Source organism: Cricetulus griseus, chromosome 7, assembly GCF_003668045.3.
Source record: "Cricetulus griseus strain 17A/GY chromosome 7, alternate assembly CriGri-PICRH-1.0, whole genome shotgun sequence".
In the NCBI taxonomy this organism is placed as follows: Eukaryota; Metazoa; Chordata; class Mammalia; order Rodentia; family Cricetidae; genus Cricetulus; species Cricetulus griseus.
This window is the reverse complement of record NC_048600.1, coordinates 103454430-103526518: the sequence shown is the minus strand read 5'-3', so window position 1 is coordinate 103526518 and position 72089 is coordinate 103454430. Positions and strand designations below refer to the sequence as shown.

Genomic DNA, 72089 nt, shown 5'->3' with positions numbered 1-72089 from the left:
AGAAAAGGAGAAAAGACTCTCCAAAACACCAAAAGACAATTACTTGTTTTTTCCAGAGACCCAAATATTGGGGCAGCAGAGCAAGCAGAAGTTTTGATGTCAAATGTAATGGAGTTGACCTCGGGTTCTCTCTGGCCACATCTAGTCCACACCCACCATTCCTCTTCCATTTTGATGTCCAAGCTTCATTGTGCTTACCTGCAGATTGGCTACCACTAGACTCCGTGGCAGCGTTGCTATGAGATTCATAGGAAGGACATTATAGATAAAACTCCCAACACATACTAGGTATTCTTAAAAGATTAAAAGCATGGTCATTGCCGGGTGGTGGCACATGCCTTTAATCCCAGCAGTCGGGAGGCAGAGGCAGGTGGATCTCTGTGAGTTTGAGACCAGCCTGGTCTACAAGAGCTAGTTCCAGGACAGCCTCCAAAGCCACAGAGAAACCCTGTCTCGAAATAAAAAAAAAATTATCATTATTCTTTTTTTTTTTCTTTTACAAAAAATTAGGCAACTGTAAAGAAGCCCTGTTTGCTCTTACTTCCTAGTTTCATCTCAATGAGATGAATTCAGAAGGAATTAGACTAGACTTGGAAAGTTCTTAATTGCCTTTTTGTGAATAGAGCATCAACTCGGATATGTATGCTTCCCTATAAACGGAGTACAAAATGTTAGAATGTATGTGACAATTGCACAAGAGTCAAGCTAAAGGCTCCTAAATGTCTTTAGATTACACAGGAGCTGTAAATCCAGCTTCACTTGATATCTGCTGAAGATTCAGATTTGGTGAGTATGGTGGTGCATGCCTGTGATCTTAACACGGGAAGGCTAAGACCGGAGAAGCTCAAGTTTGAGAAGAGTTTGGGCTACATAGAAAGACCAGAACAACAAACTCAGTGGAGATGAGTCCCTGCTTTGATTTGGTTCAGTCCTTTTCATTATGAGAAAAGGCTTTCCAATAAGAGACATACTTAAAAGATTACAGGCTCTTACAAGACCTAATAGTCATTTTAAGGCAAGTGGCTCTAAGGGGAACTTAGTTGTTGCAAGGGAAGGGGAGAAAAAAATCCAGACCTTTAAAGAATTAACATACTCAGGTCTTGAACTTGCTTGGGAGTGAGTTTATGTATCAATGTGTCCAGACAAGAGGGAACAGAAGGGGATAATTGTAATCATAACATCAGACAGTTGGAATGGAGGGAAAACTTGGAGTATTTTGTGAGTGGATCTTTGAACCAATAACATGGTAAAATGCACAAAATGTAGCTAATTGGTTGAAATCATTGGGCTACCATGAAGTTTAAATGGAAAATATATTTTTTAAAGTATTGATACATTTGTAAAAGCTACTACATCTTATATTTAAGGAAGAGCTTTATAAGTTATCAACTGTGGACACAGAGTTTGTGGCACTTGACTCTTAAGATGGTTTTCTAAGCAGTCTTTTTGGGGGCGGGGGTCTTTTATACCATTGGATCACCTTATAGCCCAGATTTATCAAGTCTATAAGGTGGTTTTCATTCAAAAGAATAATAATTACTGGAGATCCACCTGGCAACCTGAATATGAACGGGAGAGACGACACCGTCTCCTTTTCCACCTTTTAACCTTTCTCGAGTTTAGAATATGGATGGACCTGTGTTTAGAATATGGACCTATGGACTGGAGAAATGTCTCAGAGAGGAAATACATGATGTGTAAGTGTGTGAACTGGAGTTCTGATCTCCAGCATCCACAGAAATGCTGGGTGGGCCTGGTAACCTGCCTGTAATCCCAGCACCTGTAATACCCAGAGCAAATTGCATAGCTAGACTAGCTAAGTCAGCAAGCTCTAGTGTCAAATAAGCAACCCTGCCTCAACATATAAGATGGAGAGTGTTCAAGGACGACACCAGTGTCAACAACTGGCCTCCACGTGCACCTGAACATACATGCCCTCATGTGCAAATTCATAAACACATACACTCATACATGCGCAAATACAAGCACTCATGGATGCATACCACACACACACACACACACACACACACACACACACACACACACACACCTAGATATTAAGAAAACATGGATCCTGAGGTCGAGGTGATAAACCATTTTCAACCAAGCAGAAGAAGGCCATCCACTAGGGAATGAGTGACAGCAGAGAGGAAGCCTGTGTCTATCACCAAGAAACCCTGGAGCAGCTGTGGGATGGTGGGGTATGGTTTTTCCTGGGAAAAACCTGGGAAGGCATGAATAAATCTCTATTCATTGCAGATGGGCTGCCAAAAGCAGACCAAAAGGCCAACTTCACCCAAATCTAGCTTAGTGAATCCATGACCCGACTGAAATTACTTTCAGGAAATTGGGGTTACATAGAAGAGAATGGGCGATTCCAGAAACTTCACCAGTGAAACATCCAGCCCAGTAGGGTTGTTAACCCACAAAAACTGCATCACTGGGGTACCTGGCACAGTTTTGAGGCAACTGTACCCAAGACTTTTCTCTCCTCCAGAAATTAATTGCTCACTGCTTTTATATGCCTTGGGGGCGGGGTTCACGGTTATTTTAAGTTTCTTGTGAGTATCACAAGCCTTCTGCACCTCTCTCCTCCATCCAGGAAGAATATTTCAACATAGAGATAACAGTTGTGCAACAAATGATTGCATTTAGACTGTCGTGAAAGAAGAAATAAACCTCTGTTTTAATTCACATTACTTCAAATTTGACATCTGCTTGTACCAGTCAACATCTCATCACTGTAACAAAATACCCTAAGTAAACTGTCTCAGATGTTCACAGTTTGGTTATGATTTCAGAGGTTTCACCTCATGGTCCTTGGCCTCATCAGTGTGAGGCCTCATCATGGACAGGAATATATGGTGTGGCAAAGCTGCTCAGCTGACAGCAAGGGGAGGGCAGGGCTGGGGACAAGATACCTCTTTCATGGTGTTCCTCCATCCACCTGCTTCATCTTTGACCCCATCATCTATACAACTAAACTCATGACTGCATCTTCACTTGTCCAGTTAATTATGAATCCTTTAAAGGATTCATCCACTGGTGAGATGAGATCCATTGTTTCTATTTCTTTTCCTGTTGCTATGGTAACATACTCTGAAAAAAGTAACTTATAGGAGAAGGAATTTAGTTTCATTCACAGTTCAATTTACTAAAAGTCCATCGTGTCAGAGAAATCGAGATAGCAGGAACTTGAAACAGCTGGTCACATCAGATCCACCCTCAGAAGACATGAATCCTCCGCCCAGAGAATAGTCTTCCCACTTTTAATATGGGTCTTCCCACATCAATTCAGTAATCAAGAACACCCCCCAAACCCCCAAACCCTGCCCAAGGCAAAACTAGAGGCCTATCTCCCAGGTGATTCTAGCTTCAGTCAAGCTGAAAACACCAACAACACAGCCATCATGAGCCAAGTATTTCTCCAAAGCCTCACTTCTAAACACTGTTGCATTGAAGACTGAGCCTTTAGCACAGGAGTCTTGGGAAGACATTTTGTAGCCAAACCACAGCACAGTGAAGGCAGCCAAATTTATATTCTATTATTACTTCAGGTTGTGTAACTTCCCTTCTAAGAATTATAGCATTTACATTTCATTTTATGACCACCATTAGTTAAAATGTTCAGACTTTATCTTAGGTTTAATACATGTTAGTGCTCAATGGTAACACCGTTATACACTTCAGCAACCGACACTCCAGCCATGCACAGAGGCCCTATGAATATAGGACACAGGAGTAAGGTACTTCCCAAATTCCTATGTGCTTGAATGATAATTTGACTCACTCTGAGCTCATGCTTATTTTTCTCGTAAATCTCTAGAAACAGCCTCTGGTCTTTTCTACTATTACTAGATCTTTGAAAGAACAATGTCACAAATATATGTGACAATATTGATCAGTATTAACTATCTTTAAAGAATATCATAAAATCTTCAATGTGCACAATCTTGACGATCCTATTTTCTTACTCTGTTGTTTAATTTTTATTTTTCTTCTGTTAGCATCTTTAGACGTATTATCTATCTTTGTTCGTTCGTTCGTTCATTCATTCCTATAGCCCAGGATGGCCTCAAAGCCTTTGTATAGCAGAGACTAGACTTGTATTCTTGATCGTCCTGCCTCCACCTTTAAAATGCTAGGATTACAGGCATGCACCACCATGCCTGGGAGCTCAACTATCTCAATGCATTCATCCATTCAAAAAATATTAAATAAAGTTGGCTTCTGCTCCCCATATCCTCAGGTGTCAAGCACTGCTCAACAGGCCAGGACTAGAATAATGAGCAGGATAGGCAGTTTACACTCCACAGAGCATGCCTTTTAGGGAAAGAAGCAGAAAATAATTAAGCAAATAAAAACTAAACAAGGGCATGTTGGCTAGAGATACGTTCCAGGAAGAGAATCCAAGGTGATGCCATGGTGTGACTGCCACAAAAAGATGCCCCATGGTTTCAGTGGAACCGTGAGAGATGGGAAAAATCTATTCACCCAGATTGTTTTTCTTTGTCGCATTCAGTGTCCAGCCCTTTAAAAGTCTTGCTGAGGAATTTGGAAAAGTGATTTTCAAAATGCATCTCGAAGCAGACCACTTCTCACCATGTTATTGGTCACACATGCAACCAAGCTACCGCTGTCTCACTTCCTCCTTGCTTTCTTCATTGAGCCTACCCTCTGGAGTTCCCTTCCCTCCCAGTATCCACAGGGACTTCTGAGAATAAGTCAAATTATGTCACTGCCTTGCACATAGCCTAGCAATGGCTTTCTGTGACAGAGTGTTATTTTCGAATATCTCTTTTTCCTTCAGTAATGAAATCACCCAGTTGGGGCCAGGCACATTTCTCATCTATCTTTATAGTCAGTTTTGGCCATGTCACTAAAGTCTGGCCAACGAATGGGTCATGAACAGAAGTGGTGTGAACAGTTTTGAGGTTGTGCTTGCAAGAAGAAGAGGACTTTCCCCATTTCCCTCTGTTGCTGGCTGCAATGAAGACCCACATGGGAGAGTACTGCTGTCTGCCATGCAGAAAATGGTAATTCCAGTGGATGATGAGCTGAAGGGAAATATAGTTCCTGGCACCGTGGAAGCGTAAAATCATTTATGCTCAGATTATTACACTTGAGAGAAAATATTTCTATGTTCTTCAAACCACTACCATTAGGAACTCGAGTGGTGACAATGTGTGGCATTTCTGGATTGTGTCCTTGAAAGACCACCTTGCCTTTCTCTGCTGCTGCACAATAGTAACAAATAAGCAGCTGTGTTGGACTCAGAAATGGAAGCACCACCTTGAGGATGTCAGAGCCATCAGAGTCCTAGACTGCACATCTCTGGATAGTTACATGACCAGGAAAAAAATGTGTTGCTGGATTTCCTCATCTGGTCAAGTCCCACCGCCCTCTTTTCAGCCCCAAATAAACACACAGAGACGCTATATTAATTATAAACTGTTGGTTGATGACTAGGGCTTCTTATTGCCTAGCTCCATCTTAATTATTAACCCATATCTGTTAATCTATGTTGTGGCTTACCTGTAATCTGCCATGTTACTCCTTTGGCAGCATGGTATGTGGAAATACATAGATTTATAGAAATGGGTTAATAATTAAGACAGAGCTAGCCAATAAGAAGCCCTAGTCTTTGGCCAACAGTTTAATAGTTAATATAGCGTCTCTGTATGTTCAGTTGGGGATGAGGGTGGCAGGACCTAGCTGGAAAGAAACTGCCAGCAACACAAACTTGTAATGTATTGGAACTTGTGGACATCCAGAATCTCTTGGTCACAGCCTCTTAGGTTCTGTGTAAGCGATATATTTCTTGTTATAATTCAGTGAAACTTGAGGTCCTTAACTAGAAGAAGATTGTGTGTCTCTCACAGGAAGACAATACAGTGCCTGGAACAATATTAAAAATAGATCAGTCCCCTTTCTCCTCCTCCTGTTCACCCAGCACACGATTTTAGTGCCTGGAACTCTGAGATCAGTGTAGCTGAGTTTTAATGGGGCCCTAAATAATACCTTCCATTAGAGAAAACTGCTCAATAAAAGGATAGGTATCAGTGTATCAGGAGGTGTTGTGTTATAATCTGAATTTCAAGAGGTTCTAGTTCTTTAGGAAGGTGAGAATTATTGAGTATATGCATTTCAACTGTCATAGAGAGCTTTCTGTCCACTCTGCAGCTAGTTTTTCCACTCTTCTCAGAGTGCATACAGGAATGAGTACACTAGACACACTCAGTGGCAGAAGCTTGATGTGTTAGCAACATGTAGTGCTGGCACTTTGTTTAGCTAGTTAAAGCCTGTAATGTCAAGCCCACTGCTAGCATATCAATTCAACTGTGCAGCGATCAGAGTCTTGCTTAGGATGTTTGTGGGATCCTGAGGAGAGGTTTTACTTTACCTAGTTCCCACTAGCTGTCCAAGCTGCAGGAGAGAAAGGAAACCAATGGGCTTTGCTCTAAATACCAAAATTGACGTAGGTGTGTTTGCATGCAATAGTCCCATTATTGTCTCACTCGACTCCCAGAATAGCCATTATGATCCTGGTTTTACTGGTGGGAAAATTGAGGCTGAGAAACACTGATTATTTGACTAAGAATGATGAACAAGATGATTGCAAAGCTAGATTCTGTAGAGGTACAGATTAAGATACATGGGACTAGGGTCAAGATAAGTTAATTTTATTTGGGAAGAGAAACTGAGGACCCACAAGTCCCAGCTCCAAGGATCCACACCCAGCTGCTCTCTGTGACCTGACCAGAACCAAGAGAGAGCAAGCCTGTCTGGGACGCCAGACCAAATCTCACACAGCACATAGACACCTGTGACCACTCCCAAATGGGGGTGGTCATCGCCACTAGTGAGACTGGTTAGATCTCTCACTACAAGATTCAATTCCATGCCTGGATCTATTTGTTTGTTTGGTTGCGTTTTTTGGGGAGTTTTTTTTCTTGTTTTGTTTTTCAAGACAGGGTTTCTCTGTATTATTTTAGAGACTGTCCTGGAACTTGCTCTGTAGACCGGGCTGGCCTCTAACTCACAGAGATCCGCCTGCCTCTGCCTCCCGAGTGCTGGGATTAAAGGCGTGCACCATCCACACCCAGCCATCCCTGCCTGGATCTAGCCAATGTCCATGTTTTCCCCTCCACACCAGCTCCAATTTTGTCCCCTCTCTGCATAAATAGTGCCTCTGACAATGGGAGATAGAAGTGACTGACAGCTTACAGAGGAGTCTGGAGATTGGCATTCTGTTACCTCTGTTCATGACTTTGAGCGTTCTGGGCTTCGGTTGCCTTGTCTGAATGCATGCGTTCCTGGACTTGAGGTAGATGGTCTCCATTCAGCCTCAGAAGGAAAAAGGGATGTGGAGCCTGCCTGTATCTGGTACAGGAGTGACAGAAAGAGCCCCACGTTAAGCACTCTCCTTCATTCCTTTAGACTGCCCCACTTCCTTTTGGAACTCCACACATACCCTCCAGGCACAGCTTTCCTGAGTTGTTCAAGAAAACTAGGAGTTATGTGCTACAATCACTAGATATGTATTGAGCAATTTCTAGACAGTAAGCATTATGCCTGGGTCACACTGATGGACCAAATTCATCTGTTTTCTGTCCTCCTGGAGTTTTTGTCGGGCACAGGCCAGACAAAAACAAGTAAGTAATTTTAAGAATCAATAAATGAGTAGATAAATATGAAAAATGGAGAGTTAGGGAGGGAGAGAGGGAAGAAAGGACAGGTAGATGGTTCACTGGGCAAAGTGTTTGCTGTGCAAGCATGAGGGAGGTTGAGTTCTACCCTCAGAAATTTCATTAAAAAGGCTACATGATAATGTCTGCTTGTAGACCCAGCACCGGGGGGAAAGGAGGCAGGCAGATCTCTGGAGTTTGCTGTCAAGCCAGCCTAACTAAACGGCAGGTCAGTGAGAGACGTCTCAAAGAAAGAGGTGAACAGTTCCTGAGAAACAACATCCCAGGTTGACCTTTGGCCTCTAAATGCCCACACATACATGCATATACCTTCATGCACATACATGAACACACACACACACACACACACACACACACACACACACACACACACACCAGAACCTCCCCCAAGTCATGAATCTATGAGTCTTTTCTCAGGCTCTCCTCCATTCACTTGCATAACCTAGCTGCCCACTTGGTGCTTCTGATAATTAATGTTCACATTTTCAGTTTAGGAGCTGATAATTACACACCACACAGTCCTGTTAAAAGTAACTTCATATAGACTTGCAGCTAAATAAAGCATGCTAAGTACAGAGGTAAGAAATACATGGAAAGTGAAAATTAATATATAGTAACAGAAAGCAGATCTGTGACCTGGGGCAGGAGGAGAGACGGAGGGACCAGAAAGGGCCAGGAAAAACTTTTTTGAGTCGGGGTTGGACATTTTTGTATTTTGATTATAGTGATGGCTTCATGGGTGTATACAGATGTCAAAACTAATCAAATTGCATGTGTGGTTTGTTATATGCCAATTAAACTTCAATAAAACTATCAAAAGAGAAATAAGTACCCAAACCCTGTATTTGTTAAACAGCTGAGCTGAGACTTGGGGATAGACCAGGAAGGTGGAAATCCAAGGTGTGGCTGGGTGATGAAAGCCAGGTTAATCCTGTCATCTCGGGTGAGCTATTGAAGCATTCGCCTCAGTTGAATGGGAGTTGCTGGGAAGATCTTTCACCTTGTGGACGTCGGTAAAATCAATTCACACTCACTGCTTCAGGTCAGTGTAGAAAAGTCCACCGCTGTTTACGCTATTGAGGTTGCTTCTCCCATGAAACTGTCTGGCAGAAAAGCCTCAGACTTCTGTGGGACCGCCTCCTTTTACCAACTCCATGTTAAGTGTGTCATACTCGTCACTTAAATCTGCCGAGGTAAGAGCTTTGACACTACAGGAACCAGCCAAGGCTGTAAAACTGTGGCTCACTTGCCCAAACAGCCAGCTGTTGGACGGACATATGGATGCGACAAGAGTATGGTAGTTTCTAAATTCATAAGAACTGTTTATAGTTCAGGTCTAGGGAGCTGGCTCAGTGGGTAAAGGACATACTGTGAAAGCCTAAGCACCTGCATTCAGCCACCCCCTGCCACGTACCCAGCTCCCATGGAAAAACCTAGGCATGGTAGAAGAGAGTGGCTGACATCCCCCAACATCCACACCAACATCTGGTCTCCACCCACAAGTGTTTGTGAGCACGCTTGCACACGCGAGGGATGACAGGGCCTACTGTTTATAGTATATACTCTTGGGTTTTCATTTCCCTGGCTCCATTCACATCATGTGAGGTTCATCCTGCTGTTAACATGGCAAGAAATCACCAAGAGGAGAATGTATCCTTGCAGGGAGGCGAGGGCAGGGGAGAGGAAGAGCGTGAAAAGGTATTTTGGACTAGAGTTTTGCTACCAAGAGCAGGTCTGAGTACAGAGTTAGCTGAGTTCCCAAAGGATGCTTTGGGCTAGAATCCCTGACTTGGGGGTCATTTGGAGGTCACAGCCTAGGGAGAGCCTCCTAGGACCAGGACTTGCCTTCAAGGAGGAAGTGGGGGATTTACAAAAAGTAAACTGTGTCTTGTCCCAGGAGAGACACCAAGGAAAGGATTTGTAGCTGATAGTTGGAGGATTAGGGACACAGGAAATGAACCCTGAACCACAGAGAAGGGGCTCTTGTGGACAGGCAGATAGCAGATCTGAGATGGAGCTTTCTACACTTCTGCAGAAAGAGTCAGTAGCAGTGCAGTTCCTTGGTTAAATAAAACCTTTGCTTTGAATTGGCACAGGAAAGGAGACTAAGGCACCACCGGAAGAGAAAGAAGAAATCTTACCTCATTGATAAATGTATACTGATAAGGCACTGGGGTGCTGGTGTGTGTGTGTGTGTGTGTGTGTGTGTGTGTGTGTGTGTGTGTGTTATAGAGGGAGGAGGGGACTCTTCCTTCACCTTTCAATACATAAAACCCTGAATGAGTTAAAAGAAGAGAACATTGTCCCCATACCTCTGTGTTTGCTTATTCAGTTACAGATTTGATATTTCAATTTCAAGTCTTGGACCTGATATCTTTGACTGGGAGACAATATCTCCCCGCAAAACTCTGCTGAAGCTAGTGGCTGGGAAGGAAAATACCAAGTGCTCGGGATCCAGAAGAAGGAAAGCAAGACACCCCCCCCCCCTTGCTAACATGTTCAGTTCAGACTTTTCACTTCCAAAACCTTAAGAGAATTCTGTGGTTTTCAGGCATCAACTTTGTGGTGCTGTGCTAGGCAGCTCTAGAAAACAAGACACATCTCTAAGAGGCAGACATAAGCCTGGAGAGATGGCTCCAGGACAACTTGTCCTTATAGAGCAGTGGTTCTCAACCTTCCTAATGCTGAGGTCCTTTAATACCATTCCTCATGTGGTGGTGGCCCCAACCATAAAATTATTTTCATTGCTACTTCATAACTGTAATTTTGCTACTGTTATGTACAGAAATGTAAATATCTGTTATGCAACCCCCATAGGGATGGAGACCTAGAGCTTGAGAACTACTGTTGTAGAGACTCAGGTTTGATTCTTAGCACCCACATGGCAGCTCACAAGGAATTCTAGGGAATCTGATGCTCTCTTCTGACCAGGCATGTGCATGGTGCACAGACATACAGGCATGTGAAACACTCATTCACATAAACTAAAATAAATCTTGAATGACTCTATAATTTTAGAAAGCACATACATACATATTCTGCCTCAGACAGGACAGACTCTTTAGCAGCAGACCCAAGGATCTACACTCTGAATCATTCCTCTGAACTTTGGAACAATCAAGCTTGCCTGCTACTGGAAAAGAGCAACCGAGTACGGCATTGGTCTCTCTGGACTCCAATAGGTCAGTACTGCCAAACATTTTTGAAATAAGAATGGAAATCTCATAGGCTGCCTGCCATTTTCTTAGCAAATACCCAAGACAATTAGGCAGTCGTATGAGATACCCAGATTATTAGTTACTGGACCTCTGTAACTACGTAAGTGCTGACTAGTTGGCAACTGGAGGCACGAGGCTACAAACACAACAGTGGGTCTCATTTGGATGGGAACCCATTGTGCTTGGGCGTGTTCTGAAAGGAATAAGGAAGGAGAGCTGAATGGTCAGGACTAAGCCCCAGCAGGTAAACAGAAACCCAAGCCGAAGAGGTAATGGAGAGTATGGGAGGCACTGATAACAAACACGGCTGGCCTTCAGGGGTGGATAAGAACTGACAGGCAAAGAAGGAAGGAACAAGCTTCTCACTCTATAGTGATAGTTTTCATTCCTTCAGAGGTGGGCAAGGAAAAACAGTTGAAACTGGAGAGGGAGAGAAAACAATCCTTCTACAGACAGATTTGCCCAAGCATATGGCTCAGGCAGATGACCCTGAACTTTGGCACTGCCCTCACTCCCCCCATAGAATCTATATATACCTTCAAGCAATGATGGCCTGTCTTTCATGCCATTCCCAATGATGGTAATTCAGCTCAGATAGAGTACCTTGCAAGCATGAGGACCTGTGCTCAATTCCAAGAATCCATATAAAAACCTGCATGTGGCTGCATGTGCTTAAAATCTCAGCACTAGTGGGAGAGAGAGTGATATCTCTGGGGCTGCCTTAGTGAGGTCCAAGACAGTGAAAGACCCTGCCTCAAAACAAGCATGATGGTTGGTACCTGAGGACGGATATCCAGTATTGCTCTGTGGCCAGTGTGAGAGCACTCGTAAGCACACATTCACATACCCCACACACATACAATACAACACACACACACATACAACAATACAACACACATACATCGTACCACACACAAACACACACCACACACACACTACACCACACACACACACACACTAAATTCAAGGGAGAGAATTTTCCTGTCAGTGGATGGAATCCAAAGACAACAAACTCTTGAACTCCGGGGTGTGGCATGCCCCAGTGTGCACCTCAGGTGAGTCTGTAGAGAGGGAACAAAGCATCAGGAAGAGAAGTTAACAAGGCAATGAGGAGGCTTTTGATACTCACCCTGTGCTACACTAGCCAGTTCAACTCTGACCTGGGATACAATTCAGAGCTATGTTTCATAGGGAATGCTAGCAACCGACTCACAGGGTTGTTTTAAAGATGGATGACCATGTGGTATGCAAACCTTCTAGCAAAGTCTCACCAAGGTGGAGCATAGTAAACAATGGCTGTGCCTCTTACGGTCATCCACTAAACTCACATGGCAGAAAACTGAAAAGCTTGTACTTCCAACTGTGCCATTGCCACCTGTCTATCCTGACTGGACTTGCTTCCCCATTCCCTGCCTCCTTGGTCCACTCCTGTCTTCAAAGCCTTCCCCACAGTTGCCCTATGAAGACTACTCTTGAGTTTTCAGAGCAAATTGCCCTTTGTGCCGCCATCCCCACCCTGCCACTAATGGTAGATGGCCAAACTGCAAGGGCCTTAGAGCTAAATCTGTCAGTGCCTGGTCCAGAAAGCCCTCCACTGGTGGTATTTACATCCAGGAGACCATGATGCTGTCATCTCAGGAAAGCAGTCCTGTGGAGAGCCCATCAATCTTAATGTTCTCTGTCTGGCATTAACAGATGGGGAATAGTGTGCTTGGAACCCAGTAAAGCAGAGGCCAAGACCTCAGGAATGCTGCCTCCTGCCTGGTGCAGAGACCAGCAGGTGCCTGACAGGCATAATGAGCAGGAAGAGAGGAACCTTAGAATTCATCCATCCATCTCATGTAAAAAGGTCTAAATCACTTCAGGCCACACACAATCTTTCCTCCCCTCAGCCCAGGTCCCTGTGATGAATGCCCATTTCCACACAGTTGCTCAGCTAGAGAGAAACCAGCGAAGATCTGTGCACCTGGTTGGCACTGCCTCACATCATTAAGGTCACGCTAGTCACTTCTGGTGCTCTGATTCCATGTTTAGCAAAAAGGCTCCCACAAAAAGCAGCCCTACAGGGCAGGGAACATACTGTCCAGATGACAGGGCTGACAGGGATTTTTTTTAAAGTATTGCTAGAAGTTCAACATAACTGACATGTGCCTTTGAAAGAATTCTTGTCTAAAGAAAAGCTATGCCAGGCTAATCTGGCTGAACATGGAACACCCATGTGTCTGAGTTAAACCAGCTTGCCCTGGCCTGTACTAAGAGAACCAATTACCAATTATCCAACAGAGACATTGCATATATAGACATAAAACTGGCCAGTCATTCATGGCATGGCCCACACAAAAGCCCAGGAACTTCGTAGGGTGGCGACAATATTGATGAATCAAAACCTTATCTTGATGTTTAAGGCTCAATGAATTGAGGGGAGTTGGCCCTGAGCCTCTTACATGAGTGTTGGTTGTGATGGTTTGAAAGAAAATGGCCCCCAAAGAGAGTGACACTATTAGGAGGTGTGGCTTTGTTGGAATATGTGTGGTCTTGTTGGAGGAAGTGTGTCACTGCAGAGACAGGCTTTGAGGTCTCATATATGCTCAAGATACTGCCCATTGTCTGAGACCACTTCCTGTTGTCTGCAAGCCAAGGTGTAGGACAATCAGCTGCTTCTCCAGTATCATGTTTGCCTGTTTCATGTTGCCACCATGTCACATCATGGTGATAATGAACTGTACTGACTGGTTTTATGTGTCAACTTGACACAAGCTAGAGTCATCAGAGGAAGGAGCCTCAGTTGAGGAAATGCCTCTAATGAGATCCAGTTATAAGGCATTTTCTCAATTAGTGATCAATCGGGGAGGGCCCAGCCCACAGTGGACTGGTGGTCCAGAGTTCTATAAGAAAGCAGGCTGAGCAGCACAGGAAAAGCAAACCAGAAAGCAGCTCTCTTCCACAGTCTTAACATCAGCTCCTGCCTCCAGGTTCCAGCCCTCCTTGAGTTCCTGTTCTCACTTCCTCCAATGCTAGAGCATGATCTAGAAATGTAAGCCAAATACATCCTTTCCTCCTCAACTTGCTTTTTGGTCATGGTATCTCACCACAGTAATAGAAACCTTAACTAAGACAGTTGGCCATAGCTTTAGGTCTCCCCAGCTCTACTGGAAGCACTGTCTGCGGCAGTACTTGATCTACCAAGCTTGTTTGGTAGTCCTCTCCTTATCCTTGGCCTAAAGGGGAACTCTGATGATCTGAAGTTTAGAATGTAGTTGATGAATGTTAGCTGTGGTAAACTGTTCCCCTGACTTATCAACTGATTGAATTACACATTCGATTCTGCGTCATGGTGAACCCCTGTGTCCTTACCTTCAGTCTTTTCCCTTCAGCTATATTTACTTGTTTTAAACTGTTACCCAGTTTATATTTTGTCACCCTTTACTATGAACCAAGATAAGGGCAACTCTACTCTACTCTGGATACCTGGAATCTGCTGGATTTTATTATTATTATTATTATTATTATTATTATTATTATTATTAAATGTTAGGTTGCATTTTTTGAGTTTAGCACAAGTGTGATATGGCTACCTGGTGAGAGGGAAAGAAGGTGAAAAAAAAAGATTCCTATTTAGATGCAAAATCGCCTCTAACAACTTGGACTTAAAGAAATGGGCCCAGGTTCACCTGTGAGTGTACCTCAGAGGAAAGAGAAAATGAAGTCTCCAATAGCAAGCCCTCACCTTAGTGTAGCCTTCAAAGTTTACTAAGCACTTGTCTGTGCATTGTAGCATTTCAGTCTCCTAGTGACTCTGCAAGCCTGGGAAACGGGCATCTGTTTATAGTTCACTCACAGAGAATGGAGCACAGATGGATTCTCCTAAGCCACAGAACCAGAGTTGAACCCATTGGAAACTCAATGGTTTTACTAAATGGATGTATGTCATTTGTTCTCTAGTTAGAGGGAAGGAACGCACGTGCTAGAGTCCTGCAGAGCTCTTTTTTGACTCATAACTGGTGTGTGTGCTAGCTAACCACAGAAAATAGCAAGTCTCTCATTTCTCTGGGCCTCATTGCCTTGTCTGTAAAATGGGATAACAATGCCATAGAGTCTATACTGTGTGATAAGTCATAGATGAGATGAGGAGTTACCACGATTAATACTTTGTATCACAGTTAGAGAATGCGGCTAAGTACATTATAAACATGCTTCTGCCACTGCCTCTTCCCGTTTCCTCCTCCATGCTGTTGCTCATGTTTGTATTTGTGGCAGCAGGTACCCAGGAAACAGTGTACATCCGGGCTCAAATTGTGCTCTCTATCCATGGTGTAACACTCTACATTGTCTTCCTTTCTCATTGCTATATATATTTTCTTTCTTTCTCTTCTAAACAATTTCCTTGGTCTTCTGCCACACCTTCATAAGTCCTTCCATCTATACCTAGTGTTATTCTTTTTACACCCCTCTTAGTATTTGCCATTGACATTTACCAGAGCAGTACTGGGCTTAGGAGAAGAGTAGGGAAGTCTAACCATTATCCTTTCACTAGTCATTCTTGAAGAAGAGCCTAATATTCCCAGCACATGCCTTCATGCCAGAGAATCCATTCTTTAGTGGTTAATGTAATTATAATAGTCCTTCTCAATGTTTTAGGTGAGTTGGAGGCCTCTAGAAGAGGGGAAGGAACAATCCTTGGTTTGGCAATTCGATACTATTCACTGTAAAATTAATTCCCTGGATAAACTGGCAACAGGCTAAACAGGTTCACCTGGAGCTTTGGCCCTACCATACAATGCACTTCATAATCTCAGGGCAGTCTACCAATGCACAGGTTCCCAGGCCCTGGGAGGGCATAGGAGCAGGGCAGGCACTGTGTGCAGAGCTGGATTTCACAGCCACCAGGAGTCTGAAACATAGACACTATTCACATGGCAAGGACCCTCCACAGAGCTTCAGGGCTAGGGCCAAGATGGCTCACTCCCACCTGCCCCCCCCATTCCCCTGCACAGCCTCAAAGTGTCCCCACTTAACCTTAGTGTTAAGTCTCTTGAAATGACAACAGGTAGAAAACACTGGCTGTACATAAGGCCAATTTCCAGAACCTTATAGCTAGCGTAGAACATTTCTTCCTTCCCATGGTCTGATCTATCCCACTCTCTGAACAGCAGACTGACAGATCAGAAGAAAGACAACCAGCAAAGTTCTTAGGACTCTAAGGATGCTCAGTAATTGTCTATTGGGATTCAGAGATGGGGCCAGGAAGGAAGGGCATCCCAGAAATGAACAGCATGAGTGAAGATGTGAGAAACCAGGAGGCATGTACTGTAGTTATTCCCAACATAGCCCACTTAGACTGAGCTCCTGACACTGGTTCCATCTGGTTTATCTTTGCATCTCACAGATAGCTAGCTCCACATATTCATTGTTCAGAATGGGTATGGAATGAATGGCTAATAGCTCAATCATTGAGCTGACAGCCAAAGTGTCTAGTGCTTCCTAACTTCCCTGATTCTTCATAGGAAACTAAAATAACTGAATGAGATAGGTGGTTACTCTTGCGGCTCCCACTTAACTTCCATGCTCCCTATGTACTCCCATCCCTGTTGACTCGGGCCTAGCCACACACGTGATTTTGACAGATGGGGCATCAGCAAGTTAAGGCTTCAGAGACATAGCACATTAGGGGCTTAACTACTTTGCTGAGAGAAGACATGGAAAAAAACATTCAAGGCAGTCATGAGAGAAGAGAGAGACCTTGATACTACAGGGGGAAAAGGAAAGGCCAACCATGCAAGCATCCCAGCGAAGCTTCAGCCACAATACAGAGTGAGGAGAAACAACAAAATGTTAGATGTATATGAACCACTGGTTTTGGAGTCTATTGCCCAACAATAGAAGATTGAGATGGAACTGTCAGGATAAAACAATAGTGTGGTATGGAAGGGTCTTGAAAATGAGCAAGGCCTATTTGTAACTTATGGTGTAGGTTCAGGTCAGCCTTTATGGGGATTTGCAGCTCTGCGTCGACTCAAGAATCGGCCCCTGGCAAATGCAGAGCATCGCAGAAAACCACAGCCGGATGAAATGCGGAGATAAATGAATGGTGGGGAGCATGGTCTCTAAATCACAGCTCTCACATGTATATGTCAGGGAGCATTTCAGAAGAGGGAGGCTAAGGTTTGTAAGAGAAAGAATGGGAGGAAGTCTGCTGAGGCAGTGTGTCTTGTAATTCAAATTCTGGAACACTAGCATGTAAACTTGAAGTAGAGAGGCAGAGCTGGCGAGAAGAGAGACTCACTATGGTGTAAGGCAGTGGTTCTCAACCTTCCTAATGCGGCCACCCTTTCAGACAGTTCCTCATGGTGGTGACCTCTCCCCAACTAACTATAAACTTTCTTTGTTGCTACTTCGTAACTGTAATTTTGCTATTGTTGTGAATTGTAATGGAAATATTTTTGGAGCTAGAGAGTTGCTAAAGGGGTGGTGACCCAAAGGCTGAGAACTACTAGTCTAAGGGTATGGAGCTCCAGGGCACCTATATCCGAAGATGACCAGGCCCAATGAAAATAAATTATATGAACCAACTCCTCAAGAAGCTTAATGATGGATCAATCACCATGCTGATTTACTCATCTGCAATGAGAAATATTTCAAAAACCACAGTGTTAGGCACTCTCAGGTGGAAAGGGAAAGGATTTCTCAGGGCAAACAGATTCCTCAGATCAGTATGGGTTTCATATGTGGAAACATGGGGAAGTGAAGAAGGGCAGAGATAACCCTGAACAGGGAAGAACCAAGGAATGCCAATGCCTGGCGGCAAAGGGGGTTCCTTTCTTGCGCTTGGAATCTTCATTTGTTTGTAGTCAGAATGCTTGCACCTCTCCTGGTCTGTTGGCCCACAGGGTTGTAGAGGGAAAGTAAGTTGGAGAGATACTTCTCTCTCTGAAAAGATTATGGGAAGGGAAACCCTGTGTGTGTGTGTGTGTGTGTGTGTGTGTGTCTGTGTGTGTGTGTCTGTGTCTGTGTCTGTGTGTCTGTGTGTCTGTGTGTGTGTCTGTGTGTGTGTGTGTGTGTGTGTCTGTGTGTGTCTGTGTGTGTGTGTGTGTGTGTGTGTGTCTGTGTGTGTCTGTGTGTGTGTGTCTGTGTGTGTGTGTCTGTGTGTGTGTGTCTGTGTGTGTGTGTCTCTGTGTGTGTGTGTGTGTGTGTGTGTGTCTGTGTGTGTGTCTGTGTGTGTGTGTCTGTGTGTGTGTGTCTGTGTGTGTGTGTCTGTGTGTGTGTGTGTGTGTTGTGTGTGTGTGTGTCTGTGTGTGTGTGTGTGTGTGTGTGTGTGTGTGTGTGTGTGTGTGTGTGTGTGTGTTTAAGTCTAGGTTATGTTTCTTCTGTGGCAGTCTTTACATGGCTCACTCTTGACAGATTCATATCTTATCCATCTTCTGCAGACCAGACCCTGCAGACCATCACTGGCATGCAATGATGCTCAATAGAGGTGCACAGAATTCATCGCAGAGGTTTGGGTTTCTGGAATCCAACATTACAAAAGTGTCTCGGTTAGAATGTTTCTTTACCATTCTGTCCTGGTTTTAGCCTGAGGAAATGAAGGCCATGAAATCATCTATCCTTTTACCAGGAAACTCTGCTGGGGGGGGGCAGTAGGGAGCCAAAGACACTTGTCCTGTGCCCCTGGCCAATGCCCTGCAGAGTTTCCTGGATTTTAGGTTTCTTTCCCCCCCCCTTGCCCTTCACTCTCAGTAGTGAGGTTGGGGGAGGGGGTGTCTCCCATTAATATTTGCACCCCAGGGACCCAGTCTATGGTCACAAAGGCCTTGATGTCTCATTGAAAGATTCTTGCAGACCCTTCCCCACAGGTCTGAGGATATAGCTCACTGGTAGAGCACTAGCCAGACATGGATAAGGCCTAAATTCAGTCATCACTACTGCAAAAACTATCACACAGGCTTCTTTACGGGGCAGGGGTCTTCTCATTGGCTAGAAAATGTGTAACGGGGGGGGGGGGATAAAGGTGAAAGAGGGCTTCGAGGATACAGTTGGTGGGTATCTGCTCCCAGCATGTGATGTTGAATGGCCACATCTCATCTCATCCATTCTACACCTCAGCACCAAGTCAAAAAACTGACCGGCCGCTCTACCAGCTTTCAAACGGCCAGAGGGAAGTGCAGCACAAATGACCTTTTAACAAATAGTTTATAACATGTTAATTGGAATTCAGACTATTACAGCTGTGACCAGTTACAGCTGTGCTGGGTCTTGTAAATACTCCTAAAATCTCAGTGTGTAAGTCTCTCAGGCCATCCTTCCTTGCAAGCAAATGTCTACCTCATTAATTCCCTCTGACAGCGTGGGAGATGGTTCACTTCAGCTCAGTCTGCCGCTCCGGTCTCCATTCTACGTTTGTACCCTGTTTAGAATTCAGGAAAGTAGTTATTTTAGGTTGGATAAGGAGTTGGGCTAAAAAGAAGGCACAAAGCTCGCCAGGGGCCAGGAGAAATACTTAGAAGTCGTCTACTTTAAGTCTATCCAAACGGACATTTCCTAAACTTAGCCTCTGGCTGGAGCCACCCGAGGAGCTTTAAAAACTGGCGATTGCCAGGACATCACTACGGGGGGAGGGGGGGATAAGGGTAGGGGATGTCTAATTAAAAGCTGGGATGCCATTAGTCACCTTTGTTTTTTCTTTTTTTTTCTTTAAATCACTAATTTTCACATTGAAACCCACTGATGCGAATTCCTCATTGCTCTGCTCACTCTGGAAAAATCAACAACAAAGAGCGAGCGCGCAAAAGGAGACGAGGTAGGGGTGAGTGGGGTTACTGAGAGCACAAGGCAGTAAGTGAACCAGGAAATCTGGCACCTGCGCTTTCAGCAACCCACCGTCCCTGCAAGGTCCAGAAAATCAGAGCGTGCGGCGATGCTACACACGTAGCCCTGGCAGGGCGGGGATAGTGGGCGGGCATGCTTGGTGCTCCACCCCTGCACGCCTATCGGCGCGCGGTGCGGGCCCTGACGTCACTCTTGTCAGGGCAGCGGCACATGGACTGCCTGATGTGCTGAGCCCGGCGCTGCGGGGCCGCGGAGAGCGGGGAGCAGCGGCCGCGGCGGGGAGGGGGGTGGGGCGGGACGGCACCGCCTCGGGTGCTCGCGCGAGGGTCCGCGGCCCGCGCTTTGCTTTCCGCTCGTCTGCAGCCATCTGCATTTTTTTTTCTTTCTTCTTCTTTTTTTTTTTTCTTGCAATTTTGAACATTTTGCAAGACTGAGTGGTTGGAGGCAGGTGAGAGCATCCCGCACAGGGCCAGAGGAGCCCGCGGTGCTGAGTTCGCTTTCCCGGGACTGTCAACATTGAGAACCAGAAAGTTTTTTTTTTTTTATTTTGATATTTGTATGCTGATGTATTTACCAAGACAGAAGTAAAAACATTTTTTTTTCTTTCTTGTCTGCAACTGTTTAGAGAGCGAGTACTTTTGGTTGGCAAAGGACGGACGAAAAAACTCAGCAACATTTTGGGGCGGCGATTGGCCTTCTTTTTAAAAGACAATTGAGTGCATCACGATGGAGAAAATGTCCCGACAGCTCCCCCTGAACCCCACCTTTATCCCGCCTCCCTACGGCGTGCTCAGGTCCCTGCTGGAGAACCCGCTGAAGCTCCCCCTTCATCCTGAAGACGGTGAGCGTTGCCTGGGCAGCAGGGCTCAGGGAAGGGACAACACTCCCAGGGATCCCCTGCTTGTCCTGGCACCCGCATCTTTCTTCCCGTTGCTTGGATTTAATGAAATTGGGGGGTTCATCCCCCACTCTTTCTCCTCAAAGCAAAGGGGATCCCTCCGGGGGTGACATTTGAAATAGCGCTGGGGACCTGGCCCGCACTGTCTAGGTCTGTCCTCCTGCAGCGCAGGTGACAGGTGAACTTGACAGGTCTGGATCGCTGCCTGGAGTGACAGGACATGAGCTTCCTCGGGACAGCCTTGTCTCTGTGACTAAGGAGAAAAGGCGAGGGGGGGAGGGGGGAGGTTAGAGCAGGGGGTCCGAGTAAAGCGGGGGGGGGCGGTCATCTCACTTGGCAGCCTGGATATTTGGATTGTATTACTGTTTCCGTTACTGTTTTGCATTGTGAACTCACGCGGCATGAGCGGAGAGGCTTTTTCTCCCGCAGCGGGGCAATTCACAAAGCGGGGTGGGGGTGGCGGTGGGGGGAGTGGTCTGTCGGCGGGAAGCGGTGCACGCCTCCAGCGCTGACACTTTCCCGGTGCACTCTTCCCGGTGGGAGGGGAGAGCTGAGCAGGCTCACGTGTAACCGCGTGCAGGAGCCTCCTCTGGCTTGAGCCCTTTCTTGGTAAGTCTCAAACCTTCCCTAGGCAACCGTGGCTGGAGCTGGAGAGACAGGGATAAGGTGGGGGGGGGGGGCAATGCATGTGTGACCGGGTGGGGAAACCAGCCGATGCCGCACGGATTTGTGTTTTGGGCGGATGCAGTTTCTTGCCTTTGGTGGTATCACAATGACAAAAGCAAATCAGGCGGCTCCTGAATAAAGTCTTGAAAGATTATTTGGCAAATAGCTTCGGGGTGTTTGAATCATTTTCTTTGGGAGAGAACGCCTGTTGCGTTGCAAGAGTTGCTGGTGCTTGATTGCGCGTACAGAAGCCCCCCCCCCCAACCCCGTACCCTCCCGCGCCTTAAGAAGTAGCATTTGAGAGAAAGCGGATGTGGTAGGCTTTTGCGGTGGATGTTTTAAGTCCAACTCGCTAATGAGACTGTGGAGGATTTGGAGATTAGAATGAGTGGCACAGGGGCTGTATATCTCTGAGGAATAAAAACTCAGAAGCAATTCTGTAATCCTAGATTCCGCCCACACCTGGATATCGGCAAAATGCAGAGAGCTTGGTAAAGACCAAATCTGGGGAGCTGTATTTGCAGGCAGAAAACAGCTGCATTCTTCCAACCTAGTGTATAATTCAGCACCATTGCAGCAACACTGCTTCAGATGGGATGCATAAATGTATACCTTTTTTTTTTGTAAATTGGGTAATATTTAAATGTTTGGGGAAAAGAAAGAAGAAACCACCGTTTAAAACTACTTACTCGTTTTAAATATGTCCCAGTGGCTTTTCAAGTAGATGGATGAGTTTCAAAGTTCTTCTCCTCAACCACCCCCACCCCCACCCAGCACCCATGTCCCACAGGCCCCTTCTAAGACAGGAGCCTTCTTATCTTGCTTGTAAATGGGGATAGTTGTAGTCTTGCAGGTTTATTGAGGTAGTATATGGAAAGGGATACTAGTATTATGGAAATGCAGGGGGGGGCTGCTTTACTAAGATTAAGCCTGAATAATCTGGTTTATAAATCTGAACGACCTCAAGTTCTTACTGTAATCAATTTGGGAAAGATAAAATCATGCCAGGTTTATTGGTGGTTTCCTTTTAAAAAAAAAAAAAGTCACATTACTTGTATATAATCTTGGGTGTTATTTTCCCAACATAGATTCCAGTGACTTGTCCCTGCAAATAACACACCAAGGACTGTCCTCTTGTTTTTACTCCAAATCAGCCTGTAGCCCCGTTCTACAGAACGGTGCTTTCTTTCCAAAGTAAATAGGAAGATGTTGAAACTCCAGATTCACAAACGACAGCACCCAGAGGGCCTTGGTGGCCCCGAGAAGTAGTTTTTTTAGCAGATGGCAGGAAGGCTGGTGAGAGGATGACCCCTTTTCTGTTCTGTTTTTTAAACAAAGCTCCCCTTTCCCTTCCTCTTCAGCATTTAGCAAAGATAAAGACAAAGGAAAGAAGCTGGATGATGAGAGCAACAGCCCGACCGTCCCCCAGTCGGCCTTCTTGGGACCCACCTTATGGGACAAAACCCTTCCCTATGACGGAGATACTTTCCAGTTGGAATACATGGACCTGGAAGAATTTCTGTCAGAAAATGGCATCCCCCCCAGCCCATCGCAGCATGACCACAGCCCTCACCCTCCTGGGTTGCAACCGGCTTCCTCCACTGCACCGTCGGTCATGGACCTCAGCAGTCGGGCCTCTGCACCCCTCCACCCTGGCATCCCATCTCCGAACTGTATGCAGAGCCCTATCAGACCAGGTAAATTCTAGACAGTTCACCCTTTAAATGTGGGGGTCAGGGGAGAGGTTGTCATGAGTGGGAGACCTTAGCCCGCCTTCCTAGAGAGGAGCCCTCTCCTCTTTCGGTTTTGAACAGCCTTCCTCCTTCAGTGAGCATGCGCAGCTCTCACCTGCAGAGTCGGTTAAATTCAGACACTATGGACCTGCCCTTAGAAAGCTGGTGTTTTCAGGTCTATGGTGTAAACCCAGAGTGTTCATTTTAACCAACTCCCAGGAGAACCAACTTTAGACTGGAGTTAATGACTGGCCTAATGGGTTCATGTAAACATCCATCCTATCTCCTGCCCTCTTCCCCTGGTCCCTAAACACAAAGACAATAGGATCTTGCTGGATAATTTGGGTAGACCCCAGAAGGCTGGGTTAACCCATATCCATTCCTCTCTTGCCTAAAGAGGTCAATGCCAGTAGATGTGTGGCACAGTTGTTTTGGTTTTTCATCTGTCTCCTCTTGTCATTGGCTAAGACCTAGAATCCAAATACACGCAGGCTGTCCTATTCACTGAGGCTAAGCCTCTTTCTTCTTGGCACTTTGTGTTCCTATGATCCAATCTGCCATTATATTCCTTTCACTGTCATCTGTTCATCACATTTATTCCACCTTTATCAGGGCTTATGACAGGGCTGGGGAGAGAAGTATGTGTTTGTGTGAGGACCAGAATTTGACCTCCAGTGACCATGGAAAAAGCCAGGCCTGGGGGCACATTTGTAATCCTAGTGCTGGGGAGGTGGACACAGGAGGATTGCTGAGATTATTGGGCAGCCAGCCAAATCAAATCAAACACACATGCACCCACGTGTACACATACACCCCTCCACTTAAACAGGCTCACACATTTGCACAAATGAATAATAAAAGAGGTCCTAAAATGACAGAGAAGCATTGCCTGGCAGGAACGAGGCTTTAAAGCCCATTGCCAATTGAGCAGGGATAACCACAGGCCATGGCAGCCCGGGATCCATAACTTTAATATACCACAGCAGCGCACAAGAAGGAAAAAAGATCATTTTATGCACAGGTACCAGGAACAAAGATTCAGACTGATAAAACTGACAGGAAGGTCACTGAACAGAAGGTCTTAGCTGCAGGGAAGACAGAGAAAAGGACAATGAGAGACTTGTGTTAGCATCTGTGGCTGAACTCTGTGTCCTCGACTCAGGCAGAAATTTCTGTCAGACACAGAGCAGGGTTTAAATGGAAGGGAAGAAGGGGAAGGAGGAAAGATCACACCTACCTTTATGGGTTAGTCCCAGAGTTCAAGTTCACCCTTTCGTGTATCTCTGGGCTTTCAAGTATATTTTACCCCATCTCCTAAATCCACTTGGTTGATAACTCTAGGCCGTGGTTCTATTGGAATGAAATCTTAACCCACTGCTATCCCCAGAGCTGTATTACCCCCTTGATGCGTATTAGATGGCTTACTAGGAAGGAAGCATAGTGCCAGTGTCTTTAATTTCTTTTCTGGCAGGGGCAGCTAGCAAAATACATAGCCTCTCCATGCCTGATATAATAATGCATCACAGGGAGAGCAGAGTCCCAGAGAGTGGACACTGGCACTTCCCACACTCTGCTGCATATCTGAGTGACCTTAGAAATGGCATAACTTCCTGGATCCTCAGTTTCCCCTTTAATAGAAAGGTATAACCTCAATCTGATGGGGCTCTTTTGGAATTTGTAGGCAATGCACCAAGGTCAGATGGCTAGCTTCGGGTGTTTCATTAATTCAGGTGGTTGTGGTTGTTGCTACCTTTTACTGTTATGACAGTGTCACCTGAAATACCTTCCTAAAGTCACTAGATACAGTACACAGCCTTTCTCTGGAGGGGAATATCAGGGCTTTTGCCCTGTGCGTATTATCTAGGGTATTCCTACTGAGAGTGAGAAATTGGGATCTTAGAATTTGAGGCTCAAGTAATTTCTCAGAGTTCCTTAGAGACCACAGTGGTCCATGGCTCAGGTGATGGGGATTCCCCAGCCAGAGTTGCTGCCTATAGCAAGGAGCTCCCAAGTGTCTGTGGGTATCACCTTATTAAGTTACAGAAGAAACATACCAAGGGGTCTGGAAATATCCTTTAAAAAGTAGTGGAATTACATTTCAAAATGATTTCATTCTTTGAATTGTTGTTTGAATTCAGTGATAGTTGTAACAAGAAAAAAAAATAAAACTCCTTTTCAAATGACAATAGATAAAAAATGATCACATTCTGCCATTCATACAATGTTGCTCATGATACAGATCATACTGAGAAATGAAATTCTAGGGGACACACTTGATGGATTTGTTATCTCAAGCCAACCAGAAAAAGGACAGAGTTCTTGACTATTCTTCATAGCTCACAGGAGTGACCAGAATAGAAGTACCAAGTGAATCTTGAGGTAAAGAAGTCCTCAGAATGGAAGAGTGCAGATGTAGCCCTGAGCATTCTGGGAACTGTGCAATTTCAGACTCAACTGAGATTGCTCAACTTTGGCACTCTCCCTTGAGGGCAAGTATGTGCTACACAGCCTTGTGGATTATAGGATATTAAGGGATATACCTACTCTCCCTTTTAGATGCCAGTGACACTCACCCTGCAATTGGGGCAAGTAAAAATGTCTTCAGTCACCTCCAAAAGTCCCCTGGACCTTCAACTTGGGTACAAAATCTAGACTTAACTTAAGCTACTAGCATTAAAAAAATGAGTGCTTTTTATCCCCCTATAATACTCTATGGCAAAACTTTTGGGAATTTGGAGACATTGGGTTGCCAAGAAGAAAAAAAAATGTATATTAATAAGAGTGTCCTGTGCTTTTAGGGGATAGAACGAAGTCATCAAGGTAGCCAGGAGACAGTGCAGCACTGTTCAAACATTTGCCTTCAACTGCTTGCTCAGTATGCAGCTTTTGAGTTAAGCCCGATGGTGTTGTGTCAATAGTACTACCTGTCTGGGTGAAAGGTAGTGAAGCCAGACTGACAGATCATGCAGGATGAGATGGATCTAGCTAGAGAGTATTTTGGAATGACAAGGTGAACACAGTTGAAAACTGTTCATCATGACCACTCCCCAGACCCTTTCCCTATGCTATTCATCCTGATCCAATTCCCCCATGCAGGTGTCTGATCAAGGAATGACTCAGTATCTGAAGAAACAAAATTTTTCCTGAAGATCTATTCCAGAGACACAATGAAAGCTGTGGTAGTGGTGATGATGCCGTGGTTTTCCTGTTCTTGAAGGGGAGAGTGGTGGATCTTGGGTGTGGAGGCGTCAGGGTGTCTGAATGCATAACCCTGGCTGTTTGAGGCCTAGCAGGATGGTAGAAGTTATTCTGTAGGCTTTGTCGTTTGCACATCAGATTGTATCAGAGGTAGTGGGGGCAGCATTGCTCCTGGAGGCTGTGTGCTGGGTACTTGGAAAAATAAGAATCTGTTTGCCCTGAGAACTGAGTGACTGCTTTAAGGACAGCTGTCCCTTTAGGGACAGTCTTCTATAGCAGACAAAGGCAGAGTTATTTTTAAACCTGTGCTTGTAAAGATGCATTTGAAACTTTTTCTTTTTAAATAGCTTTGGGTGTCCTGCCACTTTAAGGCTCAGATTCAGTGGAGAATTAAGGTTTCCTTTTCAGTCCTGAGGCCAGGGACTGAGCTACAATAAAGGCTGGGTGCACAGAAAAGTGAAAAATCTTCCCTTCCGTGTGGACACACGGAGGAAGAGAGAACTCTGAGTGAGTGGCACCGAGAGAAGGGGATGGGGACATGAGCTGTAGCTTTGCAGCAGGAAGTTGGTGTCTTCTTTCTGCTTGTTGTCCTTGGTGGTAGGACTTCTGACATGGGAGGGAAATCCCAGCTATGGAATTCGTGTGATTATGTGGGGAGCTCTGGGCAGATGGTTTTAGGATTATGGGAAGTCCCACAGAGAAAAGTGGATAAAGATTACTTTAAGGACCTATGGATCATATATTTTCCTACCCAACGTATGACCATCCGCTGGCTGGGAGCCCTGTGAGTGATGGTATCATAAATACCACCTTAAAAATCTTGGCAGTTTCTACTTCATTTGGATCAAGAGAATTCTGAAAGAAAGATAAGAAGAAGCCCCTTTTGTTCTGAATGTGGTCACTTAGAATTACTTATCTTGTCCACCATGCCCTGGAAGAGGCAGACTTATCTGTTCTCATGTCCACGTTGCTGACATGGACAGAATAGCAATCCCTTGCCTGGGGCAAGAGACATTTGGGAAGGGGAATGGAAAGCAAGACAGCTTGGTGGTAGGAATGTAGGTTTTGGTACTGGAGGTTGAGGTTTTACCCTAGACTCACCCTTGGCTTGCCAGGTCATTTTGTGTTTGCTGCTTAACCTCTCTAAGCCCCAGTTTACGTGGAAATAGAATGGAGGCTATAAATAATCTTTTCCCCATGGAGTTTTATCAGGCTTAAACAAGATAAAGCGTGGCAAAATGCAGTGAAGTGCCCGGCACAGGAAAGCTCAGTATAAAGTGCCCTTGTGAGAGCCGTGGCAGGGGAAAGGAATGGCTGGATTCCCTGTCCCCATTCTCCATTTAGGGATGTGTTCATCTAGTCCTTTTCCCTCTGCAAAAATAGGACATGCTTTTTTTTTTTTTCTTTCTTTCTCCCTCAGCATGCCCAACGATCATTCTTGCATCTGGTGTGACCTTTCTTTCCCTCCTGGGTTAGAATGAATTACTTCCTTGATGTTAGCCTAGCAGTATCGTCTCTTGGTTGGCAGCTCCTATTCTGCCTGTGGGAAACAACCCAGCATCTATCCCCCACCCCTAGGTCTCTCTCATGGGAGCCCTGGGCACCCTGGCTGCCTGCCTGCAGGACCGTGTGCTCCAGGCACGTGGCCATGCCCTGTGGAGCTTGCCCAACACTGGGTGGTGTACTGGCTTGTCTTTTTTTTTTTTATCCCCCTCCTCCCTCTTGCTTCTTTTCCCAGGAGAACTATAGCAAGTGCCAGTGAGCAGTTGTAATCCTGACCCTAGCATGAGAAAGCTGAGCTCCGAAGGGAGGGCCATTGATAGGCCGGGGAAACCTGTTCTGACCAGCATCCAAGCCAGCCCCCTAAGCCTGGCCCTCTGGCTTGCCTCTCAGAGGCCCTGTCTCCTCTGTCTTTCCTGCACCGTGGCTGTGGGCAGGATTCCTGGAGGCCAGCTGCTGCCAAGGGTCTTGGCAGAGTGTTTTCGGTTCAGCGCTGTGCCTACCAGACTAGAAAAATAGCACTAGAAAGACAGAATTAGGTGGAGGAAAGGGAGCGACGGTGGGGGAGTTGGGAGAAAGCCTTGATGACATCCTAATGCAGAACGCCAGAGGGTGAGGAGACAGTGATGATTTATTATGTGACTCCAGTACCTCTCTTCCAACTTGCACTAATCACTTTTACCCAGGAATCATTTTTTTATGTCTTAGCAGTGAACATGAAGGGGAGAAGGAAGATAGAGGAACTAATAAGATGGAAAAACACATTAAGAGCAACCAAAAGGCGGAGAAAGACAGGTGGTACAGTGTTTGGTCCAGTGATGTTCATTCTTTGTGTGTGACACACATACCTACCCCCCTGCAAATATCTTCACCTAAACTGCTGAACCATTATTTTGCCCTAAACTTAAATTTCTCAAGACCTAAGGGCCTGGTGGCTCATGTGTCTCAGGATGTCCTGGGTCTGAGACATGGATGTCCACAGACAAGGTAGCAATGGCTTCTAGAGCATGGGTTCCAAGAAACAGAGCCAAGTGTGAATCCTGACACAGCCACTTCCAGGCTCCCAGGTGATCTCAGGTAAGTCATTGAAGTGATGTGAACCTCTGTGTTCCCATCTGGAATTCTGGAATAATTGTAGGATCTCTTTCATTGGGTTGTGAAGGTCATTGGAGATAATGCATGGTAGCGCAGAAGCCCAGAGCCTGGTACACAGCCACTGTGAGCATCCCCCGCCCCTTAATCTCCAGTGAGTATCACTCTCTTAGGGGGTTGAGCCAGAGACTCAGAGTCTTGACCAGAGTTCAGGCCAAGGACTCTGGATTTTTCTTCTGCTTCTCTACTTTGTCTTATCTGGCCCTCCTTTAGCCTCTGGATTTTTAATTCAAGTGCCCTTTACTCCTTTCTCCTCACTTACAGGATTAAAAAAAAAAAAAACAGAGCAAGCAAACAAAAGGCAACTTGGAAAAGTTCTTGCATAGATTTATCTTGTGAGTTATTTGCTAGGAAATCTTCCAATGCCATAGCCTACATCTTTTATAGTAAGTTTTAATAACTGCACTTGACCCTAGGAGAAGGGAAAGCAAGACTATTTAAGATATTGGAAAAGGAGGATTTAGTTGATACTCCTGGTGACCAGCAAAAATGTTTATTAGCATTTCAGAAGGTAATATTCCTGCCCCTTCCATGTTTTCCTTTATTGGGTAAAACATCCACGAACTTCCTGAACTTTCCTTCTGCAAAAAGGGTCCGGCAGACACCGTGTTTCCCACAAGTCAGCTCCTCTGCCTTTTTCTCCAATGATACCGGGATTGGACTGGAGCAGGGAAGGCTGTAAGATGCCAGGGGCAGGATGGACAGGCCCAGAAATAGCATCAGGTTTTGCTTTGTTTCCGTTGTGCTCCTAGGGGAAGACAGATGAGGCAAGATCTGGTTGCTTGTCTCCAGGGGGGTGGTCATTTCAGAGGGAAGTTCAAACTTGCAGCACACAGATAAGTGCCAGGACAAACCGTGTTCTCAGTGCCAAGTGGTGAGTTTATTGAGACCTCAAGTGTCTATTGAATAAAGGAGGGTGAAATGTTAATGAGGAAGACACACATAACATTTAAAACTGTGGAAGGGATCAGTGCCAGCCCTAGCTGACAGACCCCACAGGAAGTGCCCCAGGCCTGGCTTCCTAGAAGAGCTGGATCCAGTGCTAGGGCCCCAGAAGATGTGGGAGAGCTAGGATGGAGGCACAGAACTGTAGAGGCATGAAGCCCACAGGGCCCTTGGGCAACAAGGTCCAGACTGATGCAGAATATTTGTCTTCAGGACACAGTAAAGAATGGGTGGTCTATGGTCTGTCGCCGAGGCAACCTCATGCATAGCAGGCTTCAGAGCCTGAACTGTGTCCGGAGGCAGTGGGGAGCCATTGGAGGTTTATGAACAGGGAAACAGTGTGTGAACATTTCTATTTGAGTTCAAGGTTAGATTTGAAACATTTTTAGACACTTGACAATAGTTTCCTCTGGCGAACTAGGATTTCCTTTTTTTTATTATTATTATTTTGAAAATAAACACTCTCCCTCCAACATCAAACAGCTTTTTAAAAACACGATGTTCTAATTGATCTAGATGAAGTAATTTCAAAACACAGGGTTTAAGTTTCACTTGTGAAACCCATAATTTTGGTGATGGGGGAAGCACTCTCTGGCAAGAAAATAGTTGGAGGGATTTGAATGGTTTAGAATTTAAATGTCCAAAAGCAGAGCTGGCCTCAAAGGAGTAAAAAATAGATTTTAATAAACTCAGCCCATTAGTGTTCATTGCTTTTAAATGCCTCTATTTTATACAGCTTACTAGGTTTGCAAACAAGTATATTGAACCAATTTTTATGAGCACATTGTGTGTGTGTGTGTGTGTGTGTGTGTGTGTGTGTGCATCCGTGTGTGTGTGTGTGTGTGTGTGTGTGTGTGTGTGTGTGTGTGTGTGTAGGTGTATACATGCAAGTGTGGGAGGAATAAATGCCTCAGTGGTACAAGTAGTCCCTGATCATAAGGATTAACTAAAACAGTAATACCAAGCTAAAAAAAAAAAAAATACTTACCCAAGTTTCTGGCCAGAAACTAACCCAAGAAACACAGCAATCATCATGGCACTGCTACATGCTTGTTATCTGACCTTGTATTTGTGGCTTCCATCTTCCCTGAAACCAGAATGAAATGTACCTCATGCTTATAGCATTCATATGTATGGGGGCGGGTATTGCTAGAGAAGACTTGGTGGGAGGTGATGGGATGGAAAAGAGCTGTAGAATATACAAGCATGAAATGACTTCTCTGGGGCCCCCTGGAGTGTGCACATATCAAGCTAGCATTACAGGAGACTGGACAACTTATGATCACCCAAATAGTCCCCTTAATAAAAATAAATAAATAACAGGCTGCTGTGCAGTTTCATTTCCAACTGCGTACAGTGGACAGTCCCTGGGATGAGTTTACTAGAGAAGAAATTATACAGCATATGCCTCTGTTTCTCTGTGACTGTATATACAAAGTTTCCTAACACATTTGAGTTCCTTCTTTTCCAACTTCACCAAATATCATTACCATCTGAAATCACCATCTACCCAGTCTCATGTTCGCTCCTGAGAAAAATGACTGGTCATACCAAGTTCCTAAAAGATTTATTATTTTTTTTAAAAGTTTAACCTGGCATGTTACTATTGATGCAAGAATGCTTTAGAATCTGCAGGTTTTATAATGAGGAATCGCTAGTGGCTAATGGAAACCCCTTGGCACTCCAATCTTTCTTTCCCCGTAGACCCTGAATTCCTAAAAAACAATGAGTGCGTGCTTCAGAAAGATGCTCTTGGGACCCACAACACTAAATCATCTGTGACAGAATGTTCTTGCAAAGAGTGGAATTGCATAAACGGATCGGCAGAAATAAGTGTTTTGGCAGAACTCCTTGAGTGGGGAAAAGCGCTGTTTGCTCTTCTAATTAGCTCTGGGTAGCAGTCTTCCCTGATGTCTTTCCGGAGGAACCCAGGCTGAGGTCTCCTTAGTGGTCTGCTACAGCTGCCATATTTTTTAAAATCTGTGTGTGTGAGTGTGTGCCTGTGTGTGCGTCTGCACGCATATGTGTACATGTGGCAGTCAGAAGACAACCTCAGATGTCAATCTCATGAATACAGTCCACTTCCTTTGAGACATAAGCTCTTGTTGGCCTGAACTCACCAATTACGAAAGACTGTGGCCAGTGATCTGAAGGCATCCCCCTGTCTTTGCTTCCCTAGTGTTGGGATTACACCATTGACTTTTTATGTGAACTCGGGGATTAAAACCAGATCCTCATGCCTGTGAGATAAGCACCTTCTCAGCTGAGCTGGCCCCTCAGCCTCAGGGCTAGCACTCTCATTTGAAAGGGTTAAGCATGCTGTCTGCCCATGCATAGGGAATGTCTCTTGAGTTGAACTGAATGAGCCAGAAAGAGGAAAGTTTGCCAGTGAGGGAAAGGATGCCACAGGGCGCTGACCAATGGGAATCAGTGGTGGAAACCAGATGAGCAAGATCTCCCAGGTACACAGCAGTCTGCTTACCCTGGACAGAAATCACCATCCCCTAGGTATCATACAAACTCTGTTAAGGATATAGGCAGAGAAAGGCCCATGCTTGGCACAGAAGACTTAATTCATCTTATTCATTATAGTAAGGACTTAAGAACACACCTTGCATTTTGCTCAAAAGAACTATGAAACAAAGGAAGAACTGTTCTCTAAGTCAATCACGATAGCATTTCTCTACTTTCATTATACTTTTGAAAAATTACATTTATTTATTTAATTTAGTGTGTGTGTGTGTGTGTGTGTGTGTGTGTGTGTGCATGTGCTCACGTGAGTGCGCGCGCGGATGAGTGCTCACGTGAGTGCTTACTGTGTGCCACAGTTTATATGTGGAGGTCAGAGGACAGCTTTCACAACTTACTTCTTTCCTTTTACCACATATACCCTGAGATGAAACTCATGTTGTTAGACTTAACAAGTACCTTTACCCAGTGAGCCATCCTGCTGCCCTAGTATTGCCTTTAAAAGGCCAAAAGCCCCGGAAAGATCAAAGGGGGAGAGGTAGAAAAGTAAGAAAGAGGAGAAAGTGGAGAGAAACAAAGTCTGGGTAGACTTTTTGAGGACGACAGCCCTGCAGTGCCCACTTTATAACAACTGCCTAAGTCTCATTTCACTACAAATGAGTTATTTATACTGATCTACATTTTCAGGGAAGTAGACTGTTACAGTTCTTCATAGAATCCATGGTAGGTTAAATGGCCAGCCAGCAACACGCAAGGAAATGAACAAGTTTTAAAAAGTTTTGATTCATATAAAAATACATTTCATTTTTAGCTAATGAGTGAAACTCATCTAAATAGAGAAGGCCAGCTAATATTATCCAATTATTAGATTCCTTACATCTTTGAAGGTGTGGGTATTTTATCAACTAGGCATAAAGAAACGTTTGTGCCTGCTTGTGTGTTTTTCTCCTTTTTGACTTTCAGCTTGTCTGGTGGTAACATTGCATTGACTTAGGGTTTGTGATCATTTGATCTTGAATCAATGATACTGGAATTTGCATTCTTTGTTTTGGTATGTGTGTAGTATGTGCATGCATCCATGTTTGTGTGTGCGCGCACATGCACATATTCGAATGTAGAGCCCGGGGATTATTATCAGGTATCTTCCTCTATTGTTCTCCCTCTAATTTTTTGAGACAGTATCTCTCACTGAATGTGGAACTCACTGGCTGCCCACTGAGGCTCAGGGTCTTCCTGCCTCTACCTTGTCAATGCTAGGATGATGTGTGTCTATTACCATACCTGGCTTTTTATGTGGGTGCTGGGATCAGGCACTCTGGTCCTTATGCTTGCGGAGCAAACATTTTACCCACTGTGTCTCTTTATAAAGAAAGATACTAACTATCAAAACATAATTGGGGCAGCACGCTTGACTGACTTACTTGAGCAGGAAATAGTTAGGGCGTTAGCCATAAGCATCTACACTGATCTTCCTAACCACGAGTATGAATTAGTGAAGTCAAAGAAGCTCTGACACAGATGTTTCTGTGATCTCATTTGTGTCCCCTTCACATTGTTGCCCTTTATCTCCTGCTGCCCCCTCCAGTGCCATTTAACATAGAAGTGTGTCATACTTCAATACTAAAATTTCATATAAGCACATAAAAACCAAATAGCTTATTTTTTCATTGATCAGTCATCAGAGAGGATGTCATAGACAATTCCCAATGATAATTTTTTTCCTTGAATGTTACTAATGAAAACTCATCTGTCAGAGCCACTTCTTAGTCATCTCCCTTTTTTATTGAGAAGTGATTGCTAAACTTCTGCCCTTGGCTTCAGTCTTGGCTTCACTGTTTGCCAGCAGCATACAGCCCCTGCCTTTATTTCCTGCATTGTAAGATAATGGAAGTAGCCGCTTCCAAGACTCCTGGAGGAGCCAGTGAGGTAGCATATAGGAAGCCACTGCTTACGTACGTGACAAATGGTGACTTCCATCACTCTTGTTTGTGCTCCACAATTATTGTTTCTCCCCTTCTTCCTCTTGTCACCTGTGGGCCCTTATGTATGAACACACCTGTGTGAGTGAGACGATGGGTGGATACTGTTCCACACCTGTTGGGCCAGTATAGGAAAGAGAAAGTTATGAAGAGGCAGAGCAGGTGACCCTGTGTGAGTTTGCACCTGTGGGAAGATGCACTCGTTTGCAGTTCTATGACTCATCTTGTTGCCATTAGCCCCTCAAGATACCACAAGCTTTCCCGGATAGCTCCTCTAATCAACATCTTTGAAGCTAGAATTTGTATTCCATCTGTATCCTCCACACTGCCATCCTCCAGCACTGCTACCGTGTGTAGAGGAGAAAGAAAGCAGAGATACGTGTCTCTTTACCCTTAAGCCTTTCAACATGATGGAAGATTTGCGATGCTCCCTTCTGTCTTCTTTTGGGGGAACACCTCTGAGTCACAAAGGAGAGATATGACTGCTGTCTCCATTTTGGGGGTGACACTCTTGTTAACGGGAACAAACAGGATAGTGGGTTTCCAAAGCTAGCACCCCCACAAGTCCATGCTCCCTTTCATGGTAATCTCTTCAATGCTAACTGGGGAGCATCCAGTCAGACGGAAAAGTGACTAGAAAAGCTCACACAGGAAAACTGATGTCCTTTTCTTGACATGAAATGGAAACATAAAGGGATTGCTGTAAACAATTATTAAGAAAAGTAATGAAGCTGATATGTCTTGGCTTTCATACCACGTTAGAGTGTGAGGGTGTGAGGTTCTTGTCGTAGTTATTGGCACCCAGTCATGTGCTGTGCACTCATGTGACTAAGGCAGGGGAAAGCTAGAGAAGATACAGCAACCCAAAGGTGTTACACAGTACTGCAGCACTCACCTAACACAATATTCTCCTCTTAAGAAGGTTGTTTCATCCTAGATAAAACACCCTCATCGTTTCTTCTCATCCTCTCAAGTATCGCTGGACTCTCCTTTTATAAAAGAGTAGATATAATCCTCCTAAATTTAAACTAGCAAAATGCAATATGGAGTCTTTGCCACATGCATATGGACTTTTTCCCTGTGTGTGTGTGTGTGTGTGTGTGTGTGTGTGTGTGTGTGTGTGTGTGTGTCCCCTGCACACATAAGGAGGCCAGAAGTTGACTGAGGTATCTTCCTCAATCTCTCTTTACTTTAATCACTGAAGGAGGGTCTCTCCTGAACCTAGAGCTCCCCAGTTTGGTTAATAGTGGGTCCCATCTCTGTTTCTGGAGCCTGACATTCCAAGAGAAGCTGAGTTTGTTTTATGGAATTACTGGGGATCTGACCTCAGGTCCCCATGCTTGAAGAGCAAGTGCTTTACCTACCAAGCCATGTACTTCTGTAGTTCCCATGATATGGTTAAGCCAGGGGCATGCTAAGGATTTCATGTAAGTGGTGTCGAGAGTTTACTCAAGGTAGTTGTTCTTGGAATTTAGTTTCTTCCTAGGAGACTTTGAATGTTGGAAATATTTTGCCAAAATACATTTTCTTTTATTCTCCATTAGCCCTTCCATCTTGACTATGGGCAGCTTAAAAATAAGTTGGGGTTATCTTAGTGGCCAGAAACCATGGCAATCAGGATGAACTAATTATCAAAGCAGAAATAACAAGCTTTGATAAAGCTACCCCCAGAGAGACACAGTCCTGAGAGCATTCACACACTGGTATGGACCTTTATGTCACCAAATTAGATTGCATCTGAAATCACAGCTCTTATAGGAAGCCATGAAACATTGAGTCAGTTCTGAGCTCTGCTCTTTACATCTAGAAATGGTGGCCTGTTTCACAAGGTTGCCATGAGAGTTAAGCTCTATTAAACATGATATCCATGAAACAGCCTAAGCCTGGGCCTACCTGGGAGTTGTGACTGTCATTTTAATTCAGAGTCCCATTCTATTGTTTAAGAAAACTTTCTAAAATGCATTTGTAGTTCCTAGCATTGGAGTATCTAGCATTGCTAGACTGAGTTGTTTACAAGTTCCCTGACGCTTGTTTGCTTGGGGACATGAAGAGATCTAGTGTAGAGTTCTTCTGTGTGACTAGTTACAAGAATCACCTTATGCTAGCCACCTCTCCGGGTTTTAGTTCTTTGTCTACAAAATGAGAACAATGCGTGTGTCTTCTTTGTGTCACAGATGCAAGATAGCCAGTTAGGAAGTGGACCAAACAAAACTCAATCCCAAGTTCAAATTGGGTTGGCTTTATTATTTCCATTGGATTTGAAATGGCAAAGGGGGAAACACGTAGCAAAACCACTTCAAAGGTAGTGTAGCCACGAAGAACGAAGAACTTGGAGTCAGTCATTCTAGGCTTGGCAGCCACTTTGGCAGGATGAGGGTGTGTGGTTTTGGACAGGTGACCACTGCTCTCAAGGCCCTAGCACTCTTGTCTGTGAAATGCAGGTGCTGGGTTTAGCTTTGTGATTCTGTGTGCTAAGACTCCTCTCTGAACTAATAGCCACATTTGGGGGCCAACCCCCATACCCCCAAAAACCAAAATCACTTTTTAAAAGTCTCTTAGAGTCATGGTGCTAAGGAAATGGATTGAGAACCGAACAGCCTGCCACTCATAAGAGTCGATGGCGTTTAAAAACTAAAGCTTTATGCCAGGCATTTGACACCATAGGAGGTGGAGAAACAATTAAAGTGGGTTAAAAGCAACCTTGATTCCGGATGAAAAACCACTGGCTTTTTAAACATTCCAGAGTTACTACGATCCTCAGTTATCTGTCTGGAATCATTGCTCCAAGGTTTGGTTACAGCAATGGTTCATGAGCCAGACAGCGTACAAGGAGGAGGGGGAGGGGAACACCCCCAAGGTCCTCAGCTACCTCTTTTGATTGCAATTTTTCCATCTGGGCTTTAACTGTCCTTTGGTGTGTCTGGATGCAGGTTTCTAGTACTGTTCATGGTGATAAGTTTCATCTCACAGCCAGAAATGTCATCTTGAAAGATTCTGAGGCTCTGCCTGGATCAGTGGAAAGAAAGAGTTCTGGGATTAATTAGCAATGTCTGCTGTGCTAAGGTGAGGTAGCACTAGTGCCAGATATCCGATGTCCCTCCGGAGCAGGTTGGGAAGATCCTTTAGGACAGGTCCCCTCCACTGGGCAGCAGATCAAGGACTTGGGCCAGTGTTGTTTCCGGTGTCCTGGAAAAAAAAATGTTTTTCCAAGCCTCTGGCAAGTTCTGTTTTATTTCCTAGGGGAGGCTCACTCTAGTTAAGTGAGCAGAGAGAATGAAAGAAAGGAAGTCTGTTGGTTCTGCTCCACAGTCACAAGACAGGAGCTGCAAGGTCAAGAAAGTTGGAAACTCGACCATGTAATTCCATGGAAACTCTGGTGAAGACCAGGCAAGGTGCCCCCTGGCCCAGCAAAGACAACCACAGACCACAGATCCTGCCTGCCTCTGGCCACAAGGTCATGGCTACAAATTCCCTAGACACTGGGTTCTTGGTAGGCAGTCATTCACTCCATATCCAATGGCCCTGGAGAATTTGCCAGTCTATTTAAAATTGAAGGTGCCTCTCAGTTACCCAGGCTGATGGAACAGAGCGTCTGAGGTCTGTTTCTCTCCAGCTTTGGAATGTGATTTATGCTTTTATACTGTTGATCTGCTTTCCTGGTGATGTTTGAGCATTTCAGTTTTGTTTTTTTTTTTTTAAGAACAGTGGAGGGGGTGAGGAGTGCTTTTTTGCAGCTCTCAATGTGTTTCTCATAGCCAGCCAAATGTCTCTGAGCCTCCACACTTAAAGCCCATGAATGGTACCAATGGAATTATTACACCTACCTTGTATTGTGTTGCTCTTACTATGTGATCCCTGGAATCCTGGTAGCTGTGCAACAAGGGGTATATTCAGGAGTATGTGGGGCAATGTTGGGAGAAGGGGCTGAAGGCTAAACACAGCCAAGAATCTACTGAAGACCTCGCAGAGCTCCGAGTGGCCCCGACTTCCTTTGTTCCTGCTGCTTCCTGTTGTTTTCCAGTGACTGCACTTGAGCTCTGCATACAATTAACTTTCAATTACCCTGAGCCCTATTAGTCAGTTTGCAGATTAACTAAGGTGAAGGCTCACCTGGGTCTGTGAGTAGCTCTTCAACTCAGTTGCTCTTGCTGATTAATTAGTTGGTTATGGCTGATTGCCTGCTCTAGGATTCTGAAGCCCTGGGACTGGGCTACTTACAGCGGGGGGGGGGGGGGTGTCAAGGGGCAACTTTGTTCATGATCTTTCACTCTCTTCAGCCAGAGGTTTTCATGAGTCATGGAGAGCTCTGAACTCCCTAGCCCAATCCCCGAGAGGTCCAGACAGACATTCCCTGGGATCCTGCTATTGTACCCCCACCCCATCTTTTGTTCCAACCAACTTTCCAAACTGGGAAATTTACGTTGACCGTGGGTGGGTGCTGTGAATGTGAAAGTCATTCTGATTAGAAATCTACTGTGTTGAAAGTAAGCCCAGTACACAGCAATGCGGGCTGCTGTCCTCCTCTTCCTCCTCGGTTTGTAAACCTCCTCTCTCCACACAACTCAACTGACAGCACCGGATGCCATCAGAGGTCTGTGGAAGTTAAGGCCATGGTGACAATGGGGTCAGGTGCTGCTTGTAAAAGCCAGCTCCTCAAGATCCTGATCTATCCAAGGTGATTGTTTGGGATGCTTTGCCATTGGCTCTCATTTTCATCCTAGTTCACAGAAAGCTGACCACCTTTGCCTGAGTCCCCAGAGGGTGGGAGAGCAGACATACGGATGCTGGCCATACCTTACCCAAGGTCATAATAAATCCCATTACCTGGAGTCAAGTTCTCACCACATCTTGGTTTGGGCAACAACAGATACCTTGAGTCTTAGTTGTATTCCTAACCTTGAGAAAGTGTCCACTAAGGACTTAGGTCTGTGGATCCCAAAGAAAGAGGGGACATGCACACATCGTGTTTGATGGGGTTCCTTGGGTTGCCCTTATGTCTTAAGCAACACTCCTTGGAGCACCTGACATATCTTCTTCCCTGGGTTCTCATTTTACATTTCCCAGACCTTCGTGCCATGGGTTCAGCATCCATCACCTCTTTCTAAGCTGGGCCCCTGGGTTTCTTTGGTCCTTCATGTTTTCCCAGGGCTGTCAGTGTGTGTGTACAGTCTAGAGATCACATTTTATTAACACAAAGAAATCTGCTTGGGCTGCCTGGTTTTACAGTCACGTGGAGGGAAATGTGTTTCTTTGGTCCGCCAGCCTGCAGCTCTCTGTGCAAAATACAGCAGAGAGCTGGGCACTGGGCCAAGCTTACATTTCACTTCGGAGCACACTTTCGAATCACTCCTTGGCAGAACATCCCTGGCGGTGTCTATTTGGGGAGTAAGTTAGAGAAGTGTTGTTTTTCTCTTATGAGTGTGTCAGGAGATAGGACCTTTAGAATGTGTTTTACTTTTCCGATCCTCACATCTTCGGGGTGCCCAAGTATCGATATGGTGCAGCAAAAAGGAAGCGGCAGCGGGAGAAAGAGAAGCCCCTTTTGTCCCTGGCTGCCCTGCAAAATCAGTAAACACAGCCGCCAGCACTGCCTGGGATGGAGAAACTTAGGCCAGGGTAATAACATCAAAAGCTAAGTTCTGCAACTCGGGGGGCAAAGGAGCTCCTCTCCCAGATAAAACAATATTGTTGTCCAAATCTTTCATTCCAAAAGATCTGAGACTTCCCTAAGGTTGGGCCTCCGCCAGCCAGGGAAGGAAGGAACTCCAGCAAGCCTTTGGAATGGTGAATGCTATGAAAATAAACAAACAGAACTCTTCCATTCCTTTCTCCCTCCCTTGTCTATTTTTGTTTCTTTCCCCCGGTTGTTCTTTAGCACTCTGCAGTACCCCGTCTGCTCTATACTGCTCCTTTCCCCACCTCCATGTTCTCCAGGACGGCCTTAACTATTCTGCCTGCAGTAAAACAAAATGCCTAACTTCAAAAAGGAGGAATCTTAAGAAGGGAAGTCTAATTTGGGTAATCTTTCTCTGTTGCCTCTTGTTCTCTTTTTGTGAGGTGGTGACCCCAAGCCTAACTTGAGGCTCAACAGTGAAGTTGCTTTTGGAATTTTAAACCTCCTTAAGATCAGAATGGTTAATGCTGGCATAGTATGGGCCTCCCTATTCCCTAATGAGCTAGACCACTCTCATGAAAAGAAACTGTCTTTGCCATCAACCGCCACTCAGAAGCCATGTAAGGGTGGCCAAGCAGTGGCCAAGCTTTGCTCTCACTCTAGCATTTGAAACTTGGGAAGGTTGCACTTCTGTCAATGCTGTGTGGCCAAGCAGCAACTGACAGGGATGTAGAGAACCTTCCCTGGCAGATGCATGTGCTTCACAGGCCAAGCAGCCACTGGGAAGCCCCCATCCTCTTGTCAAGGATGCAGCTTCCTGCTGGCCAGCTCCTGGCAAAGGCTTTGCCTTCTTTGCAGAAGGCAGGTGACAGAGACCCATCCACCTGCCTGGAAACCTGTTGGTAATTAGCTTTAAAAATAATGCCAGGTTCACACACTGCTGGCTGCTGGGTGTGTTAACTCACTGGGGTAGGACGTGAGTGCCACTTCACAGATTCAACGCTGTGGCCATCACATTAGTCATGCCAGGTAGGGTTACGTCAGGTTATCAGGGAGCTGAAGTCACCTTGCACCTTCCAAGAGATCTTCTGCAAGGGTAAGGGCTGAGGAATAGTGGAAGTTCAGAAATCTACTCAGAGCCACACCCCCTTCTCTTCATATATGAGCCTGGAGTAGTTTTTAAGTCTTAGTGTCTTTTTGGAGGAGACTGGAGATTGAACCAGGGCTTCAAACATTCTAAACATGCACTTTTCCACTAAGATACACCCCCAAACCCATCATGTCGTTGGCAGGGGCAGGTGGGGGTTGCTTGACAAAATGTCCGAGACAGGATGGAGAGTCAGTCACTTGTCAACACTGAGTGTCATTTCTCCACTGTGAATGTGTGGATTACTTTCTCAGTGTGCTGGGCATGGTAAATGAATACCTGGCTAGTTACTGTTTGCCACCTAGGGAAAGAAGATCGACCTCTGTCCCACTTAGGGAGTGTTTGGGGGAATGTAATTTCATTTCACAAGTAACAGTGTACATGTTTGGAACATTATAACAATAAGACAATAATTATTCAGACTGTGCCTGAACTAAGAAAATCAATCATTAAGGTAGTAGGGCAGGATTGTGGCCCCTCCTCTCACCAGTGAGAAACCTGAGGCTTGCAGGGTTTTTGCCTTTTCCTAAGGAAAGGTGTGTGGAAACTGATCTTCTAGGCTCCTGCAGCTCTCTATACTTCATAATGACGTCTTGTCAATCCTTTTTGACTAGGTTTTTGTTGCTAACACCTCGGACAGGTGTTTTCCACAAGAAATGAGAGCCAGGAATCATTGGTTGAATGAATGAATGAATGAATGAATGAATGAATGATGCATCAAAGATCCTGTTTTGTTAGAAATGGCTTTAAATAGATGCTTGTGCGGGCAGAATTTTTTTCCAATATGGCAGGTCCTGATGGCACAGTGAGTCACCAGGTATACCTTAGCCAGTGGGTCTTAGATGAGGTCAAATAAAGTCTCCTGCAGCTGATGCAATGACAGGCTCTAGGATCCTTCACACATAACACTCATGATCAGCTTTTCTTGTGTGTCATTGTCTTCTGATTGATTGTATAAGAGTCAAGAATGAGGAGACCTATGAGAGTAGAGAATTTAGATGCTTGCAAATCCAGGGGGATATAAAATTCCAGTTTTCCACCCTTTAATCACAGAGACATGTCTGGAAGCTAGCTGTCCACCTGTATGTGCCCAGATCCCCTGCTAAGAGTTCTTAGAACCACCCAACAAGTTCTTAGCTGGGATTTAATTGGGTATGTAGACAGAATCCAAGTGGGTTGAGGGAATAAGATGTACATGTCTTTTTTTTTTTTTTTAAGTAACTATCCACCAAGAAAATGACTTATGTGGTAAAGTGCTTGCTTTACAAGCACAAGGACCTGAGTTCAAATCCCCTACTACCCACATAAAAAGCTGATGTGGTCACACACACACACACACACACACACACACACACACACACACACACACACACACACCATCAAGTTACATAGACAAAGGCAAGCACCTCTCTATAGACATACTAGTTGCAGCTTCTTTGTGTGTGGAATTTGGCTGCCTTACAAAATGGTGAGTCCCACACCAGCCAACAGTTGACACTGAAACAGAAATGACCAGCGCTGAAGAGAACCACATCACCATTAGCTGCAGCCACTACTGCAGTGTCACTCTAGGTGCAAGGGTTAGCTATTTCTTCCTGATGCCCTCAGTTCTCCCTGGATCCATTCTGAGCCTACCATCCCATCCCATGTGTCCATGCCAGAGCATGGAATGTGAGTCTCTGGCAGTGGCTGGAGTCATTAATCCTTCCTACATTCCCCATGCCTGGGCTCATCCATATGTTAAGGAGAGGAGGAGCCCTCTCACCTGGCAGGTCGAGGTAGCAGAGTTCTTTAGATAGAAGTACTGCCTAACACTCATTATCCACTCACTGTTAAGAGTCATGTGTGAGTCTTAACTACTACAGTTCAGGCCTTAAGAACTTGGTTTTCACCAAAGAAACATTTCCTTTTTCAGATCAAACTGCAGGGATTCCACATCTGTTTCCTTAAGTTTTAATCGCTCCCAGAATTGCCCTTCCATCATATCACTAAACATGCCTGATTTTTGCCTAGTTCGTGGAATCCTGCACTCCCTTTGTTTATACTGTGTCAGAGGGCAAGAGACTGATCGACCTGGGCTGCTTCCAGGCTCCACCTGGAGTACAGAAAGGTTCTGTCTTGAACAACATGGAGAGACCCCCCCCCTTAGTGAGCCAGAGAAGTAGACATGTAAATAAGCAGAGCCACCTTAACAGAGGGGCTCCGTGCAGACTCTTGTGCAGACTCTTGAGGGACAAGAGCAGCTTTGCCTGAGTGACCTCAGGATGGCAGCAGGAGGTCCATTGGATATGGCAGCTGCACTAAACAATAGCCAGTCATCATTGTACACCATTGATGGAGGATGGAGCTTTTCTTCCCTTTCTTCCTGGGAAATCTTTACTCTGGCAAGAAACAGTGTACCCTCTACTCCGAGTTTCGACCTTCTATCCGGCAGGAGGTAGAAAAGAAATAAATCCCTAGCTACCTACCCCTTCTATTGTGCTTATGATAATTCGGGCACCAGGCTACACAGTTTTATATGTGTTATCTCATTAAACTCCAAAGCCACCCCTGGGTATTACTAGCATTAGTATTAGATCTGTACTGTTATTGCTGTCCTTTACAGATGAGGCCCGGAGAAAGTGAACAGAATGGGACAGAGAGCAGTTCGCTGGCAAAGCTGGGATAGGGTGCAGTGCCACCATCTGGCACTGAGGCTCTATGTTAGGTCACCGCAGCCTCCTCCATTATTCAGGAGAGGAGGGCTCTTCGCCTGCAGGGGATAGCAGAATGCTGGGAGCCATCAGTGCACCTGCATTCATGGTATGGCATGGTGGCTACTAGGTCCTGGGACTCTGAATGTGGAGGGGACAGAAGAGAGAAAGATGCTTTGATCTGCAGCATCTCTCGAGTCCTAGGCTTTCTTCAGCCAGCAACTAGGGAATCTAATTTTAAAGGACAGCCAGACCAGCTTGCAAAACACAAGGTTTATGTTTAAATCATGAAGATTTAGTTTAAAAGTGAATTCTGTGCTTTTGTATGACTTGCAAAACCCCAGTTCCTTCTGACATAGTAGCTGCAGAGATATACCCAGAAAGAAGAACTCAGCAATCAAGCAATATGTAGGAATGGCAGGGGGGTAGGAACATGGAATGATGTTGTGTCTCTGAGGCCTCTAGTACCCAATTCCTGGCATAGTCAAAGTCACAGCCCACACTGCCCAGTGCAGCAGAGGATATGTGAATACAGTCAAGAGAGCCTCCATCTTTCACGGATAGGTTTCTCTTGTATGGACACATGCCTGTATGTCCTTAGCCAGACACATGCATGAGTACCTGACTATGCTGTGCATGAGCCATGAGTTTAGCACTTGGTGAGATATGGGAGGGAGACAGAGGCACTTTTTCAGTATTCCTGCCCACCTATTTCCCCGTGACACACCTGGTGAGGGCTCTTTCCAAATACACACGAAGGAAGTAGCTGCTTTGGAGATGCTTATGGGAGGCAGTACAGGGCATGGAGCCTCACTTGGTAAATATTAGTTTTCTTCTGCTTCCTGTATGTAAGGCGAGTTGTAGGGAGCGAGTGAGGCTTCAACAAGTCAGGAAGCAAAAATAGCTCTGCCTGTGAGGATGTGGTCTCCTTTCCCCGAGTGTGGACCAGATGTTAGGCTGCCTGGTGAGGACTCAAGGAATGTGACAGCTTCCTTCTGCAGGGCTTCACTGCCTCTCTCCAGATGGAAGCCTCCCTTCCCATGTGATTTCTGGATCTGAAAAACAAGAGCAAAAAGGGACTGTTCAAGAGGCTTGTCCTTTGTCAAAAGCAGTTGTGCATATATGGATTTTAGGCATTACCTTCAAGTCAGAGATGTGGCCATCGTATCAATTTCCCTGGTTGTTTAGTGACAGTAAAAATGAATGGAAACTATAGCCTGTGGGTATTCATTTTGAGCTGCTTGTGTTTGTTGTTTTTTGACCTCACATTTATTCAGAGGCAGCTGTTTACTGTGCATGGAGCTGGGTGTATAACGTTGATATACAAGAAAGATGTCATCCTTTGAACTGCTAAAGCTTATGAGCTGCGAAGGAGATAAATACTTGTGACTGGAGAGTGATAAGAGGTAAAAGGAAAATATGAATGATAATCTCTGCATAGGTAGAAGATGGGATAGCAGAGATTATCCTTAATTCCGTTCTCCATATATTGGAGAGTAAGCAAAAAAAATGACATCAGTAGACAGGAAGGATTTCTGACTTAACGAGTTTGACATGACCTAATGAGTTTTTCCTAACAGGCCTTAACATGCACCAGTAATTTGTAGGGAAAATAGGAAATCTGCACCAGCGAATCATAGGTAAGAACCAATCAGAGTGTCATAGAACAGAGGACTGGGTCAGAAAAGAAAAGAGGGAAAAGACAAACTATGAAGGTGGTAGTTAATACTCAACCTGACTGAGTCTCCTTCTCCAGATGAAGGAGTTTGTGGCACAGTGTGGGGCCTGTGTCAGCACTCCCAGGGCGTCAACCATGTGTCTTAAACGTGGTGTGTTTAAAGGTGTTGGGAGGTTAGAGGCAGCATGATTGATATGATTTAGAAGTTGCTGTGGCAACACACCTACTTGTAGAGAGTCAGTGTCTGTGGGAAGACAGGCAAGCTTGTGGCTTTTGCCCTGGACTATCTTGTGTCCTGCCTTCACCCGCCCTGGGCCAAAGGTCTGGACAAATTTAAAAGAACAAATGCCCCACGTGGCTCATTGCAACCAGTCTTTGTAAAATTGACCCTGGAGTAAGATAAGGAGGTGGTTAGAAAACCACCTAGAAGGTTATAGGGAAGCAGTGAGGGAGAGGGACCTGGAGCCAGCTTGCCCACTCTTCAGAAAGCCATCTCTCCATATTGGAAAGCATGGAGTAGCTGTGGATTTCCATGAAAAACATAAATGCATATGACCTCCATGAGTGTAAACCGCCTTTGTTATAAGCAGTAGCGCAGCATGCTTTGGGGACATTAAGTAAAATAGACTTTAGAGTGGCAGAAAGATTTGGGTTAAGGAAAAATTGGCTATGACAAGTTTCAAAGAACTCAGTGCTTGCCTCTGCAGCGCCACCTTCTGGCAAGTCATTGTATAATGTAGTTGGAGGCAAGCTTTGGTTTACAAACCTCTGAAGCAGAGGCTTCTTCCACCCACTTTAGTAGTTCATAACTTTGGTCTCACATGAGAATGACTAGTGACAATTCTTGACTTTTTTATTTTTAAATATTCCATTTCAAAAGTACGCAGTATCATTCTTCTTAAAGTCAGGACTGTACAGCAATATAGCCTAAGTTCTTACAGCCTATTTCCAGACTGGTTTGAAACAGTCTACAGCACATTCTTCCAGAGAGTCCCTTTGCCTTTGTAAGCATATACATATATATGTGTGTGTGGGTGTGTGTGTATATTGTGTGTTGAGGATATGAAAATATATGTATATATACTTATATGCACCTGGCACATGCTGTTGTACAACTTGCCTCTTTAATATCTGTTGGAGAACTATCCATATTAGCACATACAGCTCTGCCAGCTGCATGGAATGCTGTTGTCTGGGTGTTCTATGGTTCATCGTTGCTTCTAGGCATTTAGATTGGTTTCTCCCACAGATGCCATCCTTCACGTTTGTAGGAGACCTAAAATTTAATTCCTAGATGTGGAAATGCTGGATCGAAATGTGTAGGCCCCAGAGGAAGCGAACTAATTCACACTCCCACTAGAAGCATTGGAAGGAAGCGATTTCCTCTTTCGGTTGACAAATCAGAGAGCCCAGACCACATTTTCAGATCTTCTGATTGAGCTGGGAGGGGTGCTCAACGTTAGTGTGACCTCAGTGTCCCTAAGAGCCTCATAGGTGGATCTCTAACAAGGTGGGGAATGTGATCCATGGGTAGAGAGTAAGGGTAATTGCCTGGTCATGTCTGTTGAGATCCGCAAAGCAAGGCCTCATGCACTGTTGTGAATTGGGAAAACCAGAAAGAAGTATTTCTTCTGAAATTCCCATGAAGTGGGTGGGGCATCCCCATTTAGATAGACATGGCATTGAATGAATCTATTCATAAACATAGTATATTGAAGCAACAAGAGCCAGAGAAGTGCCACTTAGGTTCTGTTTGATACTTTCTTCTCTGTGTTGTAATTGTTTAGCCACAATGCATTTTTTTTCTTTGTATAGGCTTTTAAGAAAAAGTTATGGACTAAGAAGTAGTCAGTTTATAGATATTAAAAGTTAACACTGGGGGTCTGGAGAGATGGATCAGAGGTTAAGAGCACTGACTGCTTTTCCATAGGTCCTGAGTTCAATTCCCAGCAACCACATGGTGGCTCACAACCATCTATAATGAGATCTGATGTCCTCTTCCAGCCTCCAGGCATACATGCAGGCAGAACATTGTATACATAATAAATAAAAAAAAATCTTTTAAAAAAATTGACTTCTTAGGTCTTTAAAAAAAAAGTTTAACACTGTTTGCCTTTGTTGCAATATGAAGTGTTCCAGGTTGGTGCAAATACTCGCCAGCTTCAGGAAATTCAAGGTTTCTTCTTTCTCTTGCTTAAGGAACTCAAAACATTGAAAGATGCAGAAAATGTCAGGCACCTTAAGACTCACACTAGTTACTGTCCTTCTCTACAGCCTGTTTCAGACAGTCGTCACCAGCCTGCAGTTCTTTGATCCTGTCCTTTGAGGCTGTAGCATCTCCTGGGAGTCGCTGAGTTGCTTTGTAACCCCACCCCCACCTGCTGTCTCCCTCATAGTGCACACTTAACACATACACACACACACACACACACAGAGAGAGAAACAGAGAGAGAGAGAGAGAGAGAGAGAGAGAGAGAGAGAGAGAGAGTTTGTCTTCACCTAATAGGACTTCTTTCTTTTTTCTTTTCCCTTTTCTTTTTCAGTGCTGGGGATTAAACCCAGAGCATCCCAAATGGCAAACAAGCCCTGTCCGTTGCCACCGAGCTATATCACCTGTACAGTTTTATTACTTTTTTTGGAGCCAGGTCCTCATCAAGTTGCCCAGGCTGGCCTTAAGCTTGCTATGTGGCTCAACCTGGCCTTGAGTGTCAATCCTCCTGCTTCAGACTTCTAATAGCTGGTGTCATGGGCATAAGAATAGCTGGTGTTCCAGGCATGAGCCACCATGCTGGGCTTCTTTCTTTTTCATTCTGAGGAAACTTCCTCCTGTCCCCTCCTACCTAGGGTTTTCCTAGCATTCTTCTTTCATTTCTGTTGTGAGAAACCTGTCCAAAAGCAACTTTAGGGAAGAAAGGGTTTATTTAGCTTACAATTCCAAGTTTTAAACCATCACTGCGGGGAAGTCAAGGGTGGAACTTAAGCCTCATATCCACAGCCAGGAACAGAGAGAATAAATATGTAGACCCTTGCTGGTTTGCTTGCTTCATCTAGCATTTTCCAGCCTTATATAGTTCAGGACCCCCTGCCTAGGGAAACCAGCAGCCCACATTCAGGCTGGGTGTCCCTATATCAAAGAACAATCAAGAGCACTGCCCCACCCCCAACATGCACACCGGCCAACCTGATCTAGACAATTCCTTAGTAAGACCATGTTCCTGGATGATTCTAGGTTGTGTCAAGTTGGTAGTAAACTAACCACCAAGCCTAGCATATCCCTACAAATGGTTTTCTTTTCAGTCAACTCATTCCCATGGTTAGGTAAGGATTGATTTTCATATAGGGTACTGTGTAGGAAGTAAATACCAAAGAGAGTGTTGTCTGTCAACACACTGGAATGACAAAGGGAGTTGGAGGCTCTAGGATGTTCTTGGTCCATGGAAATCTTGATGAGGACTAAGATGGGACTTCTTTTTGGTGCACAGGCCAGATGGTCATGCGCTAGAGAATCTGAAAGGGAGCCACAGGCATTGGTGATCCAACTGCTTCACGACAACTCAGTGCTGAGTTTCTGTTTACCAAGAAGGGCACAGACCTCACCTTGTGTCTGTGAAAGGAAAAGCAGGTTTTGTCCCATGAAGATTTCTGCACAGACTACATTATGCAGAAGCCAGATGGGTTCAGTTTGGCTAATCTTAGTGCAAGCTGGGAAATTTCAACTGAAATAACACATTTCTAAGAAATTGTCTGGTGTGGAATATTGTTCTCATGGATGTCTAAGAGAGCATGGCTATAGGGCAAAGCTGAACTACTGTATACTTAGATATATGTATGAGGATTTGGCATATTAAGAAGAGACTTAAGACGCCCCCTCATTTTTCTTGCTTGCTGTATCAATGGCTGCTAAACAGTTTTTCTCTCACTCAAGATTTGAATTTATTTAGAAAGTTCAAGTAGGCTTTTCTCCAAATCTTGGCTTGTATCTGAATGTAAAAATCAAATGTATCCACCATGACTGTTGATTCAGATTAGAGATATCTGTAATAGACACGCGGCTCCACAGTGTTCCCTTTCCTACTGCCTCGGGGATTGATGATGGAGATGTAGCTTTTTTGTGGGATGTCCTCCCTGTTATGAAGAAAGCATACATCCAGGTACATACCAGTTAGCACCAGATGACTTGGGCATTGATACGTGTATGCCGCCAACCTGCCCAGCAGTGAGTGCATTGGAGATTGTAAACCTTGAGATCTTGGAAACACACAATTCATTTTGTTTAGGCAACAGTTGACCCTGTGGAACTGACTCGGTTTGTTCTCTGAGATCCATATTCCTGACAAAGCATGCCACCAACCCATACCCTCAGAATTCCCCACCACCTAACAACATGTTTTGTAATCTTTCAGATTTATAAATAACCAATAATATAGAGAGGGAGCGGCCATTATCCTGTGGTATTTTCACAGCCTATGGGCGGATGTCCCTGATAGTAGACCATAGAGGATGTCTCTGCAGGCATCTCACTTGCCATTCTTTCTTCTTCCATACCATCACTCTCCTAGACCTAGACGTGAACAATGCATAAAGAGATGGAGTAGCACCATTAGGCCCCAGGTTTACTGGACAGTAATAAGAGGTACCTTTATCAAACTAGGTTTCTCAGTCTACCTAGTAAGATGCTCTTATGAGCACCTCTCTGATTTTTTCCCACAGAGATGCAGGCACCTCACATCCCAAGACACATGTGAGAGCCCCAGCATGCCTGCCTCATGCGGGCGGAAGCCATGTGAGTGTTGCTTGCAGGAAATCATCTGGCATTAGCTGTTTGTGTTAATGATACCTTTGATGGTCTTGGGTGTGTGGGAGTGGACGTGTAGAAAGAAAGCACTTTGGAGTTAGCCTTGAATGTAGCCTCTTTCAACACACCGTTTAAGCTTCAGCAATGGACTTCATTTGTTCAGTTGTATTGTTTGTCTGCTTGGTTGGCTTAGTTTTTTTTTTTTTTTTTAAGACAGAATCTGGCTACTAGCCTAGACTGGGTTTGAACTTGCCACCCACCCTCTTGTCTCCACTTCCCAGTGCCTTTGCAGGTGTGCCCCTCCACACTCAGCATGTGCTGTTTCTTACTTGTTTCATGGAGGTGATAGGGTAGCTGCTTGGTTAGGAGGCATGGTAACTGCTCATGAGTGACCAACAGAGCAGTGAGAAGGAGCTCTCTTTGCTCAGTCCCATTTCCGGGTTGTGAAAAAGCCAGTAGCCTTTCTAAGTATACCACACTGAGTCCCCTCTTCTGCCTGTCCCTAAAGGGTCAATGCTCCTTCCCCAGGGATCATTTCTTAGACGTTCTTGTTGCTTCACGTTCTCTCCTGGAGAGAGAAACCTCAAGATCAGTATGTCTGTCACTGGCTAATGTGGCTTTTCAGACATCTAAATCTACCCCTAAAGCTGAGGCACCTGTCCTGGAGGCTCCTCCATCAGGTGTCTGTAGGCAGCCAGGGCCACCAGACTCTGCCTCTTCCCCTAAATGTGTCCCCTCTGTCTATTCCCTCCTCAGTGAGTGATAACACCCGCCCAGGTATCCACATTAACATCACCCTCTCCCCTCTTCCCATCCAGTCGGCTAAAACTCAAACTTATCTCACATCAGTGTGAGCCTTCTGCCCCTGGTGTGCATGGACCCTCATCCGTTCTGGCTGTCTTCTAACCCCGCCTCCATGCAATAGCCACATCCATCTTCCAGAAAAGAGCCACACACATGATATTCTTGTTCTCATCTCCCCAGGTGGCCCCCATCTCCTGGATGGTAAAAGCTGAACATCTCTAACTATTCTCTGCTCTCAATCCACACCCCTTGCCCCTGAGTTCCAGCTGTTCCCCAACTGGTGTATGCCTTCTCCTGTGTCTGGAGTCTTCGTTTGTTCTGTTCCTTTCCCTTGATCTTTATCTCTTTACTTTCTGGCCAGTTTCCAGACTTGGTCTAGCATAGATGCCAGCTCCCTTTGGAAAGTGGTTCCTAATGTCCTGTAGTCCCTCTAAAGAGATAGATTAACAGCTAACCTTTCGACTGTGACCCTTGGCTCTTTGGACAGAGTTCTTTCAATCACTTAACACCCTGAGCTCTAATCATCAGTGTACTTACTAGTCTCCACAGCCAGACTGCGTGTTCCTAGAGTTTACATTTCCTTTTTATGTTCTCAGAACCCAGTCCATAATAGGTACCCAACAAAGGTACTTAAAGCAAACACACACACACACACACACACACACACACACACACACACACGTATATATTATCAGCAAGCCTTTGTTACTCTCTTGTCATGGCTATGCTATGGTCCTGCCTGAAAAGTCTTGCAGTCAAGTCGGAGGACTGGTAATTACTTAAAAGTCAAGAGTCACTTAATATGATAGAAACTCCAGACTGGCATATGTTAAGTGCAAAATGGCATACGAGAGAGATTAGTTTGCCCTAACTCCAGCTAACTTTGTTGTAGCTCAGGGGAGGTGAAGGACTGGGATCAAGGCTTGTTAGGTAGAAGGACAAAGAACTTGAGAGATGTGTAGCACAAGGCAAAGGCAAGACAAGAGTTTGGCTTGGGCAGATTGTACGAGGCAGGAGCGATACACCTCACCATGGAGATCATCCATTATCAAAGGGCTGGGACTGAGAGGCACTGGAAAATTATGGGCTGCTTTGATCATGGTAAAGATGTTCTGTTGGGATAGCAGATGGCGAAATACCAGGAACAAATACAGCTTGGTTGTCTAAGTCGTATGTGAATAGGCTGGCATCCAGCCCATGACAGGTTCCAAAACACATACATTGGACCCCTATATGACTCCACCCAGAGGGAGCCTTGACTGTTCTTCCAACCTTTTATCTCCTTATTTCATGCCAGTGCATACTGGGGCTCTGGGAGTCACCCCGTGGTTCCCATAACTGAGAAGAGGGCCCCTGGAGTCCAGACCACAGCTCATTTCTCCATTCTGCCTGAGAGTAGATGGTTAAAGTTTAAAGCCAGACAGCATTGAGAAATAGCCAGTTTCCGGGCACGAGGAGTCCTGCAGGAAGGGTGAAGGTCAACAGAAGCTGGAGGTGATCCGGGCTTGAATACATCCAGGAGGATGACAGTGAGGCTGGAGGCACCGACTGGCAGGCCGGAGCTCATTTAGCACTCTGTGTGAACTTCAGTGCAGGGGAGTTGCAAGAGCATTAGGATAGAAGCCAAGACAAGGAGTGGGGGGAGGAGCACGTTTACTTGTGGGTGCCAAACTCGGTGCCTCGTGCAGGGAAAACTTTGTGCCTCTCCTTGAGATGCCACAGACACACCTGAATGCTATTCATGCTATCCAGAAGTTGATGTTTCAGACAATCCTGTTTTCCATCCTCCGTTTTGTTTAAATTGGGCTGGGGTTGGGGAGAGAGCAAGGGTGTCACTTAGGGAGAGCACATCCTAGGTTTGTTTTGTTTGCGGTTCAGTCCTAGGTTCAGTGTGGCCCAGAGAGCAAACACAGTCTCTTCCTTTGCTCTCCTGCCTCACTGCCCCCTTCTAAATCCAACCCAAAATCTGCACATAGCCCAAAGGAAACCATCAGTGTAATAACTAACCCCGGCAGCACTTTGTAAACTGCAGGTTTCAAATGACTAGGCCTGCACATTTCCACTAACTCCAGCGATTAAAGAGTCTCTGGGGACCTAGGCAGTGCTGATGCTAGTGCTGGGTATTGCCGTTGAAAACGGGAAGAGCCGCTTTCTGAAAATAGACTGCAGGTATGGGCCAGCTCATTTCCCAGCTCCATAAGGAGGTCGCCTGTCCTAGGGGGAGTCAGGTAGATTGCTTACTGGCTCAATTTCTCTACCTGTAAAATGTGCCCATTTAGTCCTACCCATTTCACAGGGTTGGCAGAAGGGCAGAATGAGGTTATAGATGAAGGGCAGCAGATATTCAAAAAGGTCTAGGTGTTCATGTTGTGGGCAGAAGCCCTCCACTCTTCCTCTGTGGAGATACAGTGGCATGGATGGTCATGGTCACCTTGCAAACCACAGGGGGCTCTGTAGTGGGTTGACTGTAGTGTATCTCCATTCTTCCCACTCCACTTGACCCTTTGGCTTCTCCTTTACTATGTGGGGTTGTTGAAAGGCGGCTTGGAATGACCATTCTCCGCCTCTGTCATTGCAGCAGCCTTGGGATGAGGGATCTGGCTGCTTCTCCCTTTCAGAGGGACCACTGTTATAACAAACAGTTGAGCCAGCCAGCAATTGGCTACCCGACTTCATCTTTCATTCCCCAGGACTTAACCCTACCTACCCATTCCCCACCAGTGCAGAGGAAACTACCCCATTTCTGTGAGATGGAGTGTGGACAGGGAATAGGTGTAGGACAGGGGTCAGGGGTTGACATTGCCTCCCATCCCATCCATGGCAACTGCATCCAATTTTAGGGCTTTGGAGCTGCAAGATCCCAAATGGAACTTAACGCTGGTACTCAGCACCGCTGGCAATGTGAGTTTCGTTAGTGGCTTCCTGACGGGCTGTCACAGTGACAGAGAAACCTCAGAGCCATATATGCTGACTTCTGCCACTCTGGGATGCCCTCACCCAGGTCCTCAAGAGGTTCTCAGCCTAGGGAACAGGGTACTCTGTTGTCCTCTTGATACAAATGGGAAGGCCTAGGGCCACACACACTGTGACCTCTAGTTGAAACATCTGTTCCTTCCCCACCCAACTGGCTTCTGCCAGGCTGTGGTTGTGAGCTCTGGTCCCACCGCTCAGCGGGTTCAAGAAGGCAGATTTTGCTGACAGCTCTGGCAAGAGGCCTGATGACAAACACCCTTGGAATGAGAGGCCTTGCTAATCCTCCGGGCCAAGCTCTTGCCAAGTTAGAAGCTGCCAAGTCAAGTCAGGGCTACTCTGAGTACTGATACACAGCCCCAGGGCAAAGTGCTTGTCCTGGGCACAGGGTCACACTTGGTGGTGTCTAACAGGCTTAGCAAGGCTGGGGCTGGAGGAAATGGGTGCCAGGGGCATGGCAGGTGAGAAGTTCAGGCTCCAGATCTACACAAGGCCTTCCCTCTTTCTGGGTGTCCCATGGTTCCAGGTAAGGTGAGCAACATTCTCTGTCTCCCCAGTCCACAGGTAAGGAGATAGGACTCCTCAGGGTTTAGTGACTGGCCCCAACCATCAGAGCTCTGGGAGGGGAAAGCCCTCATCTGTCTGCATTTCTGATGAGTGATGTTCCCTCCTCTAGAATAGGTCCACAGAGAGGGGTCCTAGGCATGAGTGAGAGCCTCAGATTAGCATTCTACTCACACCACACACATTAATCGTCATGCTAATCTATACTTTCATACTTTTGAGAGTATAGACAAAACACTTCTTCCCCACAAAGTGACCTGTAAGCCAACTTCTTGTTTACATACAGAAGGTGTACGTGCTGCTCTTCAGGAACCTGTCTCCTCAGGAGGAGAGCTGTCTGGTTTACATAGAGGTTTCTTACATACGCTGATGAGAGGGACCACAGTAGCAGGTGTGCTAGCCCGGTGGGGCAGCGGTTGTCTTGACAAATGTGGTCCCCGCTCTCTGTTCTCTGTACAAGTTCGCTATTCTAGAACCAGAGCCTTGAGGAGATAGAGCTGTGACAGAAGGCGGGAGGCGCAAGGATAGAGGCCCGAATTTTCTGGGGCTTGTGTGCACGACAGAGGCTCTACTTGTCTCTTTGGATTGCCAACTCTTGTCTAGGTGCCCGTGGGCCTGGAGATGGGATCTGAAGAGACCTCTTTCTTCCTCTGCTGCCCATAAGAGGGAAGTAGAGGAGAAAGTATGCCTTTAGGGGCTGGCTGACTGGTGGCTGGTGGCTGAGTTCTCACTGACCCGAGTGACTCAATGTAAGTGGTCTCATCACTATGGCCTCTCTCTTTTTCTTCTGTAGCACATGAAACAGTGTCCCCTGAGCAGGGCAAGCTGATGATTCAATGTGGTTCTGTTCAGAGAATCCCTAGCCCAGTCATGATGCAACGCTGCCCCTAGCTTGCCTAGGGGCAGAACCAGGCTTCACAGCCCCAGCTGTGGTATATCTTGCCTGTTGCAGAGTGAAGAAGAGGAAGGCCAATCTGACTTTGTTACTGGGCATGCCCGGCAAATGACACAGCATTTCAGAGCTGATTTTGTTCCTCTGCTTTCCATTCCTTTATTTCCAGAAACACCTAGAGAGTGGGGATACTGATGATTCCACTCTCAGAGAGATAACCTGAGGATTAAACATGACCTTCCTTTAAAAGCCTGGCGGAAGCAAGGGTTAGGAACAATGATACTCAGGGGAGGGGGACCACTTGCTTGCCCCCAGGACACTCAGCAGCAGCAGCAGCCAGTCTTCACACTAGATGGAACAGAGCAGCTCCCCTCCTGCTGTTTACACACCAGGGCTCAGATGGCTCTGCAGATTTACTGCTTACCCTTGTTTCTGCTGACAGCCTGTTACTCAGTGAATAGAGGTGTTGGATGAGAGCCTGGAGATCAAAGGCATCTTTACAGTGGGACTTTTCTTTGTATTTATTCTGCAGTATTGAGAGTGAAGACTTCCTGGCACCATGTCTGAATAGGTCTTGAAATGTGTGTGTGTGTGTGTGTGTGTGTGTGTGTGTGTGTGTGTATGCACGCGCGCGCAAAGGGGAAGATTACACACACACAACACACAACACACACACACACACACACACACACAACACACACACATATATAATATATATATATATATATATAGAGAGAGAGAGAGAGAGAGAGAGAGAACCAGGATCCCAGGCTCAGGACACTAAAACATCCAAGTCTTGATAGGTTTCTGGTTCCTGAGAGAGCAAAGGACACTTTCCAATATAATTGTAGGCTAAGCCTTTTCTTTCCCTTCACACACACACACACACACACACACACACACACACACACACACACACATATATATATCTGTATATATCTATATAAAGGCCAGAGGAGGATGAATGGACTACTGTATTATTCTCCATTCATTCCCCTGAGCTATGCTGGTGGGCAGCAACCCCCCCCCCGTGGGATCTTGCTGTCTCTGCCCCCTCAGTGTTGTGGTTATAGCAGCATCAGGACCATGCCCAGGTTTGTTGTCCTTGTGCCTGAGATGCTCTGATGTGAAATCATTCCCATGCTGTGCGGCAGGTGTTCTTACCCAGAGAGCCATCTCTCCAGCTGCAGGGTAAACCTTTTCCATCTCCGTCTTTTTCTTTTCTTTCCTCCTCTGCCTTTTATCTCCTTTCCCCACCTCCACATCCTTTCTTTTTATTTAATCTGACTTTCTTCTTTCATTCACTCATGTGTCCCTTCATTGGTTTCTTCCTCCATCCCATTTCTTGACATCTCCTTAAACCGCCCTCCCCTTCTTCCTCCTCTTCTAACTTTGTAGCTCCTTAGGTGATCTTACTCAGCAACGTTTAGTGCAGCCTCCTACAACATATCCAAGAAGACATGCCCACTTCAAAATACATGTTTTTACTTTTCAGATTTTGAAAAGCAAAGATGCCCTATTTTGAAAGCAAAAACGAGGAAAATTAGTCCCTGTTCTAATGCTATAAAAAATAATATTGTGGATGGAGACAACCACTAAGAGGAAACCAATTAGACGGGCAGTGGGTGGGGCCAAAGCATGTCAGAGGCCGGAAGGAAATGGTACTGGAGCTGGGATCAAATAATGCAAAAGAGCAGAAAGGCAATGGAGGGAAGAATGTTGTGGGTGGGGACAATACCAAACACGCAGGCCTGAGGCAGTGGGCATTGAGTGTCTGCTTGCAGAATATCTTCTGGCAGCTGGATCACATGGTTGGGGCATGGATGGACGGACAGAGAGAATAGCAAGGAGGGCAGAGGTTCCAGAGGTTCTGGAGAGGGATGGTGCTGGCTTGGAAACAGGGATGGATGTGTGAGTCAGTCTCTGTGATTGTAGAATCTACAGTTTTGCATTTGTGGTTATATATAGACCACTCAGCTAGTTCTTTCCAGGTACTATGCATTATGCTAAATGTTTTACCTGTATATATAGTCTCATCCCTTTTCATGTATTTCTCTGCCTGGCTGTGTGGCCAACAGTCCCATCTCCTTTTGTAGTCAAGGAAATCAAAACTCAGAAAGGTACTATAAAAATATCCCTGTCTCACTCCAACTCTGTCTTTCTTTCTCTCATTCTCCAACTCTCTCCCCCTTCTCTCTCTTCCTCTCTCCAACTCTTTGTCTCTCTTCATCACTGTGTGTCTCTCTGTGTCTCTGTCTATGTGTGTCTCTCTGTGTGTATATCTGTCTCTCTGACTCTCTGTCTCTCTTTGTGTGTATCTGTATTTCTCTGTGTGTCTCTCTCTTTGTCTCTGTCTCACTGTCTGTCTGTTTCTGTCTCTCTCTGTGTGTATGAGACCAATCATTCCTTTCCCAAACAGACTTTGATGGGGTGTGGCAGAGCAATTCATTTCGTTCTTCTATTCACAAGTGTCCTGACATATAATATACAGGTGGCAGAATTGGAATTAGGAAGAACCCAAGCATGTCTCACTTCACAGTTCAATATTATCTATCTAACCTCTGGCTTAATGTGAACAGGACCATAAACATCCCCCATGCACAGTAGCTCAGTTCCTGGGTCAGTCATCTGCTGTCATGAGAATGCTAACCAGTTGCAAAAACTCAGGAACATACGCAAGTAAGGATTTATTGTTCCCTCATCTGCATTTGCTGTGAGTCAGTCAGTGGCTGTTCTGACCTTAGCTGGACCCATGCATCTAGGGAGCAGGTGATTGAGCTGATCCTCTGGCCTCTCCAGTGCCTTCGTCTTCCAGCAGGCTCGCCCAGGCATGTGTGTGGTGATGACACACGTGCTACTAATAAAGAGACGGGAACCTGCGTAGTGCCTTTAGGCCCAGCTGCAGAAACACCAAAGCATTCTTCCCATATTCTCTTGGCCAGAGCAAGGTAGGAGACTGGTACACATTAGAGAGGCTTGGAACTAGATTGTGCCTGGGATTGCAAAGCCACATGGAAAAGTTGTGGCCAGGAGAGGGATGGGACCTTGGGCCATTGGGACATACCTGCACTTGTAGGGTACTTATTAAAGGGGATTTCATCCCCTGCCATCAGAACAGAAACCAGCTGACCTGGACTCAGCGTCTGGGGAGATCCACATTTTTAGGATCTGCTCAGGAGGTTTTTATTTAATCTCTGTACGTTTTGCAAACTCTCCTTATTGATCCTGAAATATCATTAGAGTCCCCTAAGGCAATGGGCTTCTTACATTCTAGGAAAGGGGATTTCCAGGAACAGGGGTGTTTTTATATAGAAGCAGTCAGGCTATGAACCCCCAATGTGGTTTTCTCCTGAAATCTGGAAGGTACCAAGAGAATAAAAGACGTTATTATGATCATCTGGGATCCTGAAGATCATATCAAGCAAACAGGCCCAAACTAATGATGGAGAGAGGAGAAGTAGGCACGAGAGAAAGACTGAAGAGCAGGCTTTGGATCATAAGGCTTTTCACTCATTGGCTGGAAAGGGATCCTATTGGCCAGTGTAAACATCACCTTGCCTTTTCTCAGCTTTTCTTGGTAAGGATGAATTCCCTCAGCTTGCTCATGCTCTTGAGTAGCAAACACTGAGTGATATGTCTCTGTCTCCTTTTACTTGGCTGCTTTAATCTAATGCCTGTCTACTAAGCTACCTGAATGAGGAGCACACCAGAGGGTTTGCCATTGCCACAACTAGCCTTGAGAATTAAGTAATAAATAAAACCCCATTATATATTACTTGGAGGCAGAACACAAACCAATGACCTGAGTGGAGAGGACACAGGCTGTTGCTGTCCCCTTCATTCGTGGCTGCCAGCTAATTAGCTAACTGAACAGGGCTGCTAAACTCTTACTAAAGAGGAGGAATGACAAGATTTCAGCTGGCCTCTGTGGTGACTGAAGCAGAGACCAACTTTGGGGTTCACCTCTATTCCACGCTTTCCTCCAGAATCTTCCTTTACTTTTCTGGAAATGTCACCATGAGGCCTGTAGAAGAAGAACCCAATGCCCTGCAATAAGGGTGGAACTAACTCCCTAACTGTGAGGCTGTGGCCCACCAGGCTCAATGGTGTGGGGCGTTGGGAGGGGTCAGCATCATTGTTTTCCATTGACATCTGGACAGTGGGATCAGACATCTCACCTCAGTCTACCTCATATCACAGGTGCTGCTGATTCAATGAGATTAAAACTCTTCAAAAGAAACAAGTGGGAATTATAAGCATTCAAAACAAGCTGTAACTGGCCCTAGATGTGGCTGATAAAATTATTCACTAAAACGTTAAGAAAAGTCTGACTTGCTAAAACTGTTAGAAGGATAGGGGGAAAGTGGCTGGATATGAGCCTGACATCTTAAAACCAGTTCCTTTGTACACACCAGCAACAACCAGTCAGGAAATAAGGGTACTAGTAGCAACTGCTATAGAGCATTTAAAACAAATAAACACTGAAATAATACATGCTTTTTAAGGACCCCCCCAAATAAAAATGGGATATTCACTATATTAAGGATAACTGTTCCTGCATGGCTCACTTGTGATCTTCACCCAAAACTCCTAATGGAGATTTTAAATAAAACACAACAAATGCATTCTCACCTAAAAGGATGTATATATAGGAACACCCAGAGATATTTTTTTTTTTACAAAGAACAATAATGGGGACAAAACTTGTCCTGTCAAACGTTAAGCCTTACCAACATCAGTCATTAGAATCAAGCATTTGGAAAGCGTTAGTTAACATCCTTTTTATGTTGAACATAAAAAGAAATTCCAGGTGACTCAGAATAAACCAGGTTCAGTTGTAATAAAGAAAAGTACAGGGTTATTTACAGATATATGGGCATATATAAGATATACAGTGACAATGGGAAATCTCTCAGTGGTGAAAAACTGTAAGATCATAAACAGTGAGAGAAAACTGTTATATGAAAACCAGATGAGAAAATTCAATCAATAGTCTATAAAGTTTAATTTTAAAATTGAATCAACCCTGAACTCATAAGACAGCTCAATGGGTAAAAGTGCTTGCCACTGATACTGGTGGCCTGAGCTTGATACTCAAGACCCACATGGTAGAAAGAACCTACTCCCCAACATTGCAACTGACCTCAACTCTGTGTACACATATGAGCCCATACAAATATTCATGCAGGCTCACAGGATAAAATATAATAAAAGTATTTTTAAACTAATAAAATCTTCTACTTCATTTTAGGTCTTCTTGAGAATTCATGTATATTGTGTTTACATTATCATTTCCACTACCCCGTCTCTCCCTCCACTCTACCTGTGCCCTCCACCCCGTCTCAAATTCATGACCTCTTATTTAATTTCATATATACATATACACACATATAAATATGTTTATATCCTGCTAAGTCTATTTAGTGTTGTTCCTATATGTGGTTAAGACTGAGCACTTAGGACTGAATTGGATAAACTGCTGGTGGCTTGTCCCTTGAGAACACAATTCTCCCTCTCTCAGCAGCCATTAATTACTGTAGCTCTTCATCTACAGGGAGGGCCTTGTATGATTTCCCCGATCCTTGTGTTGGCATGTCAACTGGTGGTGTCATTGTGTTGGTCTTCTTCAGGCAACAGTACTGTTGAAATTTTATGAGAGTGGTTTCCCTGTCATATAGAGAGGACACAGTCTCATAGAAGACATTCTGGTCCTCCTAGTCCTCCAATCTTTTGGCCCCCTCTTCCTCCATGTTCCCGGAGCCATAGATGTAGGAGCTGTGTTGTAGCCATAGGTGTAGGAACTGTGTTGTAGCCATAGATGTGGGAGCTGTGTTGTAGCCATAGATGTGGGAGCTGTGTTGTAGCCATAGGTGTGGGAGCTGTGTTGTAGCCATAGGTGTAAGAGCTGTGTTTTAGCCATAGGTGTAGGAGCTGTGTTGTAGCCATAGGTGTAGGAACTGTGTTGTAGCCATAGGTGTAGGAGCTGTGTTGTAGCCATAGGTGTGGGAGCTGTGTTGTAGCCATAGGTGTGGGAGCTATGTTGTAGCCATAGGTGTGGGAGCTGTGTTGTAGCCATAGGTGTGGGAGCTGTGTTGCAGATGTATCAGTTGGGGTTGAATAAAGCTATGAGGGGTACAGAGAGGAAGTTGGCACCCAATAAATATGTGGAATGATGAGCATGAACTAGTAACCAGAGGAATGAAAATTTGTGCATATAAAGCTGTCACCACTTTTTAAATGAATGTTTAGTTGTATGAAATTTGGACTCATTTGTGTCTGTGTAAGTATGAATAGGACAACATTTTGGGCAAAATTTGAAAGTACATTCATCACAGTATTAAAAAAAAAGCATACTTGGCTTTGTGTGAGCAGCCCGGTTTCTAGGGATCTCCTGCACACACACACACACACACACACACACACACACGGCTGAAGAAGCCCATTAGCTGGGGAATTATTGGATAAATTATTATATTCAAACTGTGGGGCAACACTCATTCGTTAACAACAAAATAGGGACTTGGGATCGAGCTGGGGGTGGGATGACAACACTTTATTAACATGCAAGAGCCCCTGGGTTTGATCCTTACATAGCAATGCATCGCACATTCATTATTTTATTTATATTTTTATGTCTTAAAATATTAAAAAAGCAATATACGATATATAATCCCATTTGGGTTATACTGCTTATGTGTAAAAGCCAAGGCATAATGGGGTAGGGGTATAGCCCAATGGTAGCATGTTTGTCTAGCATGTTGGAAACCCTGGGTTTGATCCCCAATACCAGTCCCTAAAGTTTTTCAAATGTTAAATATTCAAGGCATAAGAGCTTTGCATCAAGGTGTTCATCTTGGTGGGGGAGGGGGAGTTTTGAGAGGTACTGTAGAGAAGAGCCATGGAAACTGCACATTCACTTTCTTGACACGTTTCTGCATTTGAGGTTTTTCTGTGAACATTTTTGGTAATTTCCTAGTAAAATTTAACGCTCTGCTCAATGTCAACAAGTCTTACATTAGAAATCGGAAATGGGTTCATTTAAGTTTTAGGAGCTAGTTAGATACAAGCCTAAGCTATCGGTCAAGCTTTCATAATTAGAGAAAAAAAAGAAAAGAAAAAGAAAAAGAAATGGGAAAGTCTATAAATGATAGGGAAATCTAACAAAAGCCTTTTTTCCTGTGACCTAATGACTCTTGAGAGTTTTCCAGTAAAGGGGAAAAACAGCCTCAGCAGGAGGTAATTTAGCAGAAAAGATGACTTTGTCTCTTAGTACTTAGCCATTTTCTGCTTGACACTGGGGCAGCCATTTACTTGTGTTGAGGTCCACTTACATTTTCCCATTCTGCAGGAAAGGCTGACCTGCTTCTCTATAGAAAAGGGCTACAGAGATAGACTGCTAGAATGTTCTGACTAATTGGGAAATGTCACTGTTAGAATGACCACTGTTAGAATGAGTTCAGGGTCTCAGAGGACCAACCAAAAAAAGAGGATTTCTCTTTACCAAAGAGGAACATGGAAGCACATACCATAACAAGGAGTTGGATGGGTATGAGATAGTTAAAATGTGAAGATCTATGTGCTCTGGTAGAAAGTGTGTGGGTTTGTTTGTGTGTGTGTGTGTGTGTGTGTGTGTGTGTGTGTGTGTGTATGTGTGTGTGTGTGTGTGTGTGTGTGTGTGTGTGTGTGTGTGCATGAGTGTGTTTCCACTCACACATACATACTTCTATGTGCAAAGCTTAAAAAAAATTGAGGATAGCATAACAAACGTAAGACTGAAATCTGAAGGAGGAATTGGAAGTAATGGAGAAATTCTATTTGGGATGCATTAAGAGATGACTCAAGGCTACGCACAGGGACAAATGTCTTTAATCCCAGCAGAGCCAGAAGCAGGAGGATCTCTAAGTTTAAAGCTAGCCTGGTCTATAGAGTGATTCCAGGACAGCTGGGGCTACACAGAGAAACCCTGCTTTGAAAAAACAGGAGCAAAGCGGGTGGGGGTGGGGCAGGGAGGGTAGGGGTGGGTGGAGGGGGGGAGGTGGGTAAGGTGCTGAATAGGTAAAGGCACCAAGCCTGATAATAATAATCTAAGTTCAGGGATGGCATACATTTAAACCACAGGACTCACATTATGGAAAAAGAGAACTGACTTCTGCAAATTGTCCTTTTACCTCCACATGTGTGCCAACACACACACACACACACACACACACACACACACACACGAATATAATGAAAAGAAGATAGGAGAAGAGAGTAGATGCCTATGACATGTGTGTGTGTGGGGGGCTGGTGATAAGACATTAGGAGTATTGTTATTAAGTTAAAAGAAATTTCCTTCATGAAAAATAACAACCCTGTATGATGGAGATGAGGTTCCTTTTAAAGGCAAGGTCAGGAGACACAAGATGAAATTGTATTATCACCATACTGGATGGAGCTCCACAGTCCCTAGTAGCTAGAGCTGTGCTGCAGCTTGGCTAATGAGAAAACCCCATCATCTGCCAATGCCTCAGGGGCTGTCTCTTCCTTTTTGGCAAGCAGTATACAAAGAGAGCTCAAAGCAAAGACGGGACCTGGAAGGTCATCTGGGTCGTTTATTTTTCAAGCTCCCTTCCAGGCCTTTTCAGAAACAGACATGCAGGGGTTCAGTTTCACTGCAATAGAAGCAACGGACTTCATGCTTCACCCTGGAGTGGGTTCTTAAAGAAACCTAAAGACTTCTTCACACACAGGGGCTACCTTTGGCAATAAGGAAGAAAAGGAGCTGGGCCAAACACAGCCAAGCTGTGTCCTCTTATTTCTTCCTCAAGCATGAAAGGAGCAATTGTAAAACTCAGATGAAACCGGAAGTTAAGCTTCAGGACTCCCAGCATAAACATTTGGTCTGTTATTAAGTTCACTTTCAGGAGCTAGTCAAAGAAACACAATCCACCCATTGTTCCATGGATGTTTGTGTAGTTCAGTGGCTTAGTCTGTAGAGGATTCAAGTAGAAGTTAGGTTGTCTCCATTATGCCCTTTCTGATCTTTTTTTTTTTTTTTAAATGTCTCCTCAGCATCTATAAAGCCACTGTTAAAGTGTGCCTGGTGTATCTCAACAGCCTTGACCCCGAACCATTTCTATCTGTGCCTCTTCAGTCCATTATACTACAGGCCTTTATCTAAGTAGCTATTTGTTCACTCCTCAAAGTCCTCTAGTGACATTCAATGTCATTTGTCATGTCCCCACAGCTCACTTTACCTGTGGCCGCATCTCCTGTAGTTTTACCTAATCTGCTTCTGGTTCCAAGTACTGAAGACTATTTGTAGCTTCTCAAAAAATGCAAACTGGAGGGGTGGGGATGGATCACAGTGACACAGCACTTGCCTACAATGATCAAGGTTCTAGGTTTGATCTCCAGTAGAAAAAGAAAGGAAGGAAGGAAAGAAGGAGAGGGAAGGATGGAGGGGAGAGGCAGAGGAAGGGAGAGAGGGAGAGAGGGAGGGGAAGAGAGAGAGAGAGAGAGAGAGAGAGAGAGAGAGAGAGAGAGAGAGAGAGAGAGAGAGAGAGAAAGAGAGAGAGAGAGAAGGCTTAGGGAGATAGCTCAGTTGGTAAAGTGCCTACCACAAAAGCATGAGGACTTGAGTCAGACCTCTAGAACCTATGTAAAAACCCAAAAGGGAGAGGGGATGGAGGAAGGTGAGACCCCCCTGAAGCTCATTGGCCAGCCAGTCTAATTTATGAGTTTCAAGTTCAATGAGAGACACCATTTTGAAAAAATAAAGGTGGAGAATGGTTGAGAAATGGTTGAGAATTTCTGCATACATACACTGACAAGTACACATACAACACCACACATGCATATACTAAAACACTTGCAAATGTCTATTTTAACTTAGTGGCTAGAGTACCTTTTTGCTGATTACTGTCTATTCCAAGATGCAGCTGGACCAGTTGTCATCACCAGGATCACCCACTAACCTCATTTATGGTTTGATGGTTTCCTACTTCTGGATACACATGAGATTTACTTCCATCCTTCTACCACTACACTCTACCCTAACGGGCTAATGATAGGTCTGTCTCTGTGACTCACCTGGGAAACGCCTGAAGTGTCCTCCAACTCTATTCCTAAAAGCCTGTAACAATCCATCCCATCGTCCAGCATTCCCAAAGTAACAAACTCCTTCCACAGTCCTCCCCAAAACAGCACGGTCCGGTCAGTCACAGCAACATTCCACTTTCTGGTATCAACTTCTGTCTTAGTTAGGATTATTATTTTTGTGATAAGACACCAGGACCAAAAATAACTTGGAGAGGAAAGGGTTTATTTAGCTTACCCTTCAACATTACAGTCTGTCATGGAAAGGTGTTAGGACAGGAACTCAAACAAAGCAGCACCCTAGAGGCAGGAGTTGATGCAGAGGCCATAGAGGGGTGCTGCTTACTGGCTTGCCCCTTAAGTCTTACTCAGCCTGCTTTCTTATAGCACCCAGGACCACTACCTTGGCGGTGGCACCATCCACAGTAAATGGGGTCCTCCCCTATCAATTATCACTTAAGAAAATGCACCATAATCTTGCCACAGGCCATTCTGGTGGAGGCTTTTCAGCCATTGATGTTCCCCTCTCCCCAAAAGACTCTAGCTTGTGTCAGGTTGACCCAAAACTAACCAACACAATGAATGTAATAGGTAAATAAGAATGTTTGCAAACAAGTACACATGTGCCTTTGTTTTGCCTGATAAGACACGAGTCAATCATGTGCTGCCTGCTGTGTTCTCAGAAACACAGTGAATGTGAATGAGGACAAATGACAGTGGGATCAGACGTAAGTTGGTTAAAGACACTCAACACGCCTAGTGAACCACAAAGTGACTGTGTCCTGGGCTGGCTTAGAGTTGATATAAATGAGAACTCTTGTGTTGTTCCAGGCCAGCTGTTGCCAGCCAACCGAAATACACCGAGTCCCATTGACCCTGATGCCATCCAAGTCCCTGTGGGGTACGAACCAGACCCAGCAGACCTTGCCCTCTCCAGTATCCCGGGGCAGGAAATGTTTGACCCTCGCAAACGCAAGTTCTCTGAGGAAGAACTGAAGCCACAGCCCATGATTAAGAAAGCCCGCAAAGTCTTCATTCCAGATGATTTGAAGGTAAGTTGGAACTGGTAATCAGACTGTGGGGAGATGGAAAGCGGGAATAAGAGAGAGTAAAGGGGTGATTCCAGGAAGGCTACACACACTTGGAAAGGAAGGACCTGTGAGCTCTGATTGTGTTTGTTGGCATGTGACTTCTTGGCACAGGACGTCCTCTCTAGGAGTTTTCTGAAATATGCTTTCATGTCTTGATACTGATCAGAAAGAAGGAGAAGCAGTAAAAGGCTGGAGAGAGATTAAATCCCCAAAGGAAGCAAACTGGCTCCTCTTTACAAGGGATCCCATGAGCCCATGTTATCAAGCCCAAATCTTCCAAGGTTGCAAAGGAAAAAAAAAAAAAAAAAAAAAAAAAAAGGATGATTTGAGACTGGACCTCGGTTTTCTGAGACATACTCCTTTGTACATTGTTTGTTGATAGTGACTGCTACCATTTCCCTGAGTGCGTTGGGGACTAAACAAGTCTGAACTCTGCCCTCCATCTTGCTGACTCTGGGCGACCAGGATAGCATAGAATATTGTGGGCAGACATGGTGGATCTGCTGCTGTCATTTGTGTGCCATGTCAGGTTCTCTTCATCTTATCTCAGCAGTTAGTTGTGACTGGGTTTTCACAACTGTGTTGAAGGGGATGCACCATTCATCCAGGGAAACAGACCTGCCTGTTTATTCTGACACATTTGCCTTAGAAAGAGATGTTCCTGAAATTATGCCAGTTCAGAACTATTTACGATTAGCTGTTTCATAGGACTTTTTCTGCTCACACTTCTTTCCAATTATGAGAACATATAAATGATTATATGTATGCAAGGCATTAGGACCAAGTGTCATTAGCCCCTTTTGACATCCGATACCCATTGCCCAACCCTAAGTATGCTTGCTATGTAGAGACACTCCCTAGGGAAATGAGAGTTTGGGATATTGTGTGAACTGATAAAGGCCAGTCTTTTCAACTTTTTGTATCTAGAAAGAACACAGATGGCAGATATACACAGAAGATCCAAAGATGGTTGACATCCCCACATCTGAGAACTCCTTAATTGCTGTAGAATGCGCAAGTGTCAAGGCTGAAGGCCAGAGTTAGTGCTTTACAGTGGAGGATATGGAGAAGCAGAAAGGGGAACTGAGGTGAACTCCACTTTTAGAGTAAGACCAGTTCTGGAAAGGTCACGTTAGCATATTAGCCCAGACAAGGGGCCCTTGCATTACGAATCAAAAGCTGTCACCCGAAGAATTAAAACCAAGAAAGTTGACAGGAAAAATCCTAGAAAACCTAAACTTCTCAGGGCTCTGATGGTTAGACTTTAAGGGGCCATAGGATTAGGTCCAAGCTAAGTTAAGTAAGTACCTTCTTGCAGTTGGATGCATTCCAGGGTCATGAGTTCATAGTCATCTGTGTATTTTGGAGTTTTAGCCCTTCATCTAAACCAGGAAGCCTATTCATCTGGGGCTACTTCTTGAATGGAAGGTGGTTTGACAGGATACTACTGAGTAGTAGCTTGAACTTCTAGCCAGACCTTCACAGAGTCTCCAAGTTTGCATGTTTGAAGAGTGAGCCTACTTAATGGCCCGTGTACTCCTGGCAGCAAAGAGGCATTGAAAACCATCTGTGCTGGAATGATACGTATTGCTGCTGTCATGGCTAAGCCCGCCCTTTCCACATGATGGGTAGGAAACTGGCAGGAACCTTCTCCTTCAATGTGCCCTTAGGGGTTTTTTTCAATTGCAGGTGAAGCCACAAGACACAGATCGAGAGCTGCTGAGAAGCAGGAAGAAGAGCTGGGAGGTGTTCTCTCAGCAGAGAGGCCTGAGCTGGGGTGGGTGGGAGACAGGGTATGTGTGTGTGTCCCTATGCGCTGGATGACAAGCAAACCAATAGAGTTGGGTGGAGCCTACTAAGAATGGTTTTCCCCACAAGGGCTTGACTTCCTTCTCTGAGGTTGGCCTGTTGGGTTAGCATACATACTGAGGGAGAGTTAAATGATGACACACAGGGGCTTCCTAACTGATAACACATAGTCACATCTATTTCTTACTACTCTTAAGAGCCATTATTCACTTGACAGAAATCTTTCAGATAGGAAATGCCTAAAGTGAGCCAACCTCAACACAGTATTCAGTCTCTAGTCTGTAGACAAGAGGGGCGTGTAAGTCTGTTAGAAGTGGGAGGGATGAGTAGATCCTTGCTGTATGAAGGTAACCCGGTATCGAGATAGCATCAGCTCCTGGCAGGATGGAACAGGAGACACTGTGTCTATCATTCCTTCAAAGGTCCTGCCTCCCTGTCTCTGTTCAGAATGATGAAAGGAGGCAAGCTGATTTTTCTAGGCCAGAACATCCCTTCTTCCATAGTTCCCATCTTCCTCATCCTTTCTTAACAGCTCTGTTCTCTGCTTCCCTCCTGCTTAAGAGCTTTATTCTCCATTCCACACTTCTGCTAGCTCATCTGCACGTGTGGGCAGACGAGGCTGGAGCACCTTACATGTGGTAAGAGGTCTGAACGAAATCTGAGTTAAGTCTGAAAAGAACAGAGGAAGGGAAGTTGGTCCTTACACTCAGATCAGTTGGTGACTCTGTGGTACTTACAGACATGGTCATCATTGTCACAGAGTGCCAAATCCATTCTGCAACTTCCCAGAGGCTTGTTCTCATGGGCAGCCTCACCTCCTGCGCTCATGTTCCCTTGTGTGTAGGTTCTGATCTGTTCTGACTCAGCCCTTCATCGGAATGTTCTTGGAAACCATACTCCTGGGCATATTGACAAGTGTGGTAGGCTTCTTGATACTATACAGGGGGTGGGGTGGAGGATGACAACCAAGTGAGACAAGCAGCCTCCATCAAAGCTGGGTGCTTTGCTGTTGTAAAGGTACCGTTGGGTCCCCTCGCCTATGTGATGTCACTGGGTCTCAGGACCTCCCAGCCATTCTCCCTTTCTGCCCTTCCCACTAGCACAAACAACAAATTCTATCAACAGCCACGCATACCTGTCCACACTTGTTCATCTAGGTATTCCTCAAAGGGCTGCCTCCTCCCTAAGACAAATTCTCATGCCAGCTATTATGAAGATCACTTTTTCCTCTTGTGACACATTATGAAATATATAGAAGTCTAGAGACACTTTATGAACAAAGGGCAACCTTGTGACCAGCAGACAGGAAGTACCTTCACACACTTTCTATCTCACACACTGTCTTCACAAAAGGTACGTGTCTGCTGAGGATAATGGACAGGTGGGTGTAGGGGCAGACCACTGATCCTGGACTTCTTTTACAGCCTTGAGCCCCACCCATGTGAGTGACTTCCTCCAGTGCCAGCTGTCTCTTGGCATCCTGAGAGAGGGGAGGGAGTGGCCTCACCCATTTAGTCTAGGTGATGTGAACTAAATTGTCACCTTTGCTAAGACAGAAGTATTAGCTGTAGCAAGTTGTTGATACAAAAGGAATTAAAATATTCCTTCTGGCACTATCCCATCAATGAATTAAGAAGGTCCAAAAGATCCCCCAATTGTCCTGGGAGCTTTCCTTTTTTTTGGTAGAGAGAGCAATGAAGGAGGCAGATATGGGAATTCCAGATAAGGTAATTGAAGCCCAGTAAGCAGTGAAATGGGAAATTAGAATACATTATTTAAATGGTAGCCATTGGTAGGAATACATTGAGTAATGAGAGCTAATGCATTATTTTTTAATTTCTGTTTTCAATTACTGAAGTATATATGCCCCTTATGTGATGTTCTTATAGCTCAGTATATAAACTAAAAGGGTGGGAGATCCTCGTTTTATCTGTTCCCTTACTGGTTTGATCTCTCTGATAGAGGCACCTATACTGGCCACTATAAATCCATCTGGGCCTTGCACAATTAGTAAAGTATAATTTTAATCAAACTGTGATAAACATGCATGTTCTCTAGCAGATTGCTGTTGTTTCTCTCCACATCACAGTGTACCGCACACACACGTTTGCAGTCTCCCCCACCCCAGGTCTTTATTTTTCATAACTGTGGAGTATCCCATTGTGTGACTGTATGAAAATATAGTTATCAACTCTACTGTAGATGATTAGTTTCTCTCATTTTTCAGCTTTTACAAACAACTCTATAATAAAAAATTGCACTGGTGTCTGCATACACAGTGTATTCGTTAAGATAGATTTTAGAGAAACTTGTCATGATGGTGCTAAGGAGGCAATGGCAGGAGGATGAGGAGTTCATCGGGGCCAACCTTAGCTACATAGTGAGTTCAAGACCAGCCTGGGCTATGTAAGACTCTATCATAAGGGGGAGAGGGTAATTAGTAGGTTAAAAAACGAAAAATACATATGCATATTATCAAGAGAAACCACCATATTGCCTTACGGCAACAAGGTCCCAACTTAGAAAAGCCTGCATGTGTATTCATGAAAGAAAAAATAAATAAGTTTTTTAAGAAAAACTTTAAGCCAAGAAAGTGAAGAAATTTGGAATGGAATTTAGGGTGTGTGGTGAGCCTGCAGCTTTCAGCTGAGCTCTGAGCTCTGCTGTACTGGGCACACAGCTGCACTGGGCAAAGCCTGTCGTGACAGGTCGGTCCTTTCTCTCGGAAGGAAGCCGTGGCTGGCACACCGTTCCCTCAGACATGTAGAAGCTGTAAAGGAAGGAGACAGGAATTAAGAAACCCAGGCTGGTGTCCCAGCAAACCCCTGGCTGACACCCAGTTATGTGCGGCTGAAACCTAATATCTTGTTTCTCTTTCCCTCTGTAACTAATGAGCAGGATGACAAGTACTGGGCGAGGCGCAGAAAGAACAATATGGCGGCCAAGCGCTCCCGTGACGCCCGGCGGCTGAAGGAGAACCAGATTGCAATCCGGGCCTCGTTCCTGGAGAAGGAGAACTCGGCCCTCCGCCAGGAGGTGGCTGATTTAAGGAAGGAGCTGGGCAAATGCAAGAACATACTTGCCAAGTACGAGGCCAGGCACGGGCCCCTGTAGGATGGCATTTTTGTGGGCTGGCTTTTGACTAGATGGACAGCTTGTTTCCTGTCTGGTAGCACCACACCCAAACCAACCTTTCCGACAGCAGCACTTTACCAGAGGCATAAACGCAACTGACTCTCATTTCGGTGTGCATCCGTGTGTATGTGTGTGCGTGTACACGTGCTTGGGGTCCTGCGTGCGGTCAGCGGTGTGCCTGTGTGCGTGCCTGTGTGTTCCTTCCCACATGCCATTGAAAAGGTAGTCCTCCTGTTGTCTTTTAGTTCCGAACAAGAAAGGTGCCATGTTTTTATTAGACTCTGGAGACCCCTGTGGGGTTTCCTCCCCTCCCTTCTCCACTCCTGCCCCTTTCCCGCCTGGCTTCATGTTCCAGCAAACTTACTTTCCCGGGTCCGCGTGGCTTCAGGAAGCAGGGCCCTGGGAAAGCAGTGGATCTCAGTTATCTAGAACATAAGCTCTTGTTTCTGTTTCAACCATGAGTTACCACGCTAAAAAAGGTGCAGAACCTACCCTAGCACTACGCAGCAGCTGAATTCCTTCATAGG

The 72089-nt window shown here is 45.1% G+C and overlaps 1 protein-coding gene across 1 annotated transcript; it reads left to right on the top strand.

The window, feature by feature from the left end:
* Positions 1-20476: 20476 nt before the first annotated feature.
* On the top strand, positions 20477-71796 carry Hlf (HLF transcription factor, PAR bZIP family member). Its single transcript, XM_027426271.2, has 4 exons — positions 20477-20591; positions 22676-23011; positions 66359-66579; positions 71326-71796. Exons 1-4 carry the CDS (start codon positions 20477-20479, stop codon positions 71539-71541), a joined length of 888 nt encoding a protein of 295 aa, XP_027282072.1. The 3' UTR covers positions 71542-71796.
* Positions 71797-72089: the final 293 nt, after the last annotated feature.

Coding starts and splice junctions, on each gene's coding strand:
- Hlf (XM_027426271.2), top strand. CDS start 20,477: ATGGAGAAAATGTCCCGACAGCTCCCCCTGAACCCCACCTTTATCCCG. Junction 20,592..22,675: donor CCCCCTTCATCCTGAAGACG/GTGAGCGTTGCC, acceptor CTTCCTCTTCAG/CATTTAGCAAAGATAAAGAC. Junction 23,012..66,358: donor GCAGAGCCCTATCAGACCAG/GTAAATTCTAGA, acceptor GTGTTGTTCCAG/GCCAGCTGTTGCCAGCCAAC.